Source organism: Glycine max, chromosome 16 (assembly GCF_000004515.6).
Source record: "Glycine max cultivar Williams 82 chromosome 16, Glycine_max_v4.0, whole genome shotgun sequence".
Classification (NCBI taxonomy): Eukaryota; Viridiplantae; Streptophyta; class Magnoliopsida; order Fabales; family Fabaceae; genus Glycine; species Glycine max.
This window is the reverse complement of record NC_038252.2, coordinates 10,580,801-10,652,889: the sequence shown is the minus strand read 5'-3', so window position 1 is coordinate 10,652,889 and position 72,089 is coordinate 10,580,801. Positions and strand designations below refer to the sequence as shown.

Below are 72,089 nucleotides of genomic sequence, written 5' to 3'. Positions count from 1 at the left end.
GTCAAATATGAAGTTGCTTCTGTTTTTCCTCCCTTAGCATCTAAGGCTCAAAAAGATAAAATTAAAAGTGATGCTAGGCATTTTATTTGGGATGACCCCTACTTGTGGAAATTGTGCAGTGATCAGGTCATTAGACGATGCACTCCAGATCATAAGACTGACTTAGTCCTGTGGTTCTATCATTCTTCCGCACCGGGAGGTCATCTGGGTGTTCAAAGGACAGCTCGCAAAGTGCTTGACTGTGGCTTTTATTGGCCCACCATCTTTAAAGATGCGTGGAAGATTTGTAGCACTTATGACCAGTGTTAGAGAGCAGGAAGTGCACTTACATGGCGACAAAAAATGCTTCAGCAACCTATGCTATTCTGTGAGGTGTTTGATGTCTGGGGCATAGATTTCATGGGCCTTTTTCCTGTCTCTTTTGGTTATGTTTACATTCTCCTTGCAGTTGATTATGTTTCAAAATGGGTGGAAGCCAAGCCCATTAGAACTAATGATGCTAAGGTTGTTGTAGATTTTGTCAGATCTAATTTGTTTTGCAGGTTTGGAGTACCTAAAGCAATCGTTAGTGATCAAGGAACCCATTTTTGCAACAAATCAATGCATGCCTTGCTTAAAAAGTATGGGGTTGTACACAGAGTATCCACACCATACCACCCCCAAACCAATGGACAGGCATAAATTTCTAACAGGGAGATCAAGAGAATTTTAGAGAAGATTGTGCAGCCAAGAAGGAAATATTGGAGTACCAGGCTTGATGATGCTCTTTGGGCACATCGGACTCCCTACAAAGTACCCATAGGAATGTCTCCTTATCGGGTTGTCTTTGGAAAGGCATGTCATCTTCCAGTGGAGATTGAGCATAAAGAATACTGGGCAGTGAAGACCTGCAACTTCTCTATGGATCAAGCTAGTGAGGAAAGAAAGTTGCAATTGAGTGAGTTAGATGAGATCCTCCTAGAAGCCTACGAGAATGCCAAGTTCTACAAAGAAAAGACCAAGAAGTTCCATGATAGCATGATAATTAAGAAGGACTTCACAGTTGGGCAAAAAGTGTTATTGTATAATTCTAGGCTTGGACTCATGAGTGGTATGTTGAGGTCTAAGTGGATTGGTCCTTTTGTTGTTACTAATGTTTTTCCTTATGGTACAGTTGAGATCAAAAGCGACTCCACAAACAAGAGCTTCAAGGTCAACGAACACCGACTTAAGTCATTCCTCACAAACCCTTCTTTAGTGGACGTAGTGGTGGAAGAGACTTCCTTACTCCACCCTACTCTTCCTCCACCATGACTTAGGGAGTTCTTCTTTTCCTATCTCCGTCTTTGCTTTTATAACACTTTTCCGATTCTATTTGATGGTTTAATTGCTTTTAATCTTTTAATTGTGCTGCATTGAGGACAATGTGTCGTTTAAGTATGGGGGGGAGTTCTTTGGTTTTGCTAGTTTTGTCGGTTTTGTTAGTTGTGTTAAATTTGTTAATTTTGTTATTTTTGTTGGGTTTCTAGTTTGATATTTTAGGTCAATTCTATTTGCATGTACAACTTTGCATGTTTTTCTTTGAATTATAGGATATGTTCAAGAAATGGGTAATTGTTTTGAAAATAAAAGTCTCTTGACATTTTGTGATTTGAAATCCTTGATTTTCCTCTACATGTCTTGATAGTTTTGAAAGCTTAATTCGAAAGTGATAAGTTTACCTTTGTGAGAATTTGAGCCATCCATCATCATAATCATTTGGTGTGTTTTTCCCCATTGATTGCTTGCACAATAGCCTTGGCTTGATTCTTGTTGATGCTTCCTAATTCACATGCATATTTGGAAATGATTTAGGCAATTTTGTTCTTATAAGCCTCTAGCCAAATGGACTTACCTTGAATTAATTCCTTTGATAGCCCTTTTGAGCCTTGTTTCCCTTTCCTTGTGCTGAAGTTCACTACAAGCCTTAAGTGAAAAACCATGATATCAGCTTACCCTTAAGGAATTTTTGAGCTTTGGAATTGTTTTGGGAATAAGTGTGGGGGGTTTTTGTTTCATTGGATAACATGTTTTGTTGGATATGCTTCATGATGTATTTTGGGCCATACTTGATGTACATTGTGTATTGGTTAAATGTTGGACATGCTGAATGAGATGTTGTTTCTCAAATGCTACAGAGCAAAAAAAAAATCGAAAAAAGAAAAAGAAAAGCAATAAAGTTGAGTGAATAAGATCCTAAATGGAAAAAGAATTATGAGACTTTTGGTTCTACTCTTTATGTTTAAATTTTATCTTTAGGTCTTCTTATTTTTTCTTAATATGCACTTATTCCCCATTGCTCCTCTATTCCTTTGGGATTTAGCCACTTATTCCATATTTTTCCCTACCTTGTCCTTGGCCCCATTACAACCTTAAAAGCCCTTTTGATCCTCATGTGCTTGTGTTTATGGGTTGATTGTCAATTTTAGAATCTTGCCAAGTTTATGTGGTGTTGGTTTTCATGGGTGCTTTGAGGGTAAATAGTAGCCTAGACACTTGAGAGATAGAGTGTATATCTTGTGAGGCTTTATCATTTTTCATTCTTGAGCTGATTAACTATTTTGCCATGATTGGGTTGCTTGGATGATTTTCATGGATATCTTGACTCTTCATATCTCTTCAAGTTAGATGTTAGATGTTACCCATTCCTTTCAATCCTTGATGTTCATTAAGAAATATGTGAATGTTTTTATTTGTCTCTCTTTGATATCCTTGGGTTTTGTTCTTTGTTTCATTTTGCCCAGGAGTGCAAAAGGCTAAGTATGGGGGGTTTTGATGTGCCATTATTTTCTCCTATTTCTTAACCCTTTTTGCACCATTTTAATTACTGATTAGTCTTAATAGTCAAATTAATTAGGCAGTTTTATTACTTGGGCTCATTCAGCTAATTTGATATTTTCAATCTAATTTCAGTAATTAATGAAGCATTGGGCTTAACCCGGATTTTGGTCATGGACTTAAAGAGGGCAAATAAAGCAACGTTTACCTTAGTTAATTTTTAATTAGGAGATTGCAATTTTATTTTATGTTGTTCAATGTTTATTTCGTTTTGGGCCAGAATAATGTGATAGGGCCCAGTGACTCTGAGTGACCCTTATATATAGTAGCCTTGGGATTCGTGTAAAGATTATTCTGTTAGACTATTATTCAGAGCACAGGGTTTAGGGTTTTAGGTTTTGGAGCTTATTGTTACTATTCACGTAATGCATTTTTCCATGCTCTGCTTCTAATTGCAACTTCATTTTTATTTCTTCTTCTGCCTTTAGTTTCATTTACATTTCTGTTTGAGTTTCATTCTCGTTTCTATTTCCAGTTTCATTTACGTTTCTACCTTTAGCTTCAATTGCGTTTTCTGTTTTTGGTTGAAATTATGGAAGGCTAAATTTCTGGTGTTGTTTCCTTCTAAGGACGAAGCTTAACTCTCTTCGAGGTTCTGTTTATAATGTAGCTTCCTAGCAGTTTTCCCTTCACCAATTAACCCACATGAGTTCTATTAATATGTGCACGCTTCGTGTTCGATTAATTGCCTCTTTGCTTAAATTGCGTTCGTGCTTAATGAACAAGGGATTAATTGGTGTATGTGTTGCATAATCACATATTGACAGCCCTAAATTGATTTTCGCTTAGTAAATTAAAATAGGGTTGGATTAAGTGGTTAATTGTTAGGGACGAATTCTTCATAACCTAGGACAAGAGAATGGCTTCAGAATCAGACCAAACAACACGTTTTTACTATTATTAATTTCGTATTTCAGTTCGCTTGTGCTTTAATTCACACAACAAACAACCCCCCCCCCCCAATTGTTACTGTTACTGTTACTGCTAGTATATTATGAACAATTGGTTTATCATTGCTCGTTGGGAAACGACCTAGGATCACTTCCTAGTTACTGCATTTTAATGTTTATTTGATTTGGGTACGACCTCGATCAGTCACGCATTTGGCCCTCTAATTCCTAGGTGGCATCCTCTCCCGAAGCATTCCCCCATACAACTTTGACCAAGCGAATCTCCTTCCCCCTTAGTTGCTTGACCATACGGTCGTTGATCCTTAGTGGTAGTGTTTCATATGTCAAGCTCTCTTTCACTTGGACATTGTCCAACTCGATCACATGCAACAGATCATGAACATATTTTCTGAGCTGAGAGATAAGGAAGACACTATAGAGATTTAAGAGAGATGATGGCAAGTCCACCTGATATGCAATCGGACCGACATGCTTTAGGATTTCAAAGGGACCAATGAATCTAGGTGTGAGCTTATAGGACTTTAGCGCCCTGCCAACCCCCAGTCCACGAAGTGACTTTCAGGAACACATGACCACTTACACAAATTCAATTAGATGGGCACATTTGAACAAGAGGGATTTGAATGAAATAATAGATGTGCTCATTTGATAATCAATTAGATATGCTTTATCTATTAAAATTATAAATACCATCACATTTTTATTCTCATTAGTGACTATTGATTCAATCTTATCTTTTGAAAAAACACTTTCTGAGAGTCATCTAAGGGAACTAATCTGCATTTCAACAAGAGATTCATGATGATCAAGATTCATTCATTCTTCATCATGATTTGAGAAAGAAAGGAAGAGCTTGAAGATATTTGTGATATGCACATTCAAGTGTATTTAATCTAATTTTGAATTCTTTCTATTTTCTGACCTTGATTAGGGTTATCAAGGGTTTTTGCGAGTTGATAGGGTTTCAACTCCTGATCCTTCTCTTGTAGGGTTCAAGGGAAAAGTAGAATTTTAGGAAATTGTTTGTGCATAGTGTTTGTACTTGGTTCCCTATTAGTGGAAGTTCTAAGGGTCTTGGAACAACTGCATGTAAGTCCTCTTGGGAACTAAACTAGTATAAATTATGTGTGTGATTCTCTCTTTCTCTAAACCTTTGCTAATCAATATTGGTAATGGAATTGATGTAAAAGGACCACGAAACTTTGTTTTTCATTGATTAAATATCTTCATTGATGCAATCCTACCCCGCAAGGGCGTTGGATAGAAGACTCCAAGTAGATTAGGCCAGAGATCCAAGGGAAGGCCCTAGGGTTCTCATGAGCCTTAGGGTAGATTTTTGAGCCCATGGGTCAAGGTTGGATCCACTCTTCTTTGTAAATATTAGAATAGGTTTTTCCTTCTTTTGGGCCTTGTATTTTGGCCATTCTAGTAGTATAGGGTTTTAGCCTTGTATTTCAGGGCATTTTGAGTAGTCTTTGTAGTAGGGACTTTTTTGTATTTTCATGTATTTTTGGAATGGGGTGAGTTTAGCTATTATAGGGGGTGTGTAGCTAAGCTCTAGCTTCTCATCTCAAGAAGGTGAGCTTAGCTATTAGAGAGGTGTGTGTAGCTAAGCTCTAGCTTCTTTAGGAATCTTCTCAAGGAAGCTTCTCAAGGAGGTGAGCTTAGTTATGAGAGGGGTGTGTGTAGCTAAGCTCTAGCTTCTCAAGGAAGTTTTCTCAAAGAAGCTTCTCAACGAAGTTTTCTCAAGAAAGCTTCTCAAGGAAGCTACCTAGTCTATAAATAGAAGCATTTGTAACACTTGTTGTAACTTTGATGAATGAGAGTCTTGCGAGACACAACTCAAAGTTCAACTTCTCTTCCTCTTTTATTCCTTCAATTTCGTGCTCCCCCCTCTTTCTTTCTCTCCCTCTTTCTTTTCCTCCATTGAAGCATCCTCTCCAAGTTTCTTATCCAAGGCTCATCTTGGTGAAGCTCCTTCTTCCATGGCTTATTCCCTAATGGATGGCGCCTCCTCTCACCTCTTCTCCTTTGTCTTCCGCTGCATCTCCATGATGGAAAATCACCATTAAAGGACCTCATTGAAGCTCAAAGATCCAGCCTCCATAAAAGCCCCACAAGCAAGCTTCTATCAAGTGGTATCAGAGCACAAGAGCTTCAAGTAGGTGCTCCTTAAACCTCCATTAATTTTTTTGCTTTACCTTCTCTTCCATTGTTGTTTCTTCATTTTTCTCCATGTATCTCCTCACATGTCTTGTGATAAATGTTGTTAACATGATTCTTTAGAGTTTCCACCGATTAAACATGCTATAGAAGCTAGATTTGATTTTCTATGGTTCAAATTTCTTGTTCTTGTTCTTGAACCATGAATTGTGTTGAGTTTAGGTTCCTTTGAGTTTTTTCTTGTTATTTTTTGTGGCTGAAACCTAAACCATAAAATTTCTTACAAAAATATTAAAGTAGAAGAAAACCTCAAAAATCTAGAGTGACTTGTTCACCTATTGTAGTTTTGTCATAGATGTCATGTCTAGTCATGAAACCTTTCACATAAGATTTCTTATGTTGTGCTGAATTTTATTTTCTTGTTTCTTTGTCTAACTCATTTGTTCATGAGTGTATGAAATTCTTTTATCCTATTATTTGATTTTAGTCAAATCTTTCATGTTAATTAGTCCTTAACATGTTCATGCAAAATTCTTAGAGAGTCTTTTATTGTGAACCTTTTCTTGAACTTTTAGGTTTCCTTATGATTGTGTCTATTGTGAATTTGAGTTTTGGTGATTGAATTGCTAGCTGAAATGTTGATCCTAAGTGAATATTGAACTCCTAAAACTGTGGTAAAAAATCCTAGTGAGTTCAACATACATAGGAAGGTTGAAAGTAAGCCCAAGGCAATCAATATACCATGCTTAAAAAAATCACTGGAGCTTGGACATACAAACTTATAAAAATTATTGAGACTTGGTTACTTCAAATTTTGAACTAAAATTTTTACTGAATTTTCTAGACATCTGGAAAAAATTTAAAAAAAAAAAAAGAAACAAGTGATTTGTATAAAAGGAAAAAATACGAAAAATCACACAAGTTGGCAAGAAAATCAGTATCCAGAAAAAAAAAAGGTGAAAGGGAAGTGTGCTTGTTGTTTTGGCTCAAAATTTATTCTATAATTGGAAATTTCAATTGAAAATTAGTGTGAAAACAAGTGTCAAAGCTAGAGGTTTTATGAGTCTTTTTTTTAGTTTTTTTTTACTCTACTCTAGAGTCATTCTAAGTTTCTCTTTGAGTCCTAGCTTGCTTCTATGTCCTTTTCATTGCTTTAATTGTTGAATAATCCTTGAAAAATTGTCTTGTTAAAACTCCATTGGTTTAGCTTTCATTTCATTTTTTTTTGTCTTTGGTTATTGCTTTTCTCTTTATTTCCTTGTTTGTGAGTTGCCATATAGGGAATTGGAATGGAGGATTGGTGTCATCCCTTGAAGAATTTGAGTCAAGAAGCAAGGGACCAACCACCTTAAGAGCTATTGGACTAAGTAGCACTCCAAATTGAGTGAATCACCAAAGAGATAACAACCACCAAAATTGAGGACATTTTGTAATTTTTTAATTTGCAATTTACTTACCTTTATTGCTTTCAAGTTTTGTAACAAAAAGGAATTTCATTGGAAGTGTGTTGGGAGCCTCCAATAGGTTACCAAACTTCCATTTGTGTGTAATAATTTTAGGCAATATTTCCTTAGGATAATGAGTGTTTTGTTGGGAACCTTGATGTGGTCATCCAAACACTCTTAGGATTCACCTAGTTTACTTTTCTTCCTTACTTTCATAGCTTATTTCCTTTACCTTCCATTGTCAAACCGCCTAGATAGCTTTCCTTTTACCAATTAGTTTTTTTTACCTTATCTTTCACACCTCTTTTAGTGTTTATTTTGGCTAGTTTCAACCATAGTTTCTTTTACCTTTTGTTTTCAAACCTCCAACAAGAAAGAACCACAACTTAGGTACTAACATGAGTCATCATTCATCTAGTGTTAATGGCGAGGGTACTAGTCATAAAGACCCTTTATCTAGAATCTTAGATGAGTTGAGTTCCCTCAAGTTATGGAAAGAAAAACAAGAGAGAAAAGAAAAAGGAAAAAAAGAGTGGAAGAAATAAGTCAAGATTAAAGAAAGAAAATAAGAGAGGAAGAAAGAAGAAAAATAATGAAAGAAATGAAAAGAGAAAAATATGCCTCTTATAGTAGTCATAACTCTTGCAAGAGCCCAAGTGAAGAACTTCGTGACTATTACGAAGGAAGGCATAGGTCACATCTTAAACCTCACTCCCATAGGAGAGAAAAGGAAAGAAAGCCTTAAGAGGCTAACATTAACCTCTCATACTTCCATAGGAAGGACAATGTAGAGGCTAACTTAGATTGGGAAATAAGGGTAGAGCAACAACTTAAAAAGAAGTCTACCTCAAAATCTTATGGCTCTCACTCTTATCCAAAGAAAGACCAAGGTCAAGGCATCTTAGGGGTGACACCTTCTAAGCCCAAAGATGATAAGGGGAAGACAATAGAAAAGCAAGCCCCTAAGGCTAGTATGCAAGAGAAAACTAGCTCTATAAAGTGCTTTAAATGTCCTGGAAGAGGACACATTACTTCTCAATGCCCCACCACAAAAACCATGATTATGAGGGGCCAAGACATTTATAGTAGCCAAGATAAGGCTACTACTTCACCTTCCTCTAGTGAAAGTGAAGAAGCAAAAGGGGAAGAATCTAGTGAAGAAATCTACCCCCAAGAAGAAGGACAACCATTAGTGGTTAAAGAGAAGTGTAAGGAGGTAAGTGTTTTCTCCAAGAGGTTAGCTAAGAAGGGAACTCATCTTACAATAAAGACAAACATTAAAGAAACTTTCCCTCTTAGACAACCTCCACGTTTTCTCTTTTGTAAAAAGACACTTGCTAGCATTGCCACACCTCTTGGGCGTGAGTTTATTCCTCAAGTAAAGAAGTTGTTGGATGAGGGTTTGGTTCGCAAGAGCTTAAATCCTTGCGCTTTGTTGATGCCCGAAATAGGTATTATTAGGCACCAAGTCCCTAAAATAGGTGGTATGATGAATGTTTTGAGTAGTGCAACCCTCTTTTGTAAAATCACTCGTGCACCTAACATCTTCATGGTGTGTGTACATAGGGACTCATTAGGTAGGTTTGTTCTTATTTTTAGTTTCAATACAAACTTAGGTACTCATATGGGACACCTTAGGTTTGTCATACTTTTTGGTAGGAATAATCAATATGAAAATACAGAAAAAGCTATGTTTTATTGTGTTACTTTTCTTAATTTTTCAAATAGTGATCAAGGGGTTCCCATGAACCCTAAGAGAATAAAGTTCATTCATGAGTGGCCCACTCCACCAAGTATAAGAAAAATTTGGGGCTTCCATGACTTAACAAACTTTTACAAAAGGTTTGTCCCACATTTTTCTATACTTGTAGCACCACTCATTGAGTTGGTGAGGAACCATGTTCCTTCATGGGAAGATGCCCAGGAAATGGATTTTCAGACCTTACCTTACTTCAACATACCAAACACCACTAATACATATGTTTTTGTTCTTTTTACAGGTGTCGAGGGAAGGAGCCTAGAGTATGAAGAACCTCGGGATTTGAGGTCAAATCCTTTCCAAGGTTGAGGGAATGATGCAATCCTACCCCGCAAGGGTGTTGGATAGAAGACTCCAAGTAGATTAGGCCAGAGATCCAAGGGAAGGCCCTAGGGTTCTCATGAGCCTTAGGGTAGATTTTTGAGCCCATGGGTCAAGGTTGGATCCACTCTTCTTTGTAAATATTAGAATAGGTTTTTCCTTCTTTTGGGCCTTGTATTTTGGCCATTCTAGTAGTATAGGGTTTTAGCCTTGTATTTCAAGGCATTTTGAGTAGTCTTTATAGTAGGGACTTTTTTGTATTTTCATGTATTTTTGGAATGGGGGTGAGCTTAGCTATTATAGGGGGTGTGTAGCTAAGCTCTAGCTTTTCATCTCAAGGAGGTGAGCTTAGCTATTAGAGAGGTATGTGTAGCTAAGCTCTAGCTTCTTTAGGAATCTTCTCAAGGAAGCTTCTTAAGGAGGTGAGCTTAGTTATGAGAGGGGTGTGTGTAGCTAAGCTCTAGCTTCTCAAGGAAGTTTTCTCAAAGAAGCTTCTCAAGAAAGTTTTCTCAAGAAGGCTTCTCAAGGAAGCTACCTAGTCTATAAATAGAAGCATGTGTAACACTTGTTGTAACATTGATGAATGAGAGTCTTGTGAGACACAACTCAAAGTTCAACTTCTCTCCCTCTTTTATTCCTTCAATTTCGTGCTCCCCCCTCTCTCTTTCTCTCCCTCTTTCTTTTCCTCCATTGAAGCATCCTTCCAAGCTTCTTATCCAAGGCTCATCTTGGTGGTGAAGCTCCTTCTTCCATGGCTTATTCCCTAGTGGATGGTGCCTCCTCTCACCTCTTCTCCTTTGTCTTCCACTGCATCTCCATGGTGGAAAATCACCATTAAAGGACCTCATTGAAGCTCAAAGATCCAGCCTCCATAGAAGCCCCACAAGCAAGCTTCCATCATTTATTATCAATTTTTTGAGAAAACCTTGATTACAATGAGGGGTTAGCTTTAATTGAATCTTACGAATGAATTGGTAAAAATTTCAAAAAGAATCCATTCAACCCCCTCCCCTTCTAGATTCCTGATTATTCCAACAAATACTTTTTCAAAAGGGGTACGGAAGCCATAACAATGATGATATCAGGTAAAGAATTGGTAGAAAATGTTGATAAGATTATTGAGGCTAAAGAAAAAAAAGGCTAACTCCATGTGTGTAATTGAGTTCAATTAACAAAGTACTCTTTTCTCTGTGAAATAATCCCCAAATCCAAGGCAATGATGTTTCTCAAAAACATTTACCATAAAGATTAAGGAATGATGGTGTGATTGTGGTAAATTTCAAAAACTATACATGACATGTTCACATGTAATTACAATGTGTAAGTACGTCCATGTTGATTACAAACAATTCATCAATGACGTTTACAAACTCAATTATGTGTCCAATGTTTACAATAGATCACTTGGTCAAATGAAGCACACATCATATTGGCCAAAATATGAAGGGTCAACTATATGTCATGATCTAGAAATACGGAGAAAAAAAAAAAAGAATCACCCAAGATTAACCTATATACACAATGAAATGGACCAAGGAAAATGGGGCAACTAAAGAATTATTCATTGTGCAGAACCTTTGGTAATTCTAAGAACAAATATCCAAATAATAAGGGAAACACAAGAAAAAATTGTCAATATACCTAATAACTGCTAAATATGAGTTGTTTTTTATAATGAAAATAGAGTGAAAATAACCTGAAAAATATTTATTTAGTAGTTATTTATGCTTAATTGTTAAGAATTGATGACTTTCTTATTCATGGCTAGTAGATATGAAAATGAGGGATTAAAAGCCAAAAAGATGCAGAAAATAGCAAAAATATTAAAAAGGAAGATTTTGACATCAAGCCCAACCCAAGATGCGTTCAGCGCGCAGCGTGCACTCACCACGAAAACAAGCATTGGCGCTAGGCGAGGAAGAGGCGTGATAAGCGCAAATACAGGCACATGTGCATGCGCTAAGCACGAATACAGGCACCCGCACTAAGCGCGAGTACGCATGCCCAAGTCCAGTCTAGCAACTATAAAAAGAGAGTCAAACCAAGGAGAAAAGGCACACAGAGTCTCAGAGCACTCTAATACACACCTAAAACCTGAGAACTCTCCCTTAGGGAATTCTTCCTTCTCTTCCATTATCTTTTATTCCCTTTTTCCTTTCTTCTCTTCCATCAAGTTCTAAACCCCTTTTCAAGTGTAAGGCCCCTTATGGCTATGAGAAGCCAAACCCTTAGTTAGGGCCTGGCAGGCCTAAAAAGCTAAAAGATGTATTGTATACTTCATATCTATCAATGCAAACATGTGTTTTCTTTCCTATTATCCTTTCTTATTTTTAATTTCATTTATCATTCATCCTTGCATCATCTTTGGAGGTTAGGTGCTCGACAAAGGGTAATCCTTAATAAAAATACAAGGAAGGTTTTACATGCATCAGTTTTAGGGATAAGTTGCTTGACAGAGGGTAATTTCTAATAGAACTAAAAGGAAGGGGTATCTTAATAAAATCATTGCTAGACATAGAATGGTTGCATTATGCCCATGCATCAAAGCAAGCATCTAGAATTAGAACTTCATGCATTTAAGCTATTGAATCTTTGCAAAGACATTTGGGAGATGGATAGGTAAGATAGGCTTGTCATCGTGAGACATCAGGGGCAAGTATTCTAATAGATGTGGGTAGGAAAAATTCACCTAATTGATAAGAAAAATCTAAAATAATACATCTTAGGCAAATAAGGCATGCTAGGTCCTAACATTCCCATCTCATTGAATTCCCTATTATTTATTTTTTTCCTATTAATATCTATTATTTAGTTATTGTTCTTTTAACTCATCTTTTACCTCATCTTTTCTTTTCCTCTTATAAATTGGAAATTATCCAATGCAAGTACAAAACAAAGTTCCTATGGAAATCGACACTCGGACTTCCGAGTCTTTACTACTTAGACATGTGGTACACTTGCCAAACGGTTAACAAGTTTTTGGCGCCATTGTCGGGGACTTTGTTCTTCGTACTTGGTTGCCATACATTTTCAATTTGTAAGTATTAATTCTTTTATTCTTTGTTTTTTATTTTACAATTTTAATTTTATTCATTATTTTTCTTCTCCATTGTTTTTCTTTTATAATTTGCATGGTAGTGCTTGCTTTTGTGTATGTGAGGTAGAACTGCAATTGAAGATTTAGGTCCACAAAATCCAGAAATTGAAGTGACTTGTAGGCATAACAACACCGCAAGAAGAAGAAGAGAGCAAGAAATACAAGGGAGCAGTCAACCCTCACCTCCACCCTCTCCACGAAGCTACTATCAAATGGAAGAGGAGCATGCACGACAAGTGACACTAGAGGACTACTCTAGTACAACTACCCCGCAATTCTTCACTAGTATTGCAAGGCCAGAGGTTCAAGCGGCCAACATCTCTTATCCCCACTCTCTCATACAGATGATACAAGGAAACCTCTTCCACGGTCTACCGAATGAGGATCCTTACACTCATCTCGTCACCTACATAGAAATTTGTAACACGGTAAAAATAGTTTGTGTTCCCGAGAATGTCATACGCCTCAATCCTTTCTCTTTTTCTTTGACAGGGAAAGCAAAAAGGTGGCTACACTCCTTTAAAGGCAATAGCTTGCAGACCTGGGCGGAAGTTGTAGAAAATTTCTTAAAGAAATACTTCCTAGAGTCAAAGACTGCTGAGGGAAAGATGGAAATATCCTCATTCCACCAATTCCCTGATGAATCACTAAGCGAGGCACTCGACCGTTTCCACGGACTACTCAAAAGGACGCCTACACATGGGTACAACATTGCCCAAGAAGATTCTTCTAGGGAGGTGAACTACATGGGAGCTCAAAATCGCCACAGATTCCAAGGCTACAACCAAGGAGGGCCGTCAGGATTCAACCAAAGGAGGAATTTCACACAGGGCTTAAACTGGAGGAATCATCCGAGGAACCATTTCAACAAGGAGCAAAGAAGTCAACCTGTCCAAAATTCCAACCAAGGGATTGATCTTTATGAGAAGACCAATAAGCTTAAGGAGACGCTGAATCAATTCATGCAGATATCCATGTTCAACTACAGGAGCACAGAGTCATCCATCAAGAACCTAGAGATACAAGTGGGACAATTAGCCAAACAAATGGCTGAAAGACCCACTAGCAGCTTTGGAGCCAACATAGAGAAGAACCCGAATGAGGAATGAAGGCAGTGTTGACTAGAAGCTAGAGGAGAGCACAAGGAGAAGAAGAGGAAGCTGAAGGAGACCAATCTGATGAAGGAAGGGCAGACAAAGAAGGAGAGAAAGCGGAAGAAGAAGAGAATGAAGAAGAGAAAGAAGAAGAGAAGAAGGTCTTACCCTCTAAGAACAAAAGTCACATAGCCCGAGAGGCTAGGAAAGAAGAGCCACCAACCCCTCTAAAGGAGCCCACATATCCTTTAGTGCCATCTAAAAAGAATAAGAAGCGCTACTTCAAGCGTTTCTTGGAGATATTCGAAGGGCTGGAGACAACCATGCCATTTGGGGAAGCCTTGCAGCAGATGTCGCTCTACACCAAATTCATGAAGGACATCCTCACCAAGAAGGCGAAGTACATTGACAATGAAAGCATTGTGGTGGGAGGCAACTGCAGTATGGTGATATAGAGGATGCTACCCAAGAAATTTAAAGATCCTGGGAGCGGGACAATCCCTTGCGCCATAGGGAATGAGTTAGAAGGGAAGGCTCTCACTGACTCAGGGGCAAGCATCAATTTGATGCCCCTGTCAATGTGTAGAAGAATTGGAAACCTGAAGATAGACCCTACCAAGTGTGAATGTATGAATACATGATTTTGGTGATGCCAAAGAATAATCAAACAAGGTTGCTTTCAGGATTACTTCAACAAACATTCAAAGGTTAAGCATTGCTTCAAGATTAATACAAGGTTGCTTCAACAAACAAGCATTGCTTCAAGATTAATTAAAGATCAAGCTTTGCCTCAAAACAAAGTGTTTCCAAGACATCCAAGGCTCTGGTAATCGATTACCAGGCAGTGTAATCGATTACCATAAGACAATTTTGAAAAAATAGCTTTTAGAAGGGTTTTGAAATTTGAATTTAAAAGTTGTAATTGATTTCCATTGATGTGTAATCGATTACCAACAACTGAACTCTTGAAATTCAATTTGACAAGTCATGACCCTTCAAAATATAACTGTGTAATCGATTACCAAAAACCTGTAATCGATTACCAGTGAAGAATTTTAGAAAAAGCTTTTTGAAATGACACATCTCTTTAAACCATTTTGAAAAGGCACGAAGGGCCTATATATATGTGTGTCTGACTTCAAAAAGAAAGAGAGAGATATTCTAAGAGAACTTCATTGCCAAATGCTCTTTCAACAACTCTTGGGCAAACACTTGCAAATCTATTGAAAGTTCATCTAGGAATTTCAAATTGTATTATCATCTCTAAAAGAGAGAAATTCCTCTAGCAACTTCAATTTGTATCATCCACTCTAAAAGCGAGAAATCTTTCTGTTCATCCCAGAAAGTCAGTTGTAATCAAGAGACTGGTTGTCTCTTGAATTGTTAAGTTTCCTGAACACAAGGGAAAGGGATTCCTCGGGTGTTCAAAAGTTGTAAAAAGGATTTTTACAAAGTTAGTGAAAATATCAAGTGGGTTGCTTGAGGACTGGACGTAGGCACGAGAAGTGGCCGAACTAGTATAAATCGAGTTTGCATTTCTCTCTTCCCTTATCTCATTTATGTTATTGCAATCAACTTTGTCTTGCATGTTTAAAGAACATTATTAAATAGATTGTTGCTTCTTCTTTTGCATTCTGAGCCTATCATTTAGAAGGGGGTTAAAAGTTTGTTAGTGGGAAATTTTGAAACTTAATTCACCCCCTTCTTAACTTATTGAGGCCACTTGTCCAACACCAAGATGACGCCTCAGCTCGCAAACCAATCAATCATAAGATCGTGCGGGGTATTAGAAGATGTCCTGGTCAAAGTCCGTCACTTTACTTTCTCTGTGGATTTGTCATCATGGACATAGAAGAAGATACGAAGATTCCTTTTATCCTAGGCAGACCCTTCATGTTGACTACCAACTATGTAGTGGATATGGGGAATGATAATCTGGAAATGAGCGTCAAAGACCAAAAGGTAACCTTCAATGTTTTTTGAAGCAATTAAATACCCAGAGGAAGATAGAAAGTGCTTCAAGGTGGAGGAGGTCGATAAAGAAGACGTCGGTGCTCTTCAAACCACACAGACTTCATGGAGAAAGCTTTGATCAATGTTGTGGATTGTCTAACCAGTGAAGAGGAGAAGGATCTAAGGGCTTGCTTGGAAGACTTAGATCATGAAGGAAACATTCCTGTAGGTGAAGACCAAGGTGGAGCTGAAGATTCTACCCACCCACCTGAAGTATGTGTTCTTGGAGGAGAACGAGACCAAGCTTGTGGTGATCAGTAGTGAGTCCACAGTAGAGGAAGAAAACAAGTTGGTAGAGGTCCTCAAAAGACACAGGGAGGCAATTGGGTGGCACATATCAAATCTTAACGGAATCATCCTTGCCTACTGCATGTACAAGATAATAATGGAAGAAGACTATAGACCAGTCAGACAGCCTCAGAGAAGGCTCAACCCATCAATGAAGGAAGAGGTGCAGAAAGAGGTGCTCAAGCTTCTAGAGGCCAAGCTTATGTACCCCATTTTTGACAGTACTTGGGTAAGCCCAGTCCAAGTGGTACCAAAGAAAGGGGCATGACAGTCATTCAAAATGAAAAGAATGACCTAATCCCAACAAGAACTATCACTGGCTAGAAAATGTGCATCGATTACCGCAAGCTCAATGAAGCCACAAGGAAAGACCACTTTCCTTTGCCTTTCATGGACTAGATGTTGGAAAGGCTTACGAGATAGGCTTATTACTGCTTCTTGGATGGATACTTTGGATACAATTAGATTGTGGTGGACCCCAAGGATCAAAAGAAGACGGCCTTCACATTCCCTTTTGGCGTCTTTGCTTACAGACGGATGCCATTTGGGTTATGTAATGCACCTGCCACATTTCAGATGTGCATGTTGGCCATTTTTGCAAATATGGTGGAGAAAAGTGTCGAGGTATTCATGGATGACTTCTCGGTATTTGGGCCCTCATTTGAATGCTGCTTGAAGAACTTGGAAATGGTGCTACAAAGATGAGTGGAAACAAACCTAGTTTTGAACTGGGAGAAGTGCCATTTCATGATTTGAGAAGGCATAGTCTTGGGCCACAAAATTTCGGCCTAAGGGATTGAGGTAAACCGAGCCAAGATTGATGTCATTGAGAAGTTTCCACCACCATCAAATGTTAAAGGCATCAGGAGCTTCCTAGGACATGCAGGTTTTTACAAGAGATTTATCAAAGATTTCTCCAAAATTGCTAGACCGTTGAGCAATCTGTTGAACAAAGATGTTGTGTTTAACTTTGATGAAGAATGTTCAGCGGCCTTCTAGACCCTGAAAGACAAGTTCACGACTGCCCTGGTGATGATCGCACCTAATTGGAGTAAAGAGTTTGAATTAATATGCGATGCTAGTGATTATGCAGTGGGCACAGTCCTAAGACAAAGGCAAGACAAGACATTCCATGCCATTTACTACGTTAGCAAAGTTCTCAATGAAGCACAGATGAATTATGCCACTACGGAGAAAGAGATGCTAGCCATTGTCTTGCCCTAGAAAAATCCAGGCCATACTTGGTGGGGTCAAAGGTAGTGATTTTTACTAATCATGCCGCCCTCAAGTACCTTCTCACCAAAGTAGATTCAAAACCAAGGCTTATTAGATGGGTCCTACTCATATAAGAGTTTGATATAGTCATCAAGGACAAGAAGGGATTCGAGAATGTGGTGGCTGACCACCTCTCCCGGTTGAAGAATGAGGAAGTAACTAAAGAAGAACCAGAGGTAAGGGGAGAATTTCCAGATGAGTTCCTCTTACAAGCCACCACAAGACCTTGGTTTGTTGATGTGGCCCACTACAAAGCCACATGAATCATCCTCGAAGAGCTTAACCAGAGCCAGCGAAAGAAATTTCTATGTGTAGGATGATCCACATCTGTTCAAGCTAGGAGCAGACAATCTGTTAATGTGTGTTACGAAGGAGGAAACATAGAGCATCCTTTGGCACTGCCATAGTTCACCATATGGTGGTCACCACAGCAGAGATAAGATAGCAGCAAAGGTGCTACAAGAAAGTTTCTTTTGGCCATCAATCTTCAAAGACGCTCATGATTATGTGTCCTGTTGTGACAAATGCCAGAGAACAAAGGGGATTTCCAGAAGGAACGAGATGCCTCTGCAAAACATAATAGAGGTAGAAATCTTTGACTGTTGGGGATTGACTTTGTAGGGCCTCTCCCATCATCATACAGGAATATCTATATCCTGGTAGCTATTGATTACATGCACAAATGGGTAGAAGCCATAGCCACCCCCAAGAATGATGTCAGGGTAGTGATAAAATTCTTAAAAAAACATATCTTTTCCCGTTTTGGAGTACCACGAGCCCTGATCAGTGATGGGGGAACACACTTCTGCAATGCGCAACTGAAGAAGGTTCTAGAGCATTACAATGTCAGACATGAGGTGGTCACACCTTATCATCCCCAGACAAATGGCCAAGCAGAAGTTTCAAATAGAGAGCTAAAGCAAATCCTTGAGAAAATTGTCGCATCATCAAGAAAGGATTGGGCTTTGAAGCTGGATGATGCTCTCTGGGCTTACAGGACTACATTCAAGACTCTCATAGGCCTGTCACCATTTCAGTTGGTCTATGGGAAAGCATGCCACCTACCGGTGGAGTTGGAGCACAAAGCCTATTAGGCCCTTAAACTGCTAAACTTTGATGAAGCTGCAGTTGGAGAGAAAAGGAAGTTACAATTGTTGGAGTTAGAATAAATGAGGATGAACGCCTATGAATCATCCAAGATCTATAAGCAAAAGATAAAGGCGTATCATGACAAGAAGCTACAGAGACAGAACTCCCAACCAGGCCAACAAGTCTTGCTCTTCAATTCCAGACTCAGGCTATTTCCAGGAAAGCTAAAGTCAAAATGGTCAGGGCCGTTCGTGATCAAAGAAGTAAGACCCCATGGATTTGTAGAATTGGTGGACCCTACAACACATACACCGGAGAAAAGATGGATCGTCAATGGGGAACGCTTAAAAATTTACAATGGAGGCCAGTTAGAAAGATTAACAAGTGTTGTCTACTTGAACAATCCATAAAATGAAGAATAATGTCTAGCTAAAGATGATAAATTAAGCACTTACTGGGAGGCAACCCAACATTTTTTAAAAATTTTGTTTTTCATTTGTTGTAAAAAAAATAGGATTTTGTTTAGGGTCTTCACAAACTATCAGTCCACCTGAGGATGGATCCACCGCTGTTGACCCTAGAGGCCTTCATCTAGCAGGTTGCTTGGCCAGGAGTCCAACCCTCTACTGATGGGGGGTGAGCCCTCTGAGGTCAGAGATACACTGAAGCCGGAGCTGGGGATGACACCATTGCAGATCTGGCGGCTAATTGTGATCCATGGCCAAACTTGGGTTGAAGAAAGCAGGATTTTATTCAGTCATTATATTTTTAGTTTTTATTTTTTTTCTCTCAAATAATTGCATGATATTTATGAAGTCACTAGTGCTAAGGCTTTTTCTGAAAGGACTCAAACACTTGAAATGCAGCATACCAATTTTCTGAAAATGTTGGTTCCATGAAGGCAGGCATCAGTTCAAGTAGAGGAGTATGAATCACAACAAAGAGAGAAAAGGTTAGTCTGTCTAAAAGAAATCATGGTACGGTAAGCCAACAACTTTGTCTTGTCTCGGTGAGTTATGTGAAACTTACTTGTGAGAGAATGTTTGTTTTTAATTTCCTGATTTTGCATCATTCTTAGATTGTTAGATTAATTACATGAGGTGGAAATGATCAAGGCCCTATTTCTTTTTATTTTCAGCCACTTAGCCAAAAAGCCAACCTTTGATAAAAATTTATCCCTTGCACCTTATTTGAGCCAAAAATGATAATCATGTTTTTTGTAAAACCCCTAAGCCAATTTTAATTATCTCCTTCCTTGTTTTAGGGTTTAAGAAGCATAAGGGTTGTAGTCATGATATGCCCCTAATTTGGGGGGGGGGGGGGGCAAGGGTAAAAATTGTCTTAGGAAGGTAAAATAGCACACAATAAGGCACCCTAAAAAAAATTAAGCCCAAAGTTCTTTTCAAAAAAAAAGAGAAGAATAATAAGGGCAAAAAATAAATAGTGCCATAAGTGTTGTTAGAACAATAAATTGAGGCTGGAAAACAAATAAGCCTAGGCTGAATAAATAGGTGCCATAAGTGTTCTTTTCAATAAATTGATTTCTGCTACTAACCAATTCTATCTCAATGTTTATTTATGCTTTCATTGCAAGATCACGGCAAATGCAAGAAGGTCCAGCTAATGGAATTTGAAAAATTGTAGCTATTTAAAGTGTTGGAGCATTCAGAGCCTACCTTATTTTTATTTTTGCTTGAGGACAAGAAAAACTTTTAATTTGGGGGATTTTGATAATTGCTAAATATGAGTTTTTTTTATAATGAAAATAGAGTGAAAATAACCTGAAAAATATTTATTTAGTAGTTATTTATGATTAATTGTTAAGAATTTATGACTTTCTTATTCATGGCTTGCAGATATGAAAAGGAGGTATTAAAAGCCAAAAAGATGCAGAAAATAGCAAAAATATGAAAAAGGAAGATTTTGGCATCAGGCCCAGCCCAAGATGCGCTCAACGCGTAGAGCGCACTTAGTGCAAAAACAAACATTGGCGTTAAGCGAGGAAGAGGCACGCTAAGCGCAAATACAGGCACCTGTGCTAAGCACGAATACAAGCACCCACGCTAAGCGCGAGTACGCAGGCTCAAGTCCACTCCAACAACTATAAAAAGAGAGTCAAGTTAAGGAGAAAAGACACGTCGAGTCTCAAAGCTCTCTAATACACACCTAAAGCCTGAGAACTCTCCCTTAGGGAATTCTTTCTTCTCTTCCATTATCTTTTATTCCCTTTTTCCATTCCTTCTCTTCCATCAAGTTCTAAACACCTTTTCAAGTGTAAGGCCCCTTATGGCTATGAGAAGCCAAACCCTTAGTTAGTGCCTGGCAGGCCTAAAAAGCTAAAAGATGTATTGTATACCTCATATCTATCAATGCAAACAGGTGTTTTCTTTCCTATTATCCTTTCTTATTTTTAATTTCATGTATCATTCATCCTTGCATCATCTTTGGGGTTTAAGTGCTCGACAGAGGATAATCCTTAATGGAAATACAAGGAAGGTTTTACATGCATCAGTTTTAGGCATTAGTCGCTCGACAGAGGGTAATTTCTAATAGAACTAAAAGGAAGGGGTATCTTAATAAAATCATTGCTAGACATAGAGTGATTGCATTATGCTCATGCATCAAAGCAAACATCTAGAATTAGAACTTCATGCATTTTATCTATTGAATCTTTGCAAAGACATTTAGGAGATAGATAGGTATGATAGGCTTGTATCGTGAGACATCAGAGGCAAGTATTCTAATAGATGTGGGTAGGAAAAATTCACCTAATTGATAAGAAAAATCGAAAATAATACATCTTAGGCAAATAAGGCATGCTAGATCCTAATGATGTAAGCTCCATTGGAGCTTGTAGGCCTAGGATCTTCTTCATCAATGGATTCCTTTGCTTCTTGGAAGATGAATGGCAGCAGAATGGAGAAGGAAGACAGAGAGGAAATGCCACTTCAAGGAGAAGATGAGTCTAGAAGAAGCTCACCACCATAGAAAGCCATGGATAAAAGCTTGGAGGAAGAAGGAGATGAATGAAAGGAGAGGAAAAGAAGAGCACGAAATTTTATGCTCTAAAAGAGCTCTGAAATCTGAAGTTTAATTTTCAAATGATCAAATTTCAGAAAATGCACACACATGACCTCTATTTATAGCCTAAGTGTCACACAATTGGAGGGAAATTTGAATTTCTATTCAAATTTCACATGAATTTGAAATTGAATTTGTGGAGCCAAAATTTCACTAATTTGATTAGTGAATTTTAGCTATGGTTCAGCCCACTAATCCAAGATCAAGTCCAAGATTCTCCACTAAGTGTGCTTAGGTGTCATGAGGCATGTAAAGCATGAAGGACATGCACAAAGTGTGACTATATGATGTGACAATGGGGTGTAACAAGCAAATGCTTACCTCCCCCTCTAAAATTTAATTGGATTGGGTTTCTCCCAATTCAATTAAATTTATTTCTCAACACACATATCAAATATTCACTTAATGCATGTGAAATTACAAAACTACCTCTAATACAAAAACTAGTCTAGGTGCCCTAAAATACAAGGGCTGAAAAATCCTACATTTCTAGGGTACCCTACCCACATTATGGAGCCCTAAATATAAGGCCCAAAAATAATGAAATCCTAATCTAATATGTACAAAGATAAGTGGGCTCATACTTAACCCATGAACCCAAAATCTACCCTAAGGCTCATGAGAACCTTAAGGCCTTCTCTTGCATCTTTGGCCCAATCTTCTTGGAGTTTTCTATCCAATGCCCTTGGGGGTAGGATTGCATCATTCCCTCCCCCTTGAAAAGGATTTTACCTCAAATCCATAGGTTCTTGAAACTCAGGGATTCTTTCCTCAACACCTATAAAAAGAATAAAAACATATGTATTAGTGATGTTGGGTATGTTAGAGTTGGGTAAGGACTGAAAACCCCTTTCCTGATCATCTTCCCATGAGAGTACATAGTTCCTTACCAACTCAATGAGTGGTGCTACAAGTATAGAAAAATATGGGACAAACCTTTTGTAAAAGTTTGTTAAGTCATTGAAGCCCCAAATTTCCCTTATACATGGTGGAGTAGGCCACTCAAGAATGACCTTTATTCTCTTAGGGTCCATGGGAAGCCCTTGATCACTATTTAAAAAGTTAAGGAAAGTAATGGAATAAAACATACCTTTTTCTTTATTTTCATGTTGATTATTCCTATAAAAATTTATGACAAACCTAAGGTGTCCCATATGAGCACCTAAGTTTGTATTGAAACAAAAAATAAGAACAAACCTACCTAATGAATCCCTATGTACACAAATCATAAAGATGTTGGGTGCATGAGTGATTTTACAAAAGAGGGTTGCACCACTCAACACATTCATCATACCGCCTATCATAGGGATTTGGTGCCTCATAATACTTATTTTGGGCACCAACAAAGCACAAGGATTTAAGCTCTTACAAACCAAACCCTCATCCAACAACTCCTTTACTTGAGGAATAACCTCAAGCTCAAGAGGTATGGCGGTGCTAAGGGATGTTTCCCTTGATAGGAGAAGGTAGAAAGATTGTTTAAGAAGGAGTGCTCTTTTGATATCACATTTTGTTGCAAAATGATTTTCCTTCTTAACAATCTTCTTGGAGGAATCCTTTTCCTCTTTTTCCTTCCCCTTGGCCTTTGAAGACAAGGCCTTACTATCCGTCTTTTTCTTTTGGTTTTCTAGTTTTTCTTCCTCATCACTCTTATCTTTCATAGTTAGTTGATCATTGGCCACCTGTGAAGGTGTTTGAGGATGCAACACAAATTTAGTGCCAAGATGGGTGAGGGTAATCTCATTAGTTAGGTCATTGTAAATGATCTTCCTATTAAATTGTCATGGCCTTCCTAAAAGAATATGCCATGCCTCCATGGGAACTATATCACAATTAACTTCATCCTTATATGTCCCAATGGAGAAAAGTACCTTCACTTGTTGGTTAACTATCATTTCCCCTTGTTCATTGAGTCATTGAAGTTTATAAGGTTTTGGGTGAGGAATGATAATGAGGTTCAACTTGGAAACAAATCTTGTGCTACAACAATTGCAACAAGATCCACTATCCACAATGAGAGAACAAGTTTTATCTAAAATTTTGCATCTTGTATGAAAGATGTTCTCTCTTTGGGATTGAGATAGATCACAAGATTGACCTCCAAGGAGCCTTCTAACCATTAGGAGGTCACCTTCTTCATGGGGGTAGACTTCTTCATTAGACTCTTCACCCCTTACTTCATCTTCACTTCCACTAGAGGAAGGGGAAGAAGTAGTCTCCTCTTGACTACTATAAATGTCTTGACCCCTCATAATCATGGTTTTCTTTGCGGGGCATTGAGAGGCAATGTGACCTCTCCCAAGACATTTGAAGCATTTAATGTAGTCCTTTCTTGGGAACTAGTCTTAGGGGTGGATTTCTCTATGGTCTTACCCTTATCTTCCTTGGGTTTTGAAGGTGCAGCCCCCAAAATTCCTTGGGCTTGGTCCTTCCTTGGATAAGAGTGAAAGCCATAAGATTTTGAAGAAGACTTTCTTTTAAGTTGTTGCTCCACTCTTATACAAAGTTGAACTAGCTCATCTAGGTCCCTATATGGAAGGAGTTCAACCTTATCCCTCACTTCCATATTAAGCCCACTAAGGAACCTAGCTATGCTTGTTCTTTCCTCCTCCCTAAGTCCAGCTCTTAAAAGGAGTAGTTCCATTTGTTGTCTATATTCTTCAACACTCATACTCCCTTGTCTAAGCCTTTTGAGCTTGTCCATAAGCTCCCTTTCATAGTAGGGTGACCTATTGGAGGCTCCCAACTTACATCCAATGAAAGGCCTTTTGGATACAAAATTTGAAAGCAAAGCAAATTGCCAATTACAAAATTACAAAAAAAAGTCCTCAATTGTGGTGGCTATTCTATCTTTGGTGTTTCACTCAATTTGGAGTGCTTCTTACTCCAATAGCTCTTAAGGTTGTTGGCCCCTTGCTTCTTGACTCAAATTCTTCAAGGTATGACACCAATCCTCCTTTCCAATTCCATATATGGCAACTCACAAGTAAGGAAACAAAGAGATAAACAATAACCAAAGACCAAAAAAAATGAAATGAAAGCTAAACCAATAGAGTTTTAACAAGACAAATTTTCAAGGATTATTCAACAATTAAAGCAATGAAAAGCACACGAAAGCAAGCTAGGACTCAAAGAAAAATCTAGAATGGCTCTAGAGTAGAGTAGAAAAACTAAAAAAAAAAGACTCAAGAAACCTCTAGTTTTGACACTTTTTTTCACAATAATTTTCAATTGAAATTTCAGAACTAGGATTGGTATAAAATAGGCACCAATTATAGAACAAATTTTGAGCCAAAACAACAAGCACACTTCCCTTTCACTTTTTTTTCCTGGACACTGATTTTTCTGCCAACTTGTGTGATTTTTCTTATTTTTTCCTTCAGTAAACATTTCAGCTCAAAACACGTAGTGACCAATTCCCAGTAATTTATATAAGTTCGTATGTTCAAGCTGCCAGCACAAGCGATTTCAACCTAGAAATCAAGAGTAGTGTTTATGTTTCTTAAGGCTTGGATAGTTACAATTTGTGTTTGCTTATGCTCAATTATCTTGAATAACACAATTTAAGAGAGCTTAAGACTTATTGTGATTCACAAATCCAGCCACAACTCAGCACCACAACTCAACTTCATCATAGGCATCATGTAGGAAACTTAGAAAACAAAAAAAAGAGTTCAACAACAAGACTACTTCTAGGAATTGATTTAGGACATGCTATGAACTAAATAACATGCATGAATTAGACTCAAAATTAAAAATATAGGCTAAGAATGACAAGAATACATGGAAAAATGTATCTAGAATTCAATAAACAAAATAAAATTTCAACACAAACTTAGAACATAATGTGGCAATTACTATGACTAAACATGACTCTAAGACAACATGGATTAAGTGATTTACACTTAGATTTTTGTGTTTTTTTTCTAATCAATATTTTGGAAGAAAATTTAGATCTAAAGGTTCAACACAAGAATATTATGAATGAAAAATGATAGAACCTAAAATCAACACAAAAACAAGATTCAAGAGTAGATCTACAAAATTTGAACCCTAGAAATGCAAGAACAAGTGTAGATCTAAGATTTAATCGGTTTATTTTATTTGAATCTACTCTAAACAGCACCAAACCACAAGACAATGGAGGATATACATGTAGAATAAGATGAAGAACAAGGAATTAAAGAGAATTCACCAAACAAAAAGATAGAGGAAGCAAAAGAACATCACCTAGATGAAGATGCTCTTGATACCACATGATGTAAGCTCCATTGGAGCTTTTAGGCCTAGGATCTTCTTCATCAATGGATTCCTTTACTTCTTGGAAGATGAATGGCAGCGGAATGGAGAAGGAAGAAAGAGAGAGGAGACGCCACTTCAAGGAGAAGATGAGTCTAGAAGAAGCTCACCACCATAAGAGGCCATGGATAAGAGCTTGGAGGAAGAAGGAGATGAATGATGGGAGAGGAAGAGAAGAGCACGAAATTTTGTGCTCTAAGAGAGCTCTAAAATCTAAAGTTTAATTTTCAAATGATCAAAGTTGAAAAAAAATGCACACACATGGCCTCTATTTATAGCCTAAGTAAGTGTCACACAAAATTGGAGGGAAATTTGATTTTCTATTCAAATTTCACTTGAATTTGAAATTGAATTTGTGGAGCCAAATTTTGGAGCCAAAATTTCACTAATTTGATTAGTGAATTTTAGCTATGGTTCAACCCACTAATCCAAGATCAAGTCTAAGATTCTCCACTAAGTATGCTTAGGTGTCATGAGGCATGTAAAGCATGAAGGACATGCACAAAGTGTGACTATATGATGTGACAATGGGGTGTAGCAAGCAAATGCTCACCTCTCCCTCTAAAATTTAATTGGATTGGGCTTCTCCCAATTTAATTAAATTTATTTCTCAACACACACATCAAATATTCATTTAATGCATGTGAAATTACAAAACTATCCCTAATACAAAAACTAGTCTAGGTGCCCTAAAATACAAGGGCTGAAAAATCCTACATTTCTAGGGTACCCTACCTACATTATAAAGCCCTAAATACAAGGCCCAAAAATAATGAAATCCTAATTTAATATGTACAAAGATAAGTGGACTCATACTTAGCCCATGAGCTCAAAACCTACCTTAAGGCTCATGAGAACCTTAGGGTCTTCTCTTGCATCTTTGGCACAATCTTCTTTGAGTCTTCTATGCAATGCCCTTGGGGAGTAGGACTGCATCACCTAACATTCTCATCTCATTGAATTCCCTATTATTTCTTTTGTTTTCTATTAATATCTATTATTTAGTTACTGTTCTTTTAACTCATCTTTTACCTCATCTTATCTTTTCCTCTTATAAATTGGAAATTATCCTTTGCAAGTACAAAATAAAGTCTCTGTGGAAATCAATACTTGAACTTCTGAGTCTTAACTACTTAGACATTTGGTACACTTGCCAAATGGTTAACAGTACCATTAAATTGTTGAAATGTCTGATAACTTAGGGGGTGTTTGGTTTGGTTGTTTTCAGTTTTTATTTTCACTGAAAACAGAAAACGGTGATGAAAATGTGTTTGGTTGGATTTCTGAAAATATTTTCAATGAAAATAAAAACAGGAAACAACCAGAAAATGAAAACAATAAATTCTCGTTTCCAGGGTTTTCAGTTGAGAACAGAAACCTCATTTTGGGTAAAATAAAATTGCGGTGACAATGAATGTAATTTTAAGCAAATCTAAAAATACAAAAAGACAATAAGTCAATATATCATAAATTTTTCAGTATTTTTATTTCATGAACAGAAAACAAGAAGTCAAACCAAACATGTTTTCAAAATTCTAATATTTTGAAAATGAAAATAGTTTTCAGAAAATGAAAATAGAAAATGAAAATACAAACTAAGCACACCCTTATGTTGTCGTTGTTTATGCCTAAGGATTGTCACAAATCCTAATTGTTAATTTTGTCGATGTTGGTTTCTACTCATAATATTATTTGGTTTTATGATGAACTAATTTTAAGAAATATTAATAATTATAAAAAATCATTCTTCTAATTTGTTACATTATATCTTAATATTTAACACTTATAATAATTATTTATATTATTAAAATATAACATTTAAATATATTATTATTGTTATTATTATTATTATTGAATGTGTATTTATAAAAAATTTAAAGGAAATTTACAAAAAGAAAATAAAAAATGAAAAAGAAAAAGAAAACATTCAGAAATTGGTTTTGCAAGTACCGAATTTCCAAGGGGGTGCAAAAAGAAGTTTAAAAAATTGGGTGTGAATTGAGGATCATTCCCAAATTCACACTTTGTAATCTACTTTGACATAGTTGGATATATAATTTCGGGGGAGGAATAGTTGGGTATATAAAAATATTAAAAGGTACGTTTGTGTAAAAAAATCGCTATGATAGAACACTTAGAAAGGTTTGATCCTGCTCATTTTAGCTTACTAAAAAGTTGTTCGAACAGTAAAGTGTTGTTGGAGTCTTTTTAATTATTATTGTGTTTCTATTTATAAGACCTAAATTTAAAATGATGCTTATTTTTTTATAAGACCCCATTTATATTGTCTTTTGTATTAATTATTTTTATAATAGAATATCCTACTTAGAAGTAGAGGGAAAATACATTGACAAACAATTACTTCCTCCATTCCTATTTATAAGATTCAACTTCTTAAAGTTATTTGTTTCTATATATAAGACTCAATCTATATTATCTCTTCTATGAACTATTATTAGACTAACATACCCCTAATTAAATAAGAAAAAAAGTTATATTAACATGCATTTAGAAGAGAGAGAAAAATATTAATGACAATGATATTTTTGAAAAAAATATATAAATTTAGGACAAATTTATTACTGTAAACTAAATCAATCACTTTTCTTAATCTTGATGAATTATTTAATTGAAATTTATAAATAAGAATGAAGGTAGTAGAAGAGAGAGATGTATTAGTGACAATGATACTTTAAAAAAATTATAAATTTAAGATAAATTTATTGTTATCAACTAAATTAACCATTTCCCTTAATCTTGATGAATTAATTAGTAGGTAATAAGAATAGAGGGAGTACTCCCTTTAAACTAATATATAAGGAAAAATATTTAATTTCACTCTAATTAAGAAAGTTCATTGACACCATATTTTACTAATTTCAAGTAATTTTTTTTTCGAAAATGTCTTTCATTGGAACTTGTTATGATGAATAAAAAGAGTCATTAAAAATAGAGTTGCAATTAAATGAAGGGTGTTTTAGGAATAATATCATTAAATAACAATGATATTAGTTAGATATACTTATATTTAAGTCCAAGATATGTTGGTTAATTTGAAAATCGAGATAATACTGGATAAATCTGAAGTCGTGTATAACACTTTCAGATTGAATCAAATTTCGGGGTTCAACCAAAATTGTTCAATCGGATAAAATCAGAAGATTATAATTCAAGAGTTTTGTTTTGGTCTTGTATGTTTTGTCACCCGTTATGCTTTCTGAACCAGAATGATTATTTATGATCAAAGAACAGGTGGTTTTTGGCGGTTGATGGAAGTTTTATCTTTTTAAAAACTGTCTTTTCTTGAAAGTCACTTCCATGTAATTTCCAAAATTTTCCTAAACCGAACATCTCGTTATTACATTAAAACAAGCGTGCACTCTTATTTTAACATAATAAAGAGATCAATTACACTAAAATGTCCAACAAACCTCCCCCATTTTAGTGTAATTACCGATCAAATCACCAAAGTCATAACATACAACAAACTACTGCATAGATGAAATATCGTGACGATTGAATTTCATCTTAGCAAATTACACGTTTCAAATATTCGAATATCAGGGTGTCACTAAGGATTGAACCCTTTCTATTCATAATGAATACATGAAGATAATCTGCACAATAGTTTATAACATTACTCTTGCTCGACACTAGTTTACTAGCCTGTGTCCCTATCCTTCATAAGCATATCAAAGCCAAGTCCCAGCTTCTTGAAGCGGCTAAACTTCATGCTTATATAGGTAGTCCTTTTCTTTCTTGCACCTGCAAATGCAATTTTTCAAAAGAACAACCTCCTTAACTTACAGAACCGAACACATACCTTTTGGGATACTTTCGATGATGTGTTCCAATCTCTACATGTTAAGCTTTCCACATTGAATTCAGCACCTAATGTCATATTAGATGGGAATTTGGTATCTTAACATAAGAGATTTCAGATGGACTTCAATCCTAATCCCACAGCCGACCTTTTCACGAGATCTCTACTTAACCCTTTGGTTAAATGATCGGCCAAATTATGCTGAGTTCTCACAAACTCCACTGATATCACACCATGCATGATTAACTCTTGAACCATGTTGTGTCTAACACCCAAGTGTCTAGACTTCCCATTATACACTTGACTATATGCCTTAGCCAAAGTTTGTATGGCGTAACCTTATTCCTTTTGTTAGGAATTCGGTTCAACAAGTAACAGGCTGTCAACATAGCCTCACCCCAAAGTCCTTCAATTAAACCCGAATAGGATAACATGGAATTCACCATTTCTTTCAAGGTTCTATTCTTCCTTTCGGTTACACCATTCTGTTGTGGTGTATAGGGAGCTGTAGTTTGATGTATTATTCCAGTAGATTGAAAATAAACCGGATCATAATACTCACCTCCCCTATCCGTACGAAGAGTTTTGATTAGCCCATTTTGATGAAGTTCTACCTCTTTCTTATAAATTTTAAATTTATCAAGAGCTTCATCTTTTATATTTAATAAATATACATAACAATACCTTGATGCATCATCAATAAAAGTAACAAGATATTTTTGATGACCTAATGATGGAGTAGCATGCAAATCACACAAATCACTATGAATAAGGTCTAAGACTTTAGTCTCACTTTTAACATCCTTAAAAGGTTTCCTAGTGATCTTGGTCAACATGCAAGTTTTGCATTTTTCAATGTTCATATCAAAAGGAGGAATCATACTTGTTTTTGACATATCTTTTAATCTTTTGTAATGAACATGTCCTAATCTAGCATGCCAAATTTTTGATTTTGTCATATTAGTTATAGAACTACACGAGGCCATACAAACAGATTCATGAACAAAAGGAACATCAATGTTTAATTTAAACATTTCATTACAACGATAATCAAATCCAACAAACGAACCATGTCTTGACAAGATGTACTTGTCACTTTCAAGTACTTGCTTGAAACCACAATTATTTAAAACCATACCAGACAATAAGTTCTTACGAATACCAGGTACAAATAAGACATTATCCAAATACAAACTTTTTCCGGAAGTAAAAACTAAATTCACACAACCTAATCCTAGGATTGGTTCAGTTGCAACATTGCCCATCTTCACAATAGAGCCATCATCGATTGGTCTAAATTCCTTGAACCAACGACGATCTTTGCACACATGGCTTGTTGCTCCCGAATCAAACCACCAAGCAACGTCATCATCCTGCACATAGAATGCATCAGATATTAGTGATACATAATTTGAATTCGTATTCGAATTAAAATTATTCACTACAATCTGACCTTGTTGCTTTTCAGGATCATTAGACCCACTTGGACCAGCCTTGTTCTTTCCTTTGAACACCCGACAATCCCTCTTTAAATGACCAGGTTTCCCACACTTCCAACATGACAATTTTGTCTGTTTGTTTGGACCTTTGTTCTTATTTCCTTGAAATTTTCGTTTGTTACCTTTAGCATTGTAATTTTGCTTAACTGTTCCACTTTCCTCTACCATATTAACGAAAGAGGAACCTGCTACATTTTTATCATTGACTTTGTCAATTTCCTGAGCCCTCAGTGACTCCTCAATCATGAAATGACTACCAAGTTGAACCAGAGTCAACTCTTCCTTCTTATGTTTCAAGGTATGCTTGAAGTCTTTCCAAGAAGAAGACAGTTTATCAATTATAGATGAAACTGCAATGGATTCATCCATTTTCAAATCATGTTGAGTAAATTGACCCAAAATCCGCAGCAGTTCATTATATTGTTCCATAACAGGCCTCGAATCAATCATTTTGTAATTAAACCGAACATCTCGTTATTACATTAAAACAAGCGTGCACTCTTATTTTAACATAATAAAGAGATCAATTACACTAAAATGTCCAACAAGATACAAGACAACTCTTTTTTTGTTGAGTACCGATAAATTTAACACAGTCATTTAACACGACCATTTAACATACAACTTATCGTTTGAATTATTTTAAAATAATCATTTTAAAAGTCTACAAACTTATCATACATGGTGAGTTGTAGGGGTATTCAAAATCGAACCAAATCATTCATAAACCACCACCAAATCGATCCAAAAAATAAAAAAATGCAAAAGCAAAGAACTAAAAAATCACATATTTTTTGTAGTTTGGGTCTTTTTTAGATTTGGTTATAAAAAAACTAACTAAACTAAATAAACTGCATATTATAATTATATTGATTTTATTGTGGTAATTAATAATGAGTATTGAATAATTTATTACTTTTCCTTTACTTTATAATCAAGATGCATATTTTACTTTCATATGTTAAAAAATGATATACTAATATTATTAAAAAATAGTGTTAAATATCAAGTGAAACACGGATTACTATTATGTTCTAAAAAAAGTTGATAATATAATTTTATAATAATGTTAAATATAAATGAAAATAATATTTTTTAACTAAAATATGATAAACAAAATTTAATAGAAAAAATAAAATTCATTTTTAAAATAACATATCATAATGATTATGTAAGTTTAATTGATAGATTTTAAATTATGATTATAGAATAAAAATAAGAAACCACTGAACCAAACCACAAAAGTTTGAATTGATTTGAATTTGATATTATCTTTAAATTAGACCAAACTGAATTACATCTTTATATGTGTGGTTCAAATGATTTTTTTTTTGTTTCTAAAAACATATCTAAATTGCACGGCTAACACGCCTAGTGAGTTGTTATTGGATTACTCTCTAAATGTTGTTTACACTATCATCAGTGCAGTGCACCTATACTATTCTACACTTGAATATTTCTTTTTTTTGCCAAAACTTAAGTTTTATAGGTGTTATATATGCTGTTGTCCAATTAAAATTAGAGTTTCATAATCATGCATAATTTTTCTTAATGCAAATTCCTTTTTTATTATGATGTGAAATTTCAATTTTAATTAGAAATTATATATAAAAAACATTTATAGAATTGTATGTAAGTTTTTTTTTTCTTCCCATGAAAAAATGAACTTGAATATTTACAAAAGCTAACCAATTGTGTGCGTGAGTGGCATTGGTCAAAGAAATCCCGAATGAGATGCTCCGGAAAGTGGAACAGTGAAACTCACCCCCTTTCTCACTCTTTTTCTCCTTTCCTTTTCCTACTCCTCAAAACTTCCCTTCTTATTATCACTCTCCCCCGGTTAGGTCCACACCTCCATCGGACCCACCCACCATGGCCTCCAACCACCTTCTCACCCTAACCCGCCGCCTCCGCCGCCGCCTACCCTCCCTCCGCCTCTTCTCCACCTTTCCGGCGGCCACCAAGTCCCCCTCCCCTCCTGCCCCTACCCCTCCCGACGCCATGCTCTACGACCGCCTCGCGGAGGCGACCAAAGCCAAACTCCGCCGGCTCGATAACCCGGACCCACGCTTCCTGAAACACGGGTCCCCGGTGCCCGCGCTGGCGGACCACACGCGGGTCCTGGGCGCGCCCGAGACCCGCGTGACGACCCTCCCCAACGGCCTCCGCGTCGCCACGGAGTCCTCCCTCGCCTCCCAGACCGCGACTGTGGGCGTCTGGATCGACGCCGGGTCGCGGTTCGAGACGGAGGAGACCAACGGCACCGCGCACTTCCTCGAGCACATGATCTTCAAGGGCACCGCGAAGCGCACCGTCAGGGAGCTCGAGGAGGAGATCGAGAACATGGGAGGCCACCTCAACGCGTACACGTCGAGGGAGCAGACAACGTATTACGCTAAGGTCACGGAGAAGGATGTTCCTAAGGCGCTTGATATTTTGGCTGATATATTGCAGAATTCGAAGTTTGATGAAAAAAGGATTAGCCGCGAGCGTGACGTGATTCTTAGAGAAATGGAAGAGGTAATGGTTGTTGTGATGTGTTTTTTCTTGTTCATTTTGTGTTCATTTTTTGGTGCGATTGGGTTATTATTATTATTATGGGAAATATAGGAGGTAATGGTTAATGTGATCGCCTGCTCTTATTTATTTGGTGTTAATTTTGAATTTGTTGGTTATTGGCTGTGGAGATGGTTTTTTTTTTTTTAATTATGGGAAATGGAGGAGATGATGGATCAATGGGGATTTGAAAATTGGACCTTTTTTTTAATGGTTTCAAACTTAAATCTTGTTTTTATGTCTTTCCACTTTGTGGTAATGTTCGAAGGGTTGATTTTTTTTGTTGCGATTTGGTGTGTTTTCTTCCTGCATAATGGGAAATGGAAGAGATAATGGAGGATTTGGGGATATGAATTACTCGTTTTTCTATGGTTTCAATTTTTTCTTTTGTTGTCTTTCTATTTTGTGTTTATCTTTTGGAGGTGTTGATTTTTGTCGAGATTGGGTCTGTTTTCTTTCTTTGTGGGAAATGGAACAGGTAATGGAGCAATGCGGATTTGAGTTGAAAGATTTTTTTTTTTAATGGTTTCCATATTTTTTTGCTTCTCCATTTTGTGTTCGGTTTGAAGGTATTTTTTCCAGGGCGATTAGGTGTGGAAGTGTTTTCTTGCTTGATTGATGGGGGAAATGGAGGAGCTAATGGAACGATGGAGTTTGAAATTGAAAAGAAAATGTTGTCTATTTCTTGTGGCTACGTGGTCTGATTGCATATGCTTCATTTACTGCCTATTTCTGTTTTCCTTTGTTATTCAACCTCATCTTGCTGGGATTAGAAACTGTTTTGATCTTTAGTACCATAAATGGGTTGTTCTTTGTGTAGTCTATGTTACCATTAAACTGAGTTTGTTTGATGTTTTAACAAGAGTAAGTTCCTATGTGGAACTACTGCACATTTTTTCTGAGTTCATATACTTGCATTTACATCTATTATATGCCAAAATGATTTCCATATCTGTATATCTTATTTTCTTCTACTATAGATAATGATTTTTGAAATGGGATCCAATTTCTTATGTCTAGCAAAGCAGCTGAGCAGTAATTGGTGGAAGTGTAGTTTTATGAGGTTAGATTTTGATTTAGAATTGTGTTGTGATTTTGTTTGCTTACTTCTTTACTAGTAATACGGCCACTAGACCCCCACATCACCAAACCTGTAGAACTGCAAGTCTCTCACTTTTTATATTTATGTGTCTATATGAGAACAGTTAAAAAAATCTTTAAATGTTATATGTATATATCTGTGTCTGTGTTGAGTGCATTGCTATGTAAAAGCACTCTTCTATTTGTTTGAGTTTATTTTTATTCCTTTAGCTGCCTGTTTTCTTCTGAATTGATTGACAGGCTAACATAGTAACATTCTCTTTCTAATTGGTTTGTCATTTGCAAATGCTTGTAGGTTGAGGGGCAAATGGAGGAAGTAATTTTTGACCATTTACATGCAACTGCTTTCCAGTACACTCCACTTGGTAGAACAATTCTTGGTCCTGCTCAGAATATTATGACAATCACTAAAGATCATCTACAAAACTACATTCAGACACACTACACGGCTCCTAGGATGGTATGCAGAAAATTAATGAGGTCCTGTTTGTATGTATCTTGTTAGTAATGCATTTGATAGTATTCTTAGAACATGGTTATTTTTCTAACATATTTGTACAGATTATCTTTTCATAACTAAATAAGACTAATGGTTTGATGGATGTTTTGTTTGGGTCTGATTTCTCAGGTGGTTGCTGCATCTGGAGCTGTCAAGCACGAAGAAATTGTTGAGCAAGTAAAAACATTGTTTACGAAGTTGTCAACAGATCCCACCACAGCTTCTCAATTAGTTGCAAAAGAACCAGCCATTTTTACCGGTTCTGAGGCAAGATTATTAGAATGTACATGCTGAGCACATATAAAGCTGTCTTGTTTGGTAGTAAAATTTAATTACTATTTTCCTGCTTGTTCCAAAAACAGGTTAGAATTTTGGATGATGATATTCCCCTTGCACAATTTGCCGTAGCTTTTGAAGGTGCTGCTTGGACAGATCCCGATTCCGTTGCTCTGATGGTCATGCAAGCTATGTTGGGTTCTTGGAATAAAACCGCAGGAGGTGGAAAACACATGGGGTACACCACTTGAGCACTTTTTCCCCCCAAAATAGAAAACTAGCTGCTCTGCCTCCTCATAATCTCATAATGGAGTAAATTTTAATTGTGAACAGTTCTGAGTTGGCACAACGAGTTGGCATTAATGAAGTTGCAGAAAGCATGATGGCCTTCAATACCAATTACAAGGATACAGGTCTTTTTGGTGTTTATGCTGTTGCTAACGTAAGTTACCATGTATATTCCATGATTGACATTTTACAATGCATTTGTTTATTGTTTAAATATAAACTTTTGAATACAAGACAGCAAGTATCTGCCAATTGCATTTGAACTTTTTAGTCCTCTTGGATGTTTCTCATTTTTGTATTTTGATTTTTCTACTTTTCTTTCCTATTATGCTTCCACTGGCTTTTTAGTGTCCTTTTTATAATCATTAAGACTTTATCTGGGATGGGAACAACAGTTTTCCTGTTCTTTCTTGCTGATTTGAGGGAAAACACATGTGACACCAATGTCCATTTCCCGAGATTTATCTTCCTTTACAAACAGGACAAAACCTCCTTTTCCGCCAATTTGTTCTCCTTATATTCTTCCTGCAATTTTCTCCTAAATACTAAATTATAAATCAAGTGAAACTTTAATGTATCAAGTATAATGTTTATAATGCAGGATATTTATACTTATATTCTTAAAAGCTATTGAGGGTTATGTGTAGAATGATGATTTAATATTTTTGATAATATATTGCGGAGGTGGAAGTTGTCTTATAAGGCAAACAGGTTCAAATGAAATAAGATCAACACAAATCAGATTTTGTAAGATATGGCTCACTCTGCTGGAAGCTATAGTTTAAGTTGAAACAAGCTATTTATTTGTTTCTTGATAGCTGAAAAAATCACTTGATTACACTGAAACATGAGGACCTAGAAGTTGACAATCTATGCCCCTAGTTAAATATTTAGCCAGTAATAATCATAATAATAATGAGACCAAATAACTGGAACCTATTGGGATAACCAACGCGATCAAATAAGACCTATAAGTAGACATGACCAAACAGGCAAGCACCCCTCCTTTAGGTCCAAAAAGCAAGATACTAAAATTGACCTAATGGAATAAATCCAAAGAAACTTGAAAGTATGCATTTGTTGATGCAAGCTCATCCTCCTCATCCTTCCAAATTTCGATAGTAGTATTTGAATGCCATAGCCTGCTCCACTGACTCGTGGCATTTAACATGCATCAGATTTTTTTAGCATTGTGAACTTCTCTAATTTATGTGTGAACCAGAAAGAATTGGTTTCATTAATTGTAGTGGTGATCTTTCTTTGCAAGTTTGCACTAGATCGGAGAAAAATTTTGTGTATATTAACTGAGTAGAATCTAGAATGCTGTGGCTATGTTAATCTTAATTGTATGCAATATACATTACTTAATTGCAAGCAGTGTATGAATTTTTTGGTTTTTTGAAAGAACATTATGCTAAGTTGTATGAAAAATGCATTGTCTTATACACTTTCTGCCTCTAGAAGATTGTTTATTACTTTTTCCCCCTCCCTAAATTTAAAATTTTCTTTAATGAAAACACATTTCAAATTTGTTTTACAGAAAGATTGTTTGGATGACTTAAGCTATGCAATAATGTACGAGACAACCAAGTTGGCTTATCGGGTTTCAGAAGATGATGTCACACGTGCTTGTAATCAGGTGTCTACCATTGCTCCTATTTTACGCAGTTTGTTTGCTCTGCTAATTCAATGTGAAAAATGGAATTTGGCTTTTGCATGCATGATATGTTAGATTAATTGGCACTTGATTAGTTTAGTATTATGCCTAGACGCAAGTTTTTGTACACTAAAACCATCTCTTGGGGGAAGAAGACCTCATATGTGAGATTGAAAACACATAGTTACAAGCTAAAGTTACAAGTTAACAATACTGTCACCTTGCAGAGACCAAACTCAAACCAGTCAACAAGCAACAGAGATTGATGAACAGAGGTGTGAGTTGCGGGTATGAGAGACTGACTGTCACTATGGAATAGAGAACCATCCTCCCTGTGACAAAGATTGATAAAGAAATGATGCATAGGTCAAGGGTGTAAGGGATTCATGATTTCCAGAAGTCAATGAACAGAAAACCACAGTGGAATGAGAGATGATTGAGAGAGACGAGTCAAGTGAGAGATGATGTAAGTTTAGGTTAAAACCATTCACATAGGTCATGTGTTACATCCCCATTGCTCAATCCATCAAAGTTGTGGGTGCCAGCAGCCTGTCAAGGTTGGCAATTCCACCATATCATGATCTGACAATCCCACCAGTTTGCAATATTCTGTCAGAAAGGGATACAAAGCCATCACGAAAAGCATAGATCAACAATCCTATAAGCAAATGTGTGAATCTGACAACCTTGCCTGGCAAACTAATTGCTGTGGAGTTTTAGATTAATGAAATTCGTCTGGAAAATTTACTCCCATGTTTTACTCTATTGAACAACTTTTTTGTGCTCTAGTTTAATTAATTTATGGCTGACTTTTTTTTTTTTTGGAAGGCAAAATTAGGATATTATTAATAAACTAAACAGTACCAGAGGTACTGAAGAAAGCAATTACAAGGCACTAGGTGCCACCTTCCAAAAACAGAAATAACAAAACCCCAACAGAGCCCATCACAAAGGACATCAATACAGATATCGATTAACCAAAGGCCTCCATAAGATTGGTAGACCAATGGTTATAAGATGTATTGAAACCTTTGTCTCCAACTTTTAGCCAAGACCAAACTAAAAATAATTCATCCTCCAAAACTTTCTGCGGTTCAAAAGGAGTGCCTTGAAACAGGAGAGAATTCCTATGCTGCCATATTGTAATAGATAGAGCAATCCACCACATGCCCCGCCTACTGTGATTACTCGTGGCAACAAATCCATCACAGAATTGGATAAAATGGCTAGCCGGATCAGCTGAAAGAGCTCCTATACCCCGGATCCATCTCAAGGATTCCCACCACAGCCCCTTAGTCATTTTACAGTGGAAGAAAAGATGCCCAGCCTCCTCATGCTGGCAGCCACAAAGAGGGCACATAATATCCTGAATAGGAATGCTTCTTCTGGCCAAGTTTCCCCTAGTGGGGAGTCTATCCAAAAACAACCTCCAAGAGAAAATCGCAGCTCGAGGGGGGATTTTCAAATGCCAAAGGATCTGAAAATTCCTCTTGGAAGGGGCAGAGCTGATGGATGGCATCAGGAGCCTATATGCTGACTTAGTGGAATAAACACCACTAGGGTCAGCTTTCCAGAACATGCTATCATGAGCCTGATTCTGGATGGATATGCCTGAGATTTCATCCATGAAGTCAACAGCCATCGCGTACTCATAATCAAATAATCTCCTTCTCCACTTGAACTCCCAGCTCCAAGCATTCTGAGAAAACTTTCCCATCTTAGAAATGGTGAGATTCTGCTGTCTGCTGATGGTATAGAGTTGATTATACTTCTGCTGAAGGTTACAGCCCTCACTCAACCAAGAATCTTGCCAAAATTTGATTTTGTCCCCACAACCAACCCTCCATACCATATTCTGGTGGATGCTGTGGAAATCAGGCTGATTATAGAGTCTTCTAAGGTCCTTCCACCAATGGGAATGCCAAGCTTTATCTCTACCACTCTGCAGGTCTACCCAGCCTCCATATTTGGAAATGAGAATTCTGGCCCACAGTTGGTTGTGGTTAGCAACTAGATCCCAAATCCATCTCCCCATCAATGCTGCATTGAATTTGGCCAGATCCTTTATCCCCAAACCTCCATCACTCTTTGGAAGACAGATCACTTCCCATTTTACCCAAGGGATTCTCTTGAGCTGTTGGGTTCCCCCCCACATGAAGTTTCTTTGAAGAGATTCCAGCTTATCTACCACTCTTTTGGGGATCTTGAAAAAAGATAAGAGATAAATAGGGAGGGCATTCAAGACAGACTTGATCAATGTAACCCTACCACCCATTGATAAATTCTTCTGATTCCACTTGGAGAGCTTAGCTTCAAACTTAGATATCATAGGCTCCCATACTACCCTGCTTGATGATTTGATACCAATAGGCATACCTAGATAATAAAAAGGAAAATCCATGTGTCTACAGTTCAGGAAATCTGCTACTTCCTGAATCCAGCTGGTCTGAACCCCCACAACACCAATCTGACTTTTGGCAAAATTGATCTTCAAGCCCGATGCCATTTCAAAACCTCTCAGCATTGACTTCAGGACTACAGCATTCTCCCAAGAGGCCTCTCCAATAAAAACAGTGTCATCTACATATTGCAGAATGTTTGTAGGCACTTTTTGCTTCCCAACCAAGAAACTTGAATACAGATCTTTGTTCAAAGCCTCCCTCATCATACCAGTAAGACCCTCAGCCACTATGTTGAAAAGCAAAGGGGCTAGAGGATCCCCTTGCCTCAATCCTCTAGAAGGAACAAACTCCTTGGTAGGGCTCCCATTTACCAAGACTGAAATTGTAGCTGTTTGGAGACAAACAGAAATCCATTTTCTCCATATAGGGCAAAAGCCTAATCTCATCAACATATAGTCCAGAAAAGACCAAGAAACCGAATCATAGGCTTTCTCAAAGTCCACTTTAAAAATCATAGCAGGCTTCTTCCTCCGAATAGCTTCATCCACCACCTCATTAAGAGTAAGAATTCCATGAAGGACATGCCTATTCTTTATGAAGGCTGACTGCCTTTCATCTATTAGATCTGGAAGCACCATCCTCAACCTGTTTGCTAGAAGCTTAGCTATGATTTTATACATGCACCCAATGAGCGAAATGGGCCTATAATCATTTAGGGACTGCGGTTGGGTTATCTTGGGGATAAGAGCCACAAAAGATGCATTACTCCCTCTAGGAAAAGTGCCATGGACATGGAATTCATCCACAAATCTTCTAAAATCAGGTTGCAACAGCCCCCAAAATTCCTTGATAAAATTAAAATTAAAACCATCCGGGCCCGGGCATTTATCTCCAGCGCAGCTCCAAACAGCATCCTTGAGCTCTATGTCAGAAAAGGGAGCAGTCAACCCCTCTCTTTGATGTTGATCTATGGAGGGAAAACAAACCCCATCCAAGGTAGGTCTATGATGATTCTGTTCAGTAAACCTCTCAGCAAAGAAATTGAACACTGCCTGCTTAACAAGGTCTGGTTGGTGGACCCACACACCATCAATAAGGATACCCTGGACAGCACCTGAGCTTCTTCTAAAATTTATCAGTTTGTGAAAATATGCTGTGTTTCTGTCGCCCTCCTTGATCCACTTAGCCCTAGATTTCTGCCTCAACAAAGATTCATAAGCAGTTGAGACATCCCACAGCTGTTGCTGCAGAATTCTCTTGGTTATGACTTCAGATTCAGATAAGGTTCTATGAGAAGCTAAATTCTCCAAATCATGAAGTTTCTGCTTCAGGTTCTGAATCTGAGAAGCTTTGATGTCCCCCTTCTCTTTACACCATTGTTTTATAACCAATCTCAGGTTCCTCAACTTATTTTTAAGAGCAACTCCCCCCCATCCACCGTGCACATCTGAGATCCAAGCCTCTTTAATCATAGAATGGTACCCTTTATGTTTAAGCCACCAGTCCACCACCCTAAAAGGCTTAGGGCCCCAATCCACCATCTTTGTGGTCAAGATGATTGGGCAATGATCCGAATAATCTCTTTGAAGAACATGTTGAGAAGTATCAGGCCACAAGGATAGCCACTGATCAGACACCAGGAATCTGTCTAGTCTGCTCTTGGCACTGCCATTGGGCCTAAACCAAGTGAAATTGTTCCCAAAACATCTTATGTCCTGGAGCTCCATCTCAGATATCCAGTCATTGAAGTCTGAGATATCTGAAGTAGCATCAGACCTCTGTGATATACTGATTCTCTCCCCCTGATTCCTTATACTATTGAAATCCCCTAGAAAGCACCAGAGGCCATTAGGATCAGAATCCTTAAGGTGCCTCAAATCATCCCACAGAGCCCTTTTCCCAGGTAAATCGCAAGGAGCATAAACATTAACAACTCGAATCCTCTGATTATCTTTCATCCAATTCCCCTCTAACATTAGAAAATTTCTGCCTTTTACCCTCCTCTCCACCTGAAAATCTGAATTATTCCACAAACACACCAAGCCTCCTGATGATTGAATTGAAGGAACAAAATCCCATGACACTGAAGAATCCCCCCACATAGATTGACAAGTGTTCCTCTCAAAAGACTCCTTTTTGGTTTCTTGAATACACACAATGTCCACCTTATGCTTCATATTAATTCTCCTAATGGCAGGCCACTTAATCCCCCTGCCCAAACCTCTGGAATTATAGGAGAGAATGATCATGATGAGGCCATTTTAATTCCCATCTCTGCTGCCTGCTTGGTGTCTCTGTTTTCCATGTCTAACATCATCCTCCGAACCTTCACACTGTCCTCTCCATGGGTCAGGCCCATTTGCTTTACTAAGGCATATTGGTTCTCTAGGGTATGAGAATTAATTTGCCCAAAATTACTGTCTTGAGAATTGCTGTTTGTACCCACTTCAGGTGGCAAATTAGGAGGGGTTATGAGGTCCACAACTAGATTCTCGTGAGATGGAGGTTGTCCTCTAACCTTTCTTCTAACGTAGTATCTAGTGACAGGTGCTGATATTGGGCCTTTAGGACTGGGGCCCATGTACCCCCCCTCATCCTCGTAACTTTGATGTGGGTTAGAATAAGATCTATTATAAGGCTGGTCAACATAGGCTGATAGAGGTGCTTCATTTGGATTAAACTTATGCTGCTCCTTAGCTGTGTCGCAAACTGAACCTGTCGGTCCTTCCACTATAGGCTTTCCATGTTGGGTCTCCTGGGTGGGTGTTTTTTCTCTCGCCTCCCCTTTCGGAAAACCATTAACTGCACTCTTCGTTAGCAGCTTTTGGGCAGAGACTTCTTCGGATAATATAGCAGGACCAACGGTTGGGGGGCAACTCAAGAAAAAGTTGTCGTTGGTTGGTTCACGAAAATCCTGGTCCAAGCATCTTTGACCAATGGTTTTTACCCACTGGTCGCGACGCGATTGAAGAGAGAGTGGTTGTCTCCCGTCGGTGGAGAAGCCTTCGTCGTCACCAGGAGTGCTGTCGGCTAGCTCGAAGTGGGTTACGGCCCCTTGGAAATCTCCCCCACCAGTATCGGGGGTGTTTGGCTCCGTCGAAAACGGGGACGGCGGGAACCCAGTGTCCGATCTCTTCATTTTCCGCCACGCGCCTATGCACGACATGTCTTCAACGACATGGATGACGTTTGAAACTCCATCTATGACCGCTGTCACCTCCAAATGTATCCCCGGTCTACCGTTTGTCCTGATGAGGATCCTTGCCACGTCCATCCGTGTTCTGTTCTCCACCATTTCGTCGACTTCCACCAAGTCGTCAATCTCCGCCACCACCTTTCCCATTGAGTCCGGCTCCCACGCCATCGGCGGCAGACCCCAGAGAAGAACCCATGCCAGCCTGTGTGTCGGACGAAAGTCCGGGGACCATTTCTGAAGGTCCATGATCGGAGTGGAACCATTCTGCCTCTCCTCCTGAATCAGCTGCATAGCCTTAGTCTGTTGCAGATTATGGAAGATTACCCAGTCATCACCCCAATAACACGGGGTAACATCGTTATCTAACACCCATTTGAATTCCTCCTCTAATCTTTCAAACATGCCGATATTTTTTAGTCGACCCATCCATGCATTCTGTATCCACTCCTTCTGCGCCTTTGATACCTGGAGGATGACTACTGTCGACGCATCCTCAACGAGTTGGGGTTTTTCATTCTGGTGGCAAAGGACACTCGTTCCCAACTGAGCTACCTTAACTACCTCGGCGTATGAACGGAGTCTTCCGCCATTATCACACGTTTTCAAGCCTCCTTGTCTACGTCTGTCCACACCTTGCAAGTTAACATTATGAGGCGGACTGTTACCATTTTGCTTCCTTATGGCCACCTTGCTCCTTTCAAATTTGGGCTGATTAACGAACATTTTCCTCCCATCAAAGAAGATACTATTATCTAGTTTTCTTTCCAGCCCTGCTGCGTCTTCCACGTCCTTATATCTGACAAAACCAAATCTCTGCCCTTCTCTGTTTTTATACTTGGGGATGAAAACCTCCCTTACCTTTCCCCATCTTAGAAATTTCTGCCACAAGTCCTTCTCATTAACCCATGATGGGAATCTAGAGAAGTAAAATGATGTGATGTCAGCCTTGTTCCGCCATGTTACTTTTCTATTAGACACGTGCTGGTTCATTGAACGTGCTTGCAATCGACTAACTGTCGTGTTCTTATTCCTCCTACGGGTTACTTTAACCCATTCTCCTTCATTGGTTGAGGTTGTGGTATCATCAGCTTCACGCACATCCCCATCCTCTGCGTTTCCTCGTCGAAAATCATGATGTCGGCAACCAACACTCCTGCTCCGTACTCGTCCTCACCGGTATTCTCTCAGAAGGTGTCTCCCTCGGGTTGGCCCTCTGGTTCTGTCAGTTTCCTTCAGACTCTCTCCCCCCCTGTGTTTCCCTCTCTCTCTCTCTCACTACTGACTCTCTGTCTAAACTCTCTCTCTCTCTCTCTCTCTCTCTCTCTCATAACTCGGGGTGCCTTTCTGTTCCTCATATTAGACACTAATTTTAAAATGTTGTTAATCACTCAGAACATAAAACTTTTCTTATGGCTGACTTGTTTCACTGTGTATGAAATAGTAATGAAAAATCTGAGTAATTTTTACTATGGCAGTTCAATTTGACATTGCTTCTTCCTCATAATTATGCGCACTGGATTAAAATTTTGCAAAGAATAAAATGATTAAATAAATTGAGTGGGTCACTACATTTATTATATTCCCTTATTGTCTTTCCATTTATTCTCCATGTTTTTTTGTCTCCAGATATATAGGAAATTGTTTTTCTAATTTATGTATATTTGCTCAATATATGTGTTGGGTTAGGTTATCATGATAGAAGTAATTCAATCTTTTACTTTTTAAAGTTAACATGTGATAATTTGCTCATTATCTGGGTTAGGTTATCATGATAGAAGTACTTTAATGTTTTACTGTATTAAGTTAACTTGTGTCTATCTTTTATCCCAAAAAGGTGATAATTGACGATGAATAATTCAAGGTTTGCAGTTTATGCCATTGACATTGCATGTGCACATATTCTGACACATAATAAACTATCCCAATTATAGTCCTTGTATGTCCAGAGAGCCATTGGATCGTTGAATGTGTAGAATCCTCTGTAGGATATTATGCTTTTGTTTGATATTTTTGTTATATTGGTCGTTTGATTTATTAACAAAAAATTAAATGTTGCTTTACTCTCAATTTATTTCTGTATTCTATTATTGTGCTATATCCACTTAAAATTTTGTTTTTTACAGTTGAAATCTTCACTCCTGCTCCACATAGATGGAACAAGTCCAGTAGCTGAAGATATTGGGCGTCAGGTACAATAAATCTCAACTCTAACAACTTCATGACAAAAGAGGCAGTGTATGATGAAAGTGGCTTTGCTAGTTTACAGGTGTAAATAAAAATTATTTAATGCTATTCTGCAAGTAGAAAACTATTCACCTCTTTAGTGCAAAATATACATGTGACTTGTTACAAAACTTAATTAAAATTGGAAGTCCTGGCTGACAGCCTTATAGAAAGACAAGCCTGCTATTTTGCATGACTATTCACGTAGAAGATGCCGGCCCAAAGCAATGTAATGTAATGCTGATGATTATTGTGGCAGTTAGGAATAGAGAAAAAATAAATCAGTTGAGAGAGAGAGAGACTATGAATGAGGGAGTCTTTCATGTTGGGTGCGTACCTTACTACCTTACGCATTGGGAAAAATTTGGGAATTCAGTTGGGAGAACCTAATTAGAGATGGAGATAAAAGAGGTAAATAGAAAGAGATAGAGAGTTAAGAACATCAAATATATAGATAAAAATAAAAGCATGGTATTTGAGATGACTGAGACATTTTTTTTATTTAGTGTGGGAAATGTACATCCAATAAAAAGAAGAGAGAATCTTGAGAATGTCTAATTGAGAGGGTGGGGAGAGTGGGTCTCACTCTCTAAGTTATGTATTCTAATTTATAACATGGTGATGCAAGCTCCATTGGAGCTTGTAGGCCTAGGATCTTCTTCATCAATGGATTCCTTTGCTTCTTGGAAGATGAATGACAGCGGAATGAAGAAAGGAAGAGAGAGAGGAGACGCCACTTCAAGGAGAAGATGAGTCTAGAAGAAGCTCACCACCATAGGAGGCCATGGATAAGAGCTTGGAGGAAGAAGGAGATGAATGAAGGGAGAGGAAGAGAAGAGCACGGAATTTTGTGCTCTAAATGAGCTTTGAAATCTGAATTTTAATATTCAAATGATCAAAGTTCAAAAAAATGCACACACATGACCTCTATTTATAGTCTAAGTGTCACACAAAATTGGAGGAAAATTTAAATTTCACTTGAATTTGAAATTGAATTTGTGGAGCCAAACTTTGGAGCCAAAATTTCACTAATTATGATTAGTGAATTTTAGTTATGGTTCAGCCCACTAATCCAAGATCAATTCCAAGATTCTCCACTAAGTGTGCTTAGGTGTCATGAGGCATGAAAAGCATGAAGGACATGCACAAAGTGTGACTATATGATGTGGCAATGGGGTGTAGTAAGCAAATGCTCACCTCCCCCTCTAAAATTTAATTGGATTGGGCTTCTACCAATTCAATTAAATTTATTTCCAACCACACACATCAAATATCCACTTAGTACATGTGAAATTACAAAATTACCTTTAATATAAAAATTAGTCTAGGTGCTCAAAAATACAAGGGCTGAAAAATCCTATATTTCTAGGGTATCCTACCTACAATATGGAGCCCTAAATACAAGGATCAAATATAATGACATCCTAGTCTAATATGTACAAAGATAATTGGACCCAACCTTGGCCCATGGGCTCAGAAATCTACCCTAAGGTTCATGAGAACCCTAGGGTCTTCTTCAGCAGCTCTAGTCCAATCTTCTTGGAGCCTCTTGCTCATGGTTCTAGTGATTGGTCCCTTCCTAGGGAGGATTGCATCACATGGGAGTAAATTTTCCAAAAATATTGGCCTTTGGATAGGGTAGGTTTCCCTTTCCACAAATTTATTTTAAGAAAATTGCTTATGATCTAGAGAGAGATGGGTTGATGAGTTGTGAGACAATAAGGGGGTGTTTGGTTTGGTTGTTTTCTGTTTTCATTTTCACCGAAAACAGAAAACAGTGATGAAAATGTGTTTGGTTGGATTTCTGAAAACATTTTCAGTGAAAATGAAAACAGGAAACAACCAGAAAATGAAAACAATAAATTTTCGTTTTCAGTGTTTTCAGTTGAGAACAAAAACCTCATTTCAGGTAAAATGAAATTGTGATGACAATGAATGTAATTTTAAACAAATCTAAAAATACAAAAAGACAAGAAGTCAATATATCATAAATTTTCAGTATTTTTATTTCATGAAAACAGAAAATAAGAAGTCAAACCAAACATATTTTCAGAATTATAATCTTTTGAAAATGAAAACAGTTTTTAGAAAATGAAAATAGAAAATGAAAACAGAAAATGAAAATACAAACCAAACACACCCTGTGATTTCCATTTTCAATTAGGAAAATGATGATTAACTTAAAGATGATTGCACAACCAGATCCTTATCCTTTCTGTAATGTAGAAAACTGATTTTTGTGTTTACTTAGTATTGGCAGTTTCGACAAGATATTGTGTGTAAAACCCTTTCTTATTTAGTCACATTATGTATCTGTAGACATTTCAACGGCTAATAGCTTTTCATGCTGAAATTCTATTACCGTTTGCCCTACTATTATAATTGAATCTGTTCAATGTTTTTAAATATGCTGCTACTATTTGATTTCATTTATTTATTTGTTATCTATTCATTGTTTCAGCTACTCACCTACGGCAGAAGAATCCCATTTGCAGAATTGTTTGCTAGAATTGACGCTGTTGATGCAAGCACAATAAAACGTGTTGCTAACCGATTTATTTATGACAAGGTATTGGTTGAACCCTATATCTTATACAGTAATAAAGTCACCAATTCGTTTTCTAGCATTTTGTTGTGTCTCTTATTTCAGAACTTATGCTACGTTTGCCCTTTCAGGATATTGCAATTGCTGCTATGGGACCTATTCAGCGTTTGCCTGATTACAACTGGTTCAGGCGCAGAACCTACTGGAACCGCTACTAGTTTTCATCGATATTTTTTTATGCTTCATCTCAATTTCATGGAGAATTTGGCCAAGCAAGTGATTTATTCAAATTTTCATCTTGTATGTCTCCGGATAGCTGCCCCGACCTTCATTTTTTATTTATTTGGTACAGGTCTGTTTTTGTAACACTTATACAGAAATAAATAAGCTGTTATCAGTGGTGTAATTATGCTTGACTCGTATCACTTGTTGAAAGTTTTAGTGTGTTTTTTTTACCATTTCATTCCATGGGCACACGTATTGGCTGTTAGGAGTTTTGTCAATGTTCTAAGACACATTGGCATGGTATATTTCTCCTGTTTGAACTTGGGTTTGAAACCAAATATATCCTAAGGAGGATAAATGGGGGGATTCAGGTGAGATTTAATGTAGATCTAACTTTTTCTTTACTCTTTGTCAAACAAAAACTCTCCCCCAGACATATCCACGAGTTTGCTACCCAAGAGTGCCGCAACACATTGAATGAAGCATCCTGAGTGAAGCCAATACCATGATCGAATTTTTGCCAACTCAAAGACCTTTTTGGCATCGATTGTCTCGCTTTTAAATATCACCGAATTTCTATGTAACCACAAACTCCACACCATTGAAAACCACACCGCCAGCCCTCTTTGATTAGCCTTAGAACCAATTCCTTGAATGAGATGTTGCTCACAATGTTGACATGGTGATGCTGAACTCCTATGACTATCCATTGATAGCAGCACAATGCAATTAAAGAAGAGATGCCTAGTTGTTTCCTCCTCATGCAAATAGAATAGGAAAGAGAAATTATTGTCGATTATGGCCACTCTTCTCTTCCTCATATTTGCTTTTATCTGAATTTTGTCTTGTAACATCTTCCTGGAGAATGCCACTACATTAGAAGGTATATTTGCTTTCCATACTCGAGATAATAGATTGAAATTGTCTTCAATATAACCACTGTGCATGTGTCAAATATGCATTCTTCACACAGAACATACTTGTTTCATTAGAAATCCAAATCCACCATCAGTTTCCTGCTCCCTCATCACCACTAACTTTAGATCATCATAAATTTTTTCCTCTAGCTCATTTTCCCACACAAACATGTCCCTCCTCCAATCAATATTCCATCTCCACAATCCATTTTCAACTCCCCCATGTCGGCAATGACCCTATCCTTATTCTTGGATAGCAAGAATAATCTCGGTATTTATATATTAGAGATTCATCTTCAACTATCTTGTGATTCCACAACTCCTCCCCTTTCCCATCTCCAATCTTCCAAGAAATATTTTGCTCAAACCAACCCCCTCGGCCCCAAAGCCCACAAACACTCCCAATGTCTCTCCATCATTTTGACATTTACCAACTCTTGCACCCTCCCCTCTTCTAATGAAGTTCCATATTTTGCAATAAGAACTCTACCCCCCCCCCCCCCCCATAGACTATCTTCATTGAAGAAAAGACACCATCTCCATTTAGCAAGAAGAGTTATATTGAACAGCTTTATATTTTTAACACCCAATTCTCCCTCTTTTTTAGGTAAGCATACCCTCTCCCATTTCATCCAAGCAATTTTCCCTCCCACCTCACCCTTTCCCCACAAAACTCCCTTGGAATTCTCTCAATTTTTCTCATCACCCCACAAAGGCATTTTAAAAAAGAATAGAGAGAAAAGTGGTAAGGCTAAAAACACAAAATTTAACAAGCATAGTCTCCCACCAAAAGACAAATGCCTACGCTTCCAATTATTAAGTTTCTCAGAGAACTTTTGAATAATGGGCTCCCAAGTGGCTTCTTTTGAGGGATTAGACCCAATAGGAATTCCCGGTACATAAAAGGAATATTCATTACTCTACAATTCAATATGGAAGCAAAGAAATCCACTCTTTCATTAGACACTCCTATCCCCGTCAACTTGCTTTTCAAAAAAATTATTTTCAAGCTAGAAGTAAGCTCAAAGAATCTAAGTATAACTTTCATAGTAATCACATTTTTCAAGGAATTTTTAGCAAAAGAATAGAGTACCATCCGCAAATTGTAACCTCCACTTATAATCTCCAACTAAACTCTTTTTCTTCGCTTCCTGCATCAATCCCGCCAAACCCTCCACCACAAAAAGAGGAATGGTGCTAAAGGATCACCTTATCTCAACCCTCTTTGCATGCCAAACTCTTCCATGTGGATCCCGTTCACAAGAACCGAAACCGATGCCGATTCTGCACACCCTTTGATCCACTTTATCCACACCTCACAAAATTCCAACCTCCTCATCATGTAGAATAAAAACTGTCAAGACATTTAGTCATAGGCTTTTCCAAAATCAACTATAAAGATCAAATGCTTCTTTTTGTTGTCTTTATTCACTTCATCAACCACTTCATTTGCCATCATTACTCCATTAAGCATAAACCTCCCTCCAATAAAGGTTTTGGACCCCAATCCACCACCCTATTCTTCAATACATGAGGTAGACACAATTCTTTAGAGACTAGAAATCTATCTAGTCTACTTTTACAATGACTATTTGGCTTATACCATGTAAACCTTATTCCCAATAAAGGTGTATCCACTAGCTCCTTGTCTTGAATAAAGATGTTGAACTCCCTTATCTCCAATCCTCCAACACCTTTATTCACCTCTGCCCTCCTTTCCTCCAATATTCTCACCTCATTGAAATCCCCTAAAAGACACCAAAATTCCTTTGAATTTTTTTTTAGCTTCAATAACTCATCCCACAACCTTCTCGTTTCACTCATCACACAAGAAGAATATACATTAATAATGATACAAGATATATTCTTTTCTTTCCACACCCCCTAACACCTAAAAATCCATCTCCCGCGAATGATTCAGTAAGTTGGAATGCTTCCTTCTTCCATAGTATTACCAATCCTCCTTCCTTATTCATCACCTTTTTTCTACCCACACTACCTCATTGTTGCCCCAAAGAGAATGGTAGAAGCCCTCCTCCATTTTTTCTAATTTTATTTTTGCATACACACTACCTCCGCTTCTTCCTCCTCTACAATTTTCTTTATTTCTCTATTTTTCAATGTTCCCCCATACCTTGAATATTAAAACTCAACATCTTCATAATACCACTTTGCTGAAACCCACCTCATCCCCTACATTGAATTTTCTTTTCTTATCTCTTGCTTCTGGTTCTCCTATTTTTTTAACATCTTCCCTCTCTCATGCATAACTGGATACTTCTAATTGGTCTCCCAACTTCCAAATCACGCTTCCCTCTGTCTCCCCATTTTCCCACCCTCTAATACTTTGTCCTTCCAAACTAGACCTTTCTGACCTGGACCTTGCCATAATTCGAATAGTTGTGTCTATTCCAGCTTGATTGCTTTGTTCCCTTGTGCATGCCTTTCCTTTTAAATGTTGGATTATTTTAACGCCTCTTTTAATTTGTCCCCCTTGTACTACTAGCTCTTCTTTGGAGTTTATATTGCTTTTGTTCTGGTCCTATTTCTTGTAGTTACATTGGGGCTTTATATGTTTCACTTGTCTGCCATTCAAATGACCTTTTTTGCGACATATATGGGCTTTCTTTTGGTCTACAACATCCCCCTTGAAGTACCTGAAACACACTAGAAGGGGGGTTGAATAGTGTGATGGATAAAAACTTGATCTTTCAAAAACTATTAAAAACTTTTCTCAAACAGATATCAATGGATGAAAGGTTTCATCCAAGGGGTTTTAAATCATGTTGTGCTAAGAAACACCAGTTCACAAAAATTGGACATAGTAGTGTAGAAGTGATTTATAGAAAAGAACTAGTTATATAGAAGCAGTAAAGAAAACAAAAAGGTTTTATATTGGTTCACCCCTACTCTTGGGCTGCGACAAGTTCTTCTTCAAACTTTGAAGGGTTCCACCAATCAAATCTTTGATTACAACCAAGTATTCTCTATGTCACTTCTGGCTACAATGAGTACTCTCTAGGTCACTCCTGGCACTACACTTAATCTCCCCCTGAGATTAAGACCCAAATATTCTTTGTCACTATGTCACTTCTAACTTTCACAAACAATATACGTTTGATAGAAAATGTACTTATTCACTCAAAGAATGTTTACACAATAAGCTTAAATACAATGAAACTCGCTAACTTAGCAAAGCTAAGATTCACTCTATTTGCTTAAGTTTCTTTTGTCCAGCGGACTAACAATATTACAATACTTGTTCGTTTTGTCTTAGAATATTCTCTTGTAATTTGACTTTTTTTTACACAAATATCTTCAAGCTTTATATAGACTTCTGAGCTTTGATCCGTTGAGAGATCCCAACTAGCTGTTGTCTAATAGCTTTGGCGCTTGACACAAGGTCGCTAGAGAGAGGGAGGGGGGGGGGGGGGGGGGCACAAACACTTTCTGCATCATATCTTTAGAGATGTACAGTTTTTCAGTGTTGCCTAGTGCTCAGAGCTGACTTTCATTGTATGAATCGAAGGAAACATTAACAACATAAGAAAAGAGAAATTAAGAATGTCAAGACAAGACAATATAAATCTTCCCTGAGAATCTTACTGAGCCTATGGACGTTACTTTCTTGTGAATGTTTTCAGTACTTGAGGATCGAGTAACTGCTCCATTGCTTTTGTACTGTGAGTCAAGTGCTAAAGCACTTGTCTTCTCAAGGTTGGACGCTGAAGCAGTATCGTCCAACGACAGATACTTAGTTTTTCGTCTAGAGCCTTTCGGTTCATGTTTTTCTACTTGTATCTCATAGAGATGTATATGAACCTGTAGCTTAAGCATGAAAGATTAATACATAAAATTTATACTTTGTTAACATCAAAATCTTAGGGATTTAATTGTTTGGTACAGTCCAATGTGACTTAGACACAACTAGACTTAACAATCGAGCCCTTTTTGATGATGACAATTAGTATAAATTTTGATACCACAAGAATAAGATAATGAGATTAGGATCAAAGTATCAGAGCAGTTTAGGATGTATTGTCACACACTGCTTGCTCTTTGTTTCTATCTTTGAAGAAAATATCTTTGGCATTCAACAAACTTGTTAATTATCAGAGTATAAAGATATCTTTCAAAAACATAATCAGAGCAGATATTGCTTAATTAGAGCAATTATGTGAGGATAAATGAAACTCTCCTTGAGTTCATTACCTTATGCAAATATCAAAGAATATGTATTAATCAGAGCATACATGAAAACAAAGCATACATAGTATCAGAGCATATATGTGTAGGGAATTGTAAAATATGAAAGACATACATATGTGACCACCATAACACTTGTTTTATTAAAAAACGTATGAGTACAAGTGTTAAAAATCAAAATTCCTTTTCTACTTTCTCCCCCTTTGTCATTAGCAAAAGACTTGGGTTCGAAGAGAAAAAGGAAATGATTTTGGACAATAGAGTCAACCCTCAATGGACAGAGGTGAAGGGTTTGATGATGGTGACTTTGGTGATGAAGGCAGAGGCATGGGCACAAGGTTTTCAAATATTGTGGGTGCGGAAGTAGGAGCTGGTGGTGGTGAAGGAGGTTGGATGGTTAGAGGCAGCCTCTATTGCATAAGTATATTCATGTTGAAAAGGACAGAGTCATTGAAGGACTTGAGCAAAGATTCTAAGGTGTTCTTGATCAACAAATTTGTTTCAATGCGTTCAACAAGGAATCATTTTTCCATAGTTTCTTCCAGATTGGCCTATTAAAGGTGCAACATTTCTTGAATCCTCTCTTCAGACACACCGTTGGAGTAAGGGCGGTCAAAAGAGTTACCTCACATGCAGTATTGGAAGTGATAATCGTTGCAAGGGCATCTTCAACAATAGGTTGGGAAGAGACTTCAACAAGCGAAGGTTCAACTGCATCCACCTAGGGTCCAAGATGAGCGTGTAAGTTGTTGAACAACTTTTTAGATTTGAGCTTCTCCTATTGTTGCTTAGCTTTTGCCTCATCTTGCATCTCCATAAGTTGGTAGTTAAGCTTGTCCTATTTTTATTGGAGTTCAACAACCATTCCTTGTCCTGGAACCCAAGGGTTCTTATCAGGAGAGAATAAATTACCTTTGAGTTCTGGATGTCTTGCCCAAGTAGTGACAATTACTCTTCACATTGCAGCTTTAGGGTATTGGTGCAAGTTGAAAATGAATCAAGTGCAAATAGAAAGGATTCCATCAATAAGGCACTTATAAAACTTATCATCTCCCTCTTGCCTCAAGAAGCACATTTACCAATCGTTGAATCTATAAATCTTTATTGGATGCAAGATTTTTACCATGCATATATGATTGGATGTGTCTTCCTTGTCATACTCTAATGTGGATGCAATACGTGGGGTATCATACATGTCTTTGAAGTAAAAGATCATGGCATCATTTTGATCAAACTCAGCGTCTAGCTTCAGAGTAATAGTCTTTTTAGCCGCATCTCGAGTGAAGTACCTGCTCCAATCATAGGGAATTGGACACAAGGCAATATTGTCTTTGGGGCCAGGATGAGGCATTGGCTTGGTATGAGGAGGCACCTTTCCTTTCTTTTTATCCAGGTCTAATGGAGGCAACCTCAAAGCTATTCTATTTGGCATGAACTTAATGGTTGTAGTTGGTGGAATGTGAATTCCTGAAGGGTAGCTTTGTCACTAGTCAGTTAGAGCGCACCGTATCACAAAGAGAATCATATTGATATGATAGCTTTAGAAGTCCTCTTACGAGGCTATGCTTTTAAAGCTTTGAGATTAACCCCAAGCTAGCATGACCAAACTTCTTATGTCATACCTAATGATTCTTTTTGATTGAGATTAAGCACGTCACCTTTTGACTAGACAGATCACCAAGTTTAATCTTATAGAGATTTCCTTGTCCCTTAGCAGAGAAGAGTGAAGAATTGTACTTACTCTGGATGATACACATTAACTTGTTAAAGGTGACATTGTTTCCATTGTCACACAATTGACTTATGATTAGAAGATTATGCTTCAACCCTTTAACAAGTAAAACATTATCTATAAGAGGATAGGGAGGAATACATACTTTACCTACATTTGTTATTAGACCTTTTTTATTCCCTCCGAAAGTGACCACCACCACCAGACATAGGGCTTAGGGATTGGAACATAGACTTTTTTCCTGTCATGTGTCATGACCAGCCACTGTCCAAGTCTCATGACTGGTGTTTCTTTCTTGCTATTAAGGAGGTCTGCAATAGGAATTATTTTTCTCTTTGGTACCCAAATCTTTTTGGGTCTTTTTCCTTGTTAGCATGTGGGTGTTGGTAAGCGCTGGATGGACCCCTTAATGGGTTGCCCTTTTCAAGGAGGTCCTTGCACTTATGAGTTTCATGACCTATTTTTATAGAGAAATAGAAAACGATGACTTCTTTACCATGTACAATCTTTTTGCCTTTGAAACCATGGTTAGATTTGTCTTTGTGGTTTCTTTACACCTTAATAATTTTGCTATGGGCTTCATGACCACCAACAAATTTGCCTAGTTTATCTTTCAGGGTTTCTATCTCCTCATAGAGTTTTACAATCTAAGGAGGTAGTTCTTTCAAGACCTCATGTCCCTTAAGCTTACAGTTCAAATCAAAAGCCATCTTTTTGTCATGCTGACATTCCATCCAGAGATCTGAGTCCTTCTTTTTCAGATTATCAAGTTCATCATTAGCAAAGGTGCATTCTTTTTGAAGTAAGAGTTTTTGTTTAAGAATTTCCTTGTGCCATTCTTCTGAATCTTCAAGAGTTGTGGTTAAGGATTTTACCTTCTCTTCCAAGTCTTGAAAATCCTTACGAAGACTTTTGCATCCACTAGATACCTTTTCATCCAGTAGTGCCTTGACTTCCTCACAAACAGAGGCATCTTATACACTACCAGAGGAAGTGGTTTCCAGGACAAAATCAACCTAGTGAACTTTATGAGCTTTCTTGAGATCCTCATGCTCTCTTTCAAGATGTTGAAAACTTTTATTTAGTTTTCTATAAGCTTTAGAAATGCTAGTAGAGGTAGATAGAAGTTGATTATATCTTTTAATTAATTATTCTACAGATTTGAATATTACCTCTTCACCATCAGAGTTGGCAATGTCATCAGGCTGAGAGTCCTCATCATCTAAACTTACGTCCAGTGTTGGGTCTGCCTTGCTGGTGAACGCATTGGCCATTAGACATAGGTTGGCTTCTTCTTCACCATCCTCGTCAGATGAGGAATTGTCCAGGTCCTCCCAAGTGCTCATGAGGCTCGTCTTTTTGGGCTTGAAGAATTTCTTCTTCTTATCCTTTAGCTTTTCAAGGTCAGGACATTCCAACTTGAAGTGCCCTAGTTTCTAGCATTCATCCCATATGATTGGATTTTTCTCTTTCTTATGGAAGGATCTTTTGGATAATCCGTTGAACCTGAAGGAGTTCTTATTTTTCCACATCTTTATGATCTTTCTTGTGACCGGACTTAGCTCATCATCTTCTTCATCATAGTCATCATCATCAGACTCTTCTTTGGAATCATCGTTAACAACAAGGGCTTTGGATGATGACTCTTTGGACGCAAAGCTGCATTTTGGTCTTTGAGTTGTAAGGGTTAGCGACTTCCCTTTCTTTGTTCCTTCATCTTGATCAAGCTTTTGCTCATGGACTTTAAGAATCCCAACAAGCTCTTCAAGAGTCATTGAATCAAGATTCTTGATGGCTCTTAAAGTTGTAATTTGCGGTCTTCACTTTCAAGATAAACTTTGCAAGATTTATCAATGTGGTCATAATTATCATAATGTCTACCTAGAGAGTGAAGCTCCTTCAGAATGGTTTGGAAGCGTCCAAACATGGTTTGGATATCTTCTCCCTCTTCTATACTGAAGAGTTCATACTTACGTGTCAAAAGGCTCAACTTGTTACGTTTTACTCCAAAGGATCCTTTTGTAGGTAATGGCTAAGGTGTCCAACATCTATTTGGCGCTTCTGAAATTGCGAACCTTGGAATATTCTTCTTGTGATAGAGTGCATAGCAGAGCGTTTATTGTGTTTGACTTGAGAAGAAATCTAGATTTATGATCATCCTTCCATTTGTCCCTATGGATCTCGTTCTTTTGAGCGTCTAGGGGAATGTGATTTCCCTTTTTTACAACATCCCACGTATCAATGTGAGTGGATTAAAAGAAGGAAATCATTTTTTCCCTTCCAGTAGTCATAGTTGGCTCCCTTGAACATGGAAGGCTTGTCCACAACATATCCTTCTTCCATCGTTTTAGGAGTTTTCTTCCCTCTACTATGTCAAGAGCTCAACCTAGAGGCCAAGCTTTGATACCAACTGAAATACCTGGAACACACTAGAAGGGGGGTTGAATAGTGTGATGGATAAAAACTTGGTCTTTCAAAAACTATTAAAAGCTTTTCTCAAACAGATATCGATGAACAAAAGGTTTTTTCCAAGGGGTTTGAAAATCATGTTGTGCTTAAAAAAACTAGTTCACAAAACTTGGATATAGTAGTGTAGAAGTGATTTATAGAAAAAAAAAACTAGTTATATAGAAACAGTAAAGAAAACAAAAAGGTTTTATACTGGTTCACCCCAACTCTTGGGCTACGATCAGTTCTCCTTCCAACCTTGAAGGGTTCCACCAATCAAATCTTTGATTACAATCAAATATTCTCTATGTTACTTCTGGTTACATGAAGTACTCTCTAGGCCACTCCTGACACTACACTTAATCTCTCCCAGAGATTAAGACCTAAGTATTCTTTGTCACTAAGTTAGAGAGATTAAGACCTAAGTATTCTTTGTCACTAAGTTACTCCTGGCTTTCACAAATAATTTATGTCTGATAGAAAATGTATTCTTAATCACTCAAAGAGTGTTTACACAATAAGCTTGAATACAATGAAACTCGCAAACTTAGCAAAGCTAAGATTCACTCAATTTGCTCAAGTTTCTTTCATCCAATGGACTAACAACATTACAACACTTGTTCATTTCGTCTCAGAATGTTCTCTTATAATTCGATTTTTTTACATGAACGCCTTCAAGCTTTATATAGACTTCAGAGCTTCAATCCATTGAGAGATCCCAACTGGTCGTTGTCTAATAGCTTTAGTGCTTGACACGAGGTCGTTACTGTACAGAGAGAGTGAGGACCACAAACACTTTTTGCAGCATATCTTCAGAGAAGTACAATTTGTCAGTGTCACCTAGTGCTCAGAGCTGATTTTCATCGTATGAATCGAAGGAAACGTTAACAACACAAGACAAGAGGAATTAAGAATGTCAAGACAAGACAATATAAATCTTCCCTTTTGTGTGCTATGGCGTGAGTTTCTTATTGAGCCTATGGATGTTACTTTCTTGTGAATGTTTTCAGTACTTGAGGATCGAGTAATTGTTTTATTGCTTTTTTATTGTGAGCCAAGTGCTAAAGGACTTGTCTTGTCAAGGTTAGACGTTGAAGCACTATCGTCATGATTGGTACTTTTTTTTTGTCTAGAGCTTTTCAGTCCGAGCTTTTCTGTTTGTATCTCATAGAGATGTATATGAACCTGTAGCTTAAGCATGAAAGGTTAATATACATAAAATTTATTCTTTGTTAACATCAAAACCTTAGAGATTTAATTGTTTGGTACAATCCAACGTGACTTGGACGCATCCAGACTTAACACACCTCATGCATGCATGCGCACAACCCTCCACACTATGTTGTCTGCCCCACATGTTGACCTCTGCTTTGTTTTATCGACCCACCCCAAAAATCTAATCCTCTGTCTCCCAAGGCTGTTCACTTACTACCTCTCATTCAGGGAGGGGTTTGTGGGTATCAATTCAACAATAATCGATTAATGGGGTTTAGGGGCATCAGCTTTTTAATAATTGATTATAAGGTTATGTCAATCAGTAAAGTGGTTGCTGATACGATTTTCTTTTTAGATTTTATCTATTAGTAATCAATTATAATTGTAAAAAATGATTCATGGTACGATTTTACTATTAGAGGAAAGCTAGTGACATAACACCCTAAAGAGATTGATTGAAATTTATTAAAAATAATTAACTTTGATAGATCTAAATTTTAAGTTAGAAAAAAAGTCATTAAATGAGGACTAAGATTCGCTAAATTAGTGATTTCTAATAAATTTCTAAGTTAGACTTGCCAATCATAAAGTGTTGCTATTGAGACGAAAATGGTGATAGAGTGATATCTTGTGGGTGACTTGGCTTGTGAGAGATGATAATGATACTTACCTGTATGGGGAAGAGTCTTGTTGAGTCAAAATGACATTTATGTCTTAAAGACAAATTAGGATCCTGAACTATTTTGATTAGATATAAATAAATACAAATGTTATTTTGTATTTGTGTGTTTTATGAGAGCATACCTTTCAACATCTGCGTTTGATGTTTTCAGATGATAGATAGATAAATTTATGATTTGATACAACATGTGTGATGACATTTAAAACTTCATTTAATATTTTTTGTTTGAGATTTTGTTTGCAGAAACATTCTTCTAGGCCTATAAAGAATAAATGAAGTGAAGATCTGGTATGCCACATGTGCTATCAAAAGAAAAACTCTGCTATGCAGGACCTACTCAAAGGACGTGCATTAAATGCACCTAACAACCTTCTTTCATCAGACGAAGATCAAGTGAAGATTTACCCGGTGTCAGACAATGGATACTTGAAGATGAGACCTATATAAACCAGAAGCTTTGAAGATTGAAGCCATAGATCTCGCGCAAAAACTTTCATCTCTCCTTGTGTTTGATAATTCTTTGTTTTCTCTTTACTTTTATTTGACCCTGGTCTAAATGTTTTTTTCGTTTGAAAACATCTTATGTTTTGCAAACTTGTTTTCTCATCGTGTGAGTGTTTTTGTTATAAAATATGTCATATGTTTTTACTAAGTTTTCTTCTAAGATGAAAATTTTTGTTGGTTTAAGAAAATGTTTAAAATTTAAGCTAAAATCACAATTCAACTCTCATTCTGGTTTATATTTGCCTTTACAAGTCTAAAGGGAACATTTATGTCCATTGTAAACTAGCTTAATAATTATATCTAAATTTTTTTTAAAATGAAAGTTAATTTATGTTTGTCTACTATCATAAAAAATGATTTTAATGAGAAAATATTCAAAATAATTTATACTTTTAATTAGATGCTAAATTCTTTTCAACTTTTGATTATTTTAAAGAGCTAAAACAAATGCAGGAAATTTTTTTAAAAAAAGGTATTTTTATGAAAATATAACAATCAAATGTTATTCTAAGTTTAGAATTACAATGACCACAATGCATTTAAAATTAATTTTGAATTAAAATAATGACTTTTGCATTCAATAAATTTTTTACACTAGATTTTATTATAACTTGATTTCTGAATACAAAACTTGAAACCTAAATCACTACACTACAAAATCAATTTTTATCAAAACTTCATATCCAAATACAAATGCGTATGTATGATAAATATATTAATTTTTACAATAATTATTTCAAAACAAATTATACAGTGCTATGATTTTTAATTTATTGATAGTAACTTATTTTAGGGTCACGGTATAAAATATTTTTTTTACAAAAAAAAATCTATATAATGACAATTTAAAGAAGTTTTATACTATCATCTAATTATAAATTGTTATGTATGATAATTTTATTACTTGTAATAATAATTACTTCAAAAATAATATTGTGGTTGACAATATATAAAAATTAATATATTTTATGAATGATAAATAATTTATACATTAATACTATAAAAAGTTCTTACAACATCATTCAATTACAAATTATTATATATAATAAATTTATTAACTTTTATAATAAGTATTTCAAATTTAATAATATTAATAATTGACTAAAAATATAATTTTTTAAAATATTAATATATAATAATTATAAATTTTTCACAAAATCAATTTCTTTAAAAAAATAATTTTATTCAAATTTTATACTTACAAACACACAACTTTTCTTATGCCTAAAAACCACGTGATTTAATAGTTTCACAATTAATATCAAATAAGTTCAAAATAAGCTCATTCATAAATAAATAAATAAATAATTCATTTTGATCCTTGAAAGCATGGAGTCATGATAATTAGATGTCTAAAAGATGAAAAAATAAAATTATATGTAAATGTAGGAAAAGGTGCGACAAATTTGTTCTACTATTAATTTGTTATGTTAATCAAAATCAAATATGTGTCTATGTGACACATTTGACAATAACATGTTACACCTCCACAAGTTGACTTTTTAATTTAGTTTCTAAATTTAACAATTATTAATATTTTAGTCCCTAAATTTAATTATTTATTAACATTGTGATCCCTGAACTTTACATGGACAGCCATTTAGATCCTAATTTTTTTTTCAAATTTTTAATTAAATTCCACGTTGCATGTAAATTATTAGTATAGATGTCACTATATCTCCTTACTTCCATTTCATATTTCTCATATTTTTCACATTCTTCTTCCACACTTTATAGTTCATCTTGACTTTCACATACAATTTATCATTTATTCAACTAAAATATCAATTCTACTAATAAAAATAACATAAAAACATCTTACAAAACTATTTTTTTAATAAACATTGTCTAACTTCTTTTTAGAAGTTTCATTTTATTCAATTATACATTTTCAAATAGCTTCTTCAACACTTTCAAATAACCATTATATTTTCTAAAATATTGGATCATTTTTCTTTGATCATCAATCATGTGTCATTCACTCCTATGAATCCTATGTCACCCTTTCCACTTTCACATTAAATTTTTTCACTCTCTATACTCCAAAAAAGATAAAAAAAAAAAATGAAAACAACACGTTTTGCATGCCACCCAAAGGTTATGTCTTCTAATACTCCACCCTTAAATTAAATAACAATGTAAAAAGTGTAAAGACGGAAAAAAAAGATCTAAAAAAATAATTCTAAAACTTTTATTTTTCTCCCTTTGGCAACAGAGGAGGGGCAAAGAAGGTAACCGTGTGGGATTTGGGAGAAAAATGAAAGAAAATGGAGGAGGAAGTGAAGGGGTCGTGTGGAATTGAAGAAAAAATAAATAAAGGGAGGAGGAAGTGTCCTTGGTAAAAAGTAGTGTTGGATGTGAAACCTACAAAAGTAAGTTAAGAATTTAAAGTGGATTCTATCGGTAGAGCAAAGATAAAGATGAATTTTTGTATTTCATGTGATAGTACATGATCCACTAGTCTAAGAGCCCAAAATGGATTCAATAATAACTACCATTGAAGATACTTTACAATAATAACTCAATTTGTTACATTTTTTTTTATATTTAGAGATAATTTTAATTTTTTATCATTTAGAGACTAACCGTTAACACTAGAGGTAAACCCAGGCTTCAATGAATGAGAGGATCAAAATCAAATAAATATGTAAGCATTAAATTCATACAAAATATTTATATATTTTCTAAAATGATTTAAAAACATGTAATAGAGAATACATTTAGATAGAAAATATTAAACAGATTTTCATTCAATGAAAAAAATCTGTTTTAAAAGACCTTAAATTACAAATGACAATAACTAATTTCATGCCACCAAGAACTTTAATGAATTTATAATAAAAATTAGTATTTATGTTAACTATATCTTACGAAAATTCCTTTTAATCATATTAAAAAAATGTACTAAATTTGAATAAGTTATGTTACCAACTAAATTATATTTTATGACAATAATAGCCAAACAACCAGGACAATATTAGCCAACAAAAGAATAATTTACATTCAAAAAGTTGGAAAATTGAAAAAGAAAATATTTGTTGTGACAATGGCTACAGCTTTGAAAGCAAATTATCATACTTTTAATGTAACTTGATATATATCTAATTTGTCTTCCTAAGATGGAGCACGTGGGTATGGAATTGTGCCCTAAGATGGAAAACACAATGAAACCTCTCAAGGTAAGCATTAAGAACAAAGACGAGACAAGAAGAACAAAGAGATTATAGAAAAATGATGATAGAAAAATAGAATGTTTATTGATTTGCCTTAAAATTTAAGTTGTCAATCTTTTATATATATATATATTATTTGTAAAATTTAACCCATTGACAATTTTTGTTATTCCTGAGAATAAAATTCAGGTAACAAAAAATTTATAACTATTCACATTCTACTCAACAACCTAAGCTAAATTCCTTGGTATCCATTTGAAAAACATTAATAAAATCATTTGATTACAAGCTACAATTATTTGTAACTTTTAAAATAACAATAATAAAAAAGAAAATGATTTTTAAATAATAAATAATACTCAAATATTTATCTAAAACAAACAAAAATGTATTATCTCTACAATAAATATTACAAAAGAATAAAATATTTTATTAAAATATGAAAATGATAAGTAATGCTTTAATAATATATTTACATACTTAAATTTCCAAAGCAAAATAATTACATAGGATTGATTTGTTTTTACATTACCTAATATAAAAAAAAATTTAAAAAATCAAGGGGGCCAAAACTCTTCGATGGTTATCGTGATTTATCGCTAATTAGTGTCTGATACTTTTAAGAATCAAAATAGGTGTTTATTAAAAAAAAATCAAAATAAGAGCGTTCACTTGACTCTAATTGAAGTCCATTCACTTTCGGAAATGACGCGCGTCTCTACGCGTTCATTTAAAATGAAGCGCGTTCATGTAAGTTAATACTAACACATTTCAGCAACAGTGCCACACTCGCTTTGCAGTTTGCATTATTGCAAATTAAACACATTACTACATCTCTCTCATCTCTCCTTTCTCTGCATCACAAACTCCAAAATCCGTTGACTAATGTCATCTTCTTCATTCTCAACAAAACCCCAATGGATCTACGATGTGTTCATCAACTTCAGGGGAGGAGACACTCGCAGGAACTTCGTCTCCCACCTCTACTACGCCCTCTCCAACGCCGGCGTCAACACCTTCTTCGACGAGGAGAATCTGCTCAAGGGCATGCAGCTGGAGGAGCTATCGCGCGCCATCGAGGGCTCGCAGATCGCCATCGTTGTCTTCTCCGAGACCTACACCGAGTCTTCGTGGTGCCTCTCCGAGCTCGAGAAGATCGTCGAGTGCCATGAAACCTACGGCCAGACGATCGTGCCCATATTCTACGACGTCGACCCGTCCGTCGTGCGCCACCCGACGGGGCACTTCGGTGACGCCCTGGAAGCGGCTGCGCAGAAGAAGTATTCCGCGAAGGATAGGGAGTATGGGTTTTCCAGGTGGAAAATCGCGCTCGCCAAAGCTGCGAATTTCTCTGGTTGGGATGTGAAGAATCACAGGTATATGTACATCAATCTGTACTTTGTAGTTTCTTTCTTGCTGTTGTATGTTATTTGAGACTGAAACAAACATGTTTTAAGCTTATGATATTCGTATACTCCTTTGGGTATTTTTTGTAATAACCCAATTAGTGGTTTTGCTTGGTCCTTTTTTTTTTTTTTTTAATATAAGAACCAATCTAGAATGTTTCTTACATTATTTTTTGTGCTTAAATATATTTTTTATCTTTAATTTTTGTGTTTGTTCCTTGATAATTTATTGTTTTGCGTGAAGTTCTTAATAAAATAATAATTTTATTTTTGTTCTTAATACTTATTTTCAGTTCATAATAAATTAGTGAATTTTGTACTTATTTTACATTGAGTTCTTAATAAAATAATAATTTTATTTTTGTTTTTAACACTTATTTTCAGTCCATAATAAATTAGTGAATTTTGTACTTGTTTCCTAATAAATTTCTTTCATTTGTTATTAGTCAGAACAAAATTTATTTCATTTTTCCATTTTTTCTCTCCTAGAAGTGCTTTTGGAGAAGTTAATCTAAATAGAGCTTTAGGCTCTTTGGATGTCTAACTTTTCCTTTAGGCCCTTATTCAGATACATATAGGTAATAAAAATTAAAGTCATAAATATATAACATATCAAAGAGATTAAAAGAATTAAAGCCTCCTAAAAAAAGGAATTAAAGCCAATAACAGTATTTGAAAATAGAGTAAGTGTATGCCTTGTTATTAATAGTAGGAGTAATTTTGGAAAGAACATATACATTTAGGAGAGATATAATGCTACTAACTAAATTAACTAATTTTTTTAGTCTTTATGAATTAGTTAATTGGTTCTTATAAACAGTACAAGAAAGAGTATCTTTCTAATACATGACCAATTTCTGACTGTTTTGTAATCGTTATTGAATTTGAAGGAATAAAGCTAAACTAGTGAAGAAAATTGTTGAAGACATTCTCACAAAGCTAGACTATGCACTCTTGTCTATTACCGAATTTCCTATTGGATTGGAACCCCGCGTGCAAGAAGTGATTGGAGTTATAGAAAATCAATCCACCAAGGTCTGTATCATAGGGATATGGGGAATGGGTGGATCGGGTAAAACTACCATTGCCAAAGCCATCTACAATCAAATTCATCGTAGATTCATGGACAAGAGTTTCATTGAAAATATTAGAGAAGTTTGTGAGACAGATGGTAGAGGACATGTTCATTTACAAGAACAACTTCTTTCAGATGTTCTAAAAACAAAGGAGAAGGTACGTAGCATTGGGATGGGAACAACTATGATTGACAAAAGACTTTCTGGAAAAAGGACGTTCATTGTACTTGATGACGTGAATGAGTTTGGCCAATTAAAAAACCTATGTGGAAATCGTAAATGGTTCGGTCAAGGAAGTGTAATAATCATTACAACTAGAGATCGACGTCTGCTTGACCAACTTAAAGTTGATTATGTTTATGATGTGGATAAAATGGACGAAAACGAGTCCCTTGAGCTTTTTAGTTGGCATGCATTCAATGAAGCAAAACCAAAAGAAGACTTCAATGAGCTTGCAAGAAATGTAGTTGCTTATTGTGGAGGACTACCACTAGCTCTTGAAGTCCTTGGTTCTTATTTAAATGAGAGGAGAAAGAAAGATTGGGAGAGTGTATTATCAAAACTAGAAAGAATACCCAATGATCAAGTTCAAGAGAAATTAAGAATAAGCTTTGACGGTTTAAGCGATCACATGGAAAAGGATATATTTCTTGATATATGTTGTTTCTTTATTGGTAAAGACAGAGCCTATATTACTGAGATACTAAAAGGTTGTGGGCTACATGCTGATATTGGAATAACAGTTCTGATAGATCGTAGCCTCTTAAAAGTTGAAAAGAACAACAAACTTGGAATGCATCAATTGCTACGGGACATGGGAAGAGAGATAATTTGTGAAAGTTCAAGAAAGGAACCAGGGAAGCGGAGTCGATTGTGGTTTCATGAGGATGTACTTGATGTATTGACAAATAATACTGTAAGTACATTCTTTATATATATAGTTTTGAAACTTTAAAGTGTTTTCCTTTTCACATGCAATACCCGTGCGATTAGGCTGAGCTTTAATTATAACTTTCTTGTGCACTAACAAAGGAGTTTCCCATTTTTTTTTCCTTTGCTCTTATCATCACAGGGGACAGTGGCTATTGAGGGATTGGCTCTGAAATTGCATTTCGCCGGTAGAGATTGCTTCAACGCTTATGCTTTTGAGGAAATGAAGAGATTGAGACTGTTGCAACTTGATCATGTACAACTAACAGGAGATTATGGGTATCTTTCTAAGCAACTGAGATGGATCAGTTGGCAAGGGTTTCCTTCAAAATACATACCTAACAACTTTTATCTGGAAGGTGTGATTGCGATGGATTTAAAACACAGTAATCTGCGGCTATTCTGGAAAGAACCCCAGGTATCAGGCCATTTTCTTTTAAAACTCGGTTTACTAAAATAGTAATTGTTTCCACTTACCACTGTTTCATTTTTTATTTCTTCTCTAATCTTTTGCCAAAAACTATCTTGTTGTAGGTTTTGAAGTGGCTAAAAATCCTCAATCTTAGTCACTCCAAGTACTTGACCGAAACCCCTAACTTTTCAAAACTACCAAATCTTGAAAAGCTCATTCTCAAAGATTGCCCACGTTTGTGCAAGGTACACAAGTCCATTGGAGATCTCTGCAATCTTCATTTGATAAATTTGAAGGACTGTAAAACTCTAGGCAATCTGCCAAGGGGAGTTTATAAGTTGAAATCTGTAAAAACTCTCATTCTTTCGGGTTGTTCGAAGATTGACAAATTAGAAGAAGACATAGTGCAGATGGAATCCTTGACAACTCTAATTGCTGAAAATACTGCTCTGAAACAAGTGCCCTTTTCAATAGTCAACTCAAAAAGCATTGGCTATATATCCCTATGTGGATATGAAGGATTTGCACGAAATGTTTTTCCTTCTATCATTCGGTCTTGGATGTCACCAACATTGAATCCCCTATCTTATATTAGTCCGTTTTGTAGCACATCGTCATATCTAGTTTCCCTGGATATGCAAAGTTATAATTCGGGTGACCTTGGGCCAATGCTTAGAAGCCTTTCAAATCTTCGAAGTATTTTGGTGCGATGTGACACAGACTCTCAAATATCTAAACAAGTAAGAACAATTCTGGACAACGTATATGGTGTAAGTTGTACAGAATTGGAAATAACATCACAAAGTTCAGAGCATTACTTGAGGTCTTATTTAATTGGAATTGGAAGTTATCAAGATGTCTTCAATACTCTCAGTGATAGCATATCCGAGGTTCCTTTTTTTTTCTTTGTCTACTTACCTTCACTATTCATTTTAGCTATTAATTAAGAGAGCATGAAATATTTAAAGGAAACTTAAATGTTCACCTTCTTTTAGCACCTTTTCCTTCTATAATCACACGTCTTCATTTTAAAATACCTTATTTTATTTTTAATACTCAACAAGCTAAGTGATCATTCTCATTACATGGAAATTGATTCCCACTTTCTTCATGCTATGCTTGCTTCATCTTATAATCCCATTGAAATATAAGTTGAAAGACATGTATGACGTATACAGAAATGCATCCTAATGATCTGCTGTTGATCGATACACAACATAACTATTAACCAAATTTGTTTGCATTAATTGCCATAATTATGTTTTAATTTATGCGTTACATTGTTATTTTCTTAAAAATGCCCTGGAATGACAAAATAATGATTGTAGGAGTTCTTTTGAATATCAAAATTACATAAATGACTAAGCTTTCTTTGCTCATGCTACAGGGATTGACAACCAGTGAGTCTTCTGATGTTTTTCTCCCTAGTGACAATGATCCTTATTGGTTTGCCCATATGGGTGAGGGACATTCAGTGTTTTTTACTGTGCCTGAGGATTGTCGTATGAAGGGAATGACTTTGTGTGTAGTTTATTTATCCACTCCTGAAAGCAAAGCAATTGAATATCTTATTAGTGTTTTAATGGTTAATTACACAAGGTGTACCATCCAGATATTCAAGCGAGACACAGTTATTTCCTTTAATGATGTAGATTGGCATGACATAATATCACATTCAGGACCCGGAGACAAGGTGGAGATTTATGTGATTTTTGGGCATGGGTTGGTGGTCAAGAAGACAGCTGTCTATCTAATGTGTGATGAATCAATTGACAAGGGAATGGACCCTTCTCCTGAGCCAAAGATAGAGCCAAAGAAAAATGCCTTTGTAAAATTCATAAAGAAAATTGTATCAAGTAAAAATGAAGAGCAGTAGAGGTTTCAACCAATTATTACTGGGCATGCCAAAGTCATAGTATAGTATTCCTATTCATTTTCCTGGAGAGAGGACGCAATATCCTATGTTACATCGATGTATAGGAGAAATTCATTAATAACATTCCTCAAATCTTGTTAAGAGTTTATTTTCCATTGTGCTAGGCCTCATGCTTTCTGGACAAGGTATGATGCAATAAAATTGTTGCAAATATTTGGTGGATAACATGTATTCTAATTACTGTTTTAATTGACCAACTTTGGGTATATATATTCATAGGGCTGGAATTTCTGAAATAATTTTAATCTTCGAAGAGTATTGTTATGTGGAACATGCCTTCTTAAGAAAATATTTGGGTAATACCTTGAATTAAGATTGATTTCCTCTGGTTGTTGGTGAAATTGTCATAGATAAATATAAAGAGGACATTGAAGTGTGTGATCTTAGAAGGTTGCGGGGTATTATTTCTGTGTGAAATTTAAAAGATGGGAGAATTGAAAATGCAAATATTTTATATTATTTTGTTTTGCAAGGAAATTTTCATACACGCACATAGGTTGATGTTTCTAATTGTTTGCAAGTTGAGGTCAATCATTTGCATGAAGTGTGTTTGCTCTATTATTTCCTAACTATTGCTTAAGTATGTGATTTATCTCTGCAGTTGCATATTGATGTTTTATTGAGTATAATATAGTAATTTACTGCAATGAGAGTTCTTTTATCTGCATCCAATACAGATTTTATGTTGAATGATGAAAGATGCAGTGGCAGGGATTGACCCTCACCCTCAGTTCTGATTCTTCTAGAGCATTAGATATAGAAGGGGACAGTTTGTGCTTGGATATTTCATTTTTTTCCGGTTATTTTGAAAAATATCTATTTGAATTTTGGATTATGACATTCATGGCTTGATATTTTCCTTTCTTTTTCAATTCACCAAGACAACGAAAAGCAGCAGTTTTCATCCTTCCTAGAATATTCTGATCATATATTTTCTTTGCTCTTACTCTCTGAAGTCCTATCTCGAGCCGTTCTTTTAAGCTTCAATCCAATTCCCTTAAATCTGGAAGCCATATGCATGTAAAATTAAGTTTATAAATGAGACTCTAATTTCCCATTTTTCCCTGGTTCTGGCCGTGGCTGTCCTTGTGGATCTAAGAATTTCAGCTTTAGTATATACTATAGCTCTAGCATAGCAGAATAATTGTAGAACAAATGTTTGTTCGAGTGGTTCAATTCTTTTGGGTGGTTCATTTTTGGGGGGTCTGTATTTTATTAGTATACTAGACTTTGAACCCGTGCCTGCACGGGTTTTTTAAAATTATATATATAAATTTTTATTTATTTATTTATATAAATAAAAAACAATTTTTAAATCTTAAGTATTATGTTAAACATAATTATATTATTAATGATAAAGTTGATTAATTATATTTTTAATTAAGTTAATTTTATCTTAAAAATTAAGTATATTAAAATTTATTATAAATTTTTGTTCATTCAAGTAATAATGGTGATGTAATATCTTTTGAAAAATAAATGTATATAAATAAAAATTTTCATTTTAAATATTTTTAGTAGTGAAACAAGTATATAAATATTAAAATTGAAAAATAATGTTAAATCTTATATTTTTATGAATAAATGTTATCTTTAAACTTATTAAGTATGTTGAATTTCACTATAATTTATTTTTTTCTCAAATAATAATATTAATGCAATACCAATATAAAACATAGAAGTTAAAGAATAATATATATATATATATATATATATATATATATATATATATATATATATATATATATATAAAATATTTATTTAAATTATTTCAGTGTACATTTATGATAAAAATTTAAATATTTTTAAAATTGATTGAAATAGTATGAATTCTATTAAATAGATATGATCATTAATCTAATATATCTAATATAAAGGAGTAGTATGTGAAAATGTCCAAAAAGGATATCCTTAATTGTTGATATGCGTCACTTTTTTTGGTTTTTTTTGTCTTTTTATCTTCTCCTACTCACCCTTTTGTACCGTCACCCAACCACTACAACCTCCCTTAAAAGCTATCGCACAACCATAACCACCAACTCTTCATCGTGACCAACCTCTGACTACCAACGAATGACACTGTTGCACCACTATCGTCGAGCCACATCATCTCCGACCAAAATCATCTCCCTCTTTCTCTCTCTCTCATACACACACTTTCTCATCTATGCTTCCTTCTCGCCCTCTCCGTCGAGTGACTCAATGCTCTCTCGATTCTCTTCTCATCTCATCCTATTTTTTTTTTTTGATTTTGGATAGGGTTTTAGGCTGAGTTTTAGTGTTTAACATCTATTTTCATCTTTGTGTTGATTTTTTTTCGTCATTTTGATTTTTTTCCTCAGTTTTGGTTATGGCGTGAGGGTTTAAATGGGAAATTAGAGGTCATCTTTCTAGAAGCACAATCAAAGGATTTTGGATCTTTGGTAAGTCCCATTTATTTAATTGTTTTTTTACGCGTTAGGGTTTAAAAGATGAAATCCGTTCGAACTGAGAATGAGTTAGGAAAATAGCAAGAACAAACCCAAAACATTTCCAACACAATCAAGGTTGATCTGTTTGACTGTCCTAAATTTTCTTTGTTAAAGATAAATCTCATAGAATGATGACTGAACATTTGAGATGTGGAAATGATGTGAGTGAACAATTCAAAAGGTTGCTTGCAATTAATTTCCATAATTTGAAATAACCACATGAACAAATGATGATCTTCCTCCTTCCTATCAATGTCTAGCGGAAATGGAAGATTTGCAATTGTAGGCTTTGGTCAATATCCTCGAATGTAGAATGACATGGAAACAAAAATCCATAACATTGAATAGAATGCATACACCTTTGTCCAGTGGGCTTTTAAAGCTCAATCTAATGCAATCCCTTGGGTACCTTTGCCTCAATTGTTTTGTTTGTCTTTCTATTAAGTATGTTGCATAGGATTGACAATGAGCTTTTTAGTTCCTATGTACTTTAGGAAAAAGAACGTTGGATTACAGAGCATAGGAAGGAGCTAAGAGTATCAGATAAAGAAGAAAGAAAACTTCTATCAAGAGTCAATGCTAATGACATCAACCATAGGAAAAAAGGTCATATTATATTTTATCATATTCTACTAAGCTATTCCTATATAGCATTGGGCAAACTGTGGTTTGTTCTGCATTTTAATGTAGGGTGTAACCAATTGTGCTGTTAGGGAGTAGAGAAAGGAAAATGTGCTCCATAGGTATTTATCTATCTATCTATTTTATGTTTAACTATTTTGGATAGTTTAGATAATAATGTCTATTATTAATATTATTATTACTCATCAATTATCATCTTTAAAACCGTATATTTAATTGTATAAAATTTATGAAGCCATTTTGGTTTTTAGCAACTAACAAATATTATTTTATTCATAGCTTCATTAGTTTCTGATAGGCGAATGAAATACTAGGATGTAAGTTTGTGTTTTCTTCTCAAAGCATTTTTTTCTTATGA

At 36.1% G+C, this 72,089-nt stretch overlaps 3 protein-coding genes across 3 annotated transcripts; all 3 read left to right on the top strand.

Moving 5' to 3' along the window:
• The first annotated feature begins 18,391 nt into the window (after positions 1–18,391).
• On the top strand, positions 18,392–18,721 carry LOC102662293 (uncharacterized). Its single transcript, XM_006599765.1, has one exon. It carries the CDS (start codon positions 18,392–18,394, stop codon positions 18,719–18,721), a length of 330 nt encoding a protein of 109 aa, XP_006599828.1.
• Positions 18,722–32,717: 13,996 nt separating this feature from the next.
• Positions 32,718–48,162, top strand: LOC100800696 (probable mitochondrial-processing peptidase subunit beta, mitochondrial). The gene is made up of 9 exons (XM_003547727.5): positions 32,718–33,533; positions 34,966–35,130; positions 35,299–35,436; positions 35,532–35,683; positions 35,779–35,887; positions 37,274–37,372; positions 45,112–45,177; positions 47,673–47,780; positions 47,888–48,162. Exons 1-9 carry the CDS (start codon positions 32,886–32,888, stop codon positions 47,972–47,974), a joined length of 1,572 nt encoding a protein of 523 aa, XP_003547775.1. The 5' UTR covers positions 32,718–32,885; the 3' UTR covers positions 47,975–48,162.
• A 15,460-nt stretch (positions 48,163–63,622) lies between these two features.
• Positions 63,623–68,783, top strand: LOC100815297 (disease resistance protein RUN1). The gene is made up of 5 exons (XM_006599100.4): positions 63,623–64,234; positions 65,155–66,256; positions 66,413–66,688; positions 66,805–67,572; positions 68,070–68,783. The coding sequence occupies exons 1-5, from the start codon at positions 63,744–63,746 to the stop codon at positions 68,556–68,558; spliced, it is 3,126 nt and encodes a 1,041-aa protein (XP_006599163.1). The 5' UTR covers positions 63,623–63,743; the 3' UTR covers positions 68,559–68,783.
• Positions 68,784–72,089: the final 3,306 nt, after the last annotated feature.

Excerpts from the sequence above, each read along its gene's own strand:
- LOC102662293 (XM_006599765.1), top strand. The coding sequence starts at position 18,392 with ATGAGGATGAACGCCTATGAATCATCCAAGATCTATAAGCAAAAGATA.
- LOC100800696 (XM_003547727.5), top strand. The coding sequence starts at position 32,886 with ATGGCCTCCAACCACCTTCTCACCCTAACCCGCCGCCTCCGCCGCCGC. Across the intron at positions 35,131-35,298 it reads ACTACACGGCTCCTAGGATG|GTGGTTGCTGCATCTGGAGC; the intron begins GTATGCAGAAAA and ends CTGATTTCTCAG. Across the intron at positions 35,888-37,273 it reads GTGTTTATGCTGTTGCTAAC|AAAGATTGTTTGGATGACTT; the intron begins GTAAGTTACCAT and ends TTTGTTTTACAG.
- LOC100815297 (XM_006599100.4), top strand. The coding sequence starts at position 63,744 with ATGTCATCTTCTTCATTCTCAACAAAACCCCAATGGATCTACGATGTG. Across the intron at positions 66,689-66,804 it reads TATTCTGGAAAGAACCCCAG|GTTTTGAAGTGGCTAAAAAT; the intron begins GTATCAGGCCAT and ends ATCTTGTTGTAG. Across the intron at positions 67,573-68,069 it reads TCAGTGATAGCATATCCGAG|GGATTGACAACCAGTGAGTC; the intron begins GTTCCTTTTTTT and ends CTCATGCTACAG.